Consider the following 72,089-nt stretch of genomic DNA (forward strand, 5'->3'; position numbering starts at 1 on the left):
CGTTAAGTTATAAATTGTTGACGAATAGAGAAGTAATTCTTTAGGAGATGTTAACTATATTAGTGTCTTTTTTATGGAAACAAATTAGTTAGATGCTCGACGCACAATTATATATTATTCGCTTCTAATATCTTGCGTAGTGGTGTATGCCTTTTAAAATATTGTTTTGAATTTTTAGCCACTTATTGTTTATTGTTAATAAATATAGAATTCTAATCTAGATAATAAAATTTATTAACAACAAAATCAGACAAGAATTGTTTCATTGTTGCGATCCGATTTCTGTTTAACAGTGAGCCACAGCTTCGGTTATGGGCTGATGGACGCTACTGCCATGGTTCGCTTAGCAAGAAGATGGAGGACCGTCCCGGAGCAACACAGATGCGAAGTATCAGCGCCACATACAGGCAGGTAAGTGTTCTCAAATTATGCTTTAAAGTTATACTATTAAATAAATAATACGAATTTAGAAAGTTCTTTTTTCAAGGCAAAACCTTGAATAAAAGAGAATTTATTATCAATACACGAAGAAAAAAAACAACATTATACAAAGAATCATTTAAGAAAAATGCTCGAAGGTGAGAGAAATCGGAATTTGATTTGACCATATACGTACTATAGATCGCTATCTGCCCCTTGAGGGAACGAACATGTCTCTCGCAGATTACAGATTCGTTCAAGCATGTCGACTACCATCAAGCGGACTTTACTCGTATGAAATTGCACTGGAAATCACGTGTAATACGTCATTTACATTGTCAAGGATTGTAACGAATGAGAACAAATTGCACGTTGCGTTGAATGAGCGTTTACATAACATAAAATGTAATCATTTTGAAGCTGCACTCCTCTAAAGCCATTAAACATAAAAGCCATAGTTAAAATTCTATGTATACAATAATCCTGAAAATTTCGTGCTCTTAATGAGCGAGTAATAGAGAATTATTAATGCGATTTAATATTTGTTATTTTAGAATTATATTCAATGTTTGAAAAGAAATGTACAATCGTGTTCTTTTTATAATCCTACTCTTCAGAAAAAATTGTTATATTGATATTTTATATTTTATCGTTTTATACATATACATTAAAAGAAACTATTTTTATTAAAAAATGTAGAATAAAATAACAATATCAAGTTATATCTTACTACAAAAATATCAAGTTACTATTAAAGGCGCTTTCGAGAAGTAGCATAGCTCGAGAGTTATAAAATGTAACAAATAATGCGCAATTGACCGAATTGTTCGAGTAATGATTTAAACAACAAAAGGATATATCCACTTAAAAATATCTGCGATAAAATTGTATGCGCAGGCTTGACACTTGACCTAATTTTTTCGTATACTTTCTAGGACAATACCACCAAAGAGCCAATTGGTCCTCGACTTACATGTCAAGGATTGCAGCGGCGTTAATTTCCTCGAGCACGTTCAGGTAAGTTGAGCATGTCATTCACAAGTGACATCGCTAATTAGCGGATTTCATGTCGGCTATGAGAAGCACAAACTCGGACTACATTTTGAGAACAAAATGTTTCGCCAGCTGGTGTTGAAGTGGTAGAATTTTATCTACTTTTCATTTGAATAAACTAATTTATTTGTCATCATTTTATACTGTCTATAATAAACTAAGGCAAACTGTAATTCATGCTAAATAGTTATTTAATCTTTAGGAAATTAACTTAAAGTGCATTAATGACTGCTTCTGCTGGCGAAATGTAATTATTAGATCCGGTTCAAATCTCGTGTTGAAGAAATTAAACTAACGAATTAAGTTAATTACTTTTATAAAATTATTAGTTACACAGCGCGAAATTATCTCGTAAAATCTACGTAAATTCTGACTTATTTTCTTTTTTAGGTTACTTAACTGGTAAAATTAGATACATAGTTATTAAAGAGTTTTTAATAAAATGTTGTTACAAAGTTATTACATACATAAAGTTATTAATAAAATGTTATGACACCAATTTAGAAATTTTAATTTATTTGCACAAAAGATGTGTGTAGAAAATCGTAAATATTGGCAGTGAAAAATATACGTAATTGGTGATAATGGCATAATGATACGTTTGTCGCAGGCGAAAGTATCGCTGATGGCAGCAAGACGAGGAGATCTTCAGATACAGCTCACGTCTCCTCAAGGCACGAAGAGCACTCTTCTCGCTAAAAGGCCGCACGACATCTCGAAGGCCGGTTTCAGCCAATGGCCATTCATGTCAGTGCACACGTGGGGAGAGAGGCCGCACGGGACCTGGAAATTAGAAATTCACAATGAGGGTCGATATCTCGGTAAGTGGATTACATCTTCGCGTTATCGCATAATCGATGAAGAATGTTTGATTAACAATCGTTTGATGAACGATCTAGTACGATATTAATTGGATCAATAATTGAGACTGTCTTTAATATACCATAATTTTTTATCGCTATAACTAGTTACCAATTAAATTAAATTAACTGAAATTACTTTATTAAATTATTTAATTAGATGAAACTAATCCGCTCAATTATTAAATTATTTAACTTTAAGTAATGTCTAATAAAACAAATATTAATTAAAATTAGACTCTTAACATTAGAAAAATTGCATTCATCATCTTAACATAACTTTTTTAATCTATAACAAAATCTAAAAGCCGTTTGCATTAATTAGACTTACACAATTTTCCAATGCAAAAAAATTGTGCATTTCCAGTATAAAAATGTCATATCTGAATCCTTTTAATACAGAAAGATTAATTTTATTAATTAGACTATACTTGACGAAATGACTAATCAAATTAGTCGATAAATACACATTTTAAGAACATTTTAATATACTTAATAATATTAAATTCTTATTAAGCTCTTTCTAATTTTTTTAAAATAAGATTTCTTTCAATTGTATTTGAAATATATGAAATATATTTAACTGGCATTCGTTCAAAGACCATTATGCGAAATCTTAAACTTAAACGTCAAAGACAAAGCGCTTTGTAGATTATGCCGGCATTAGCTCCTGCATTCGAAGATGCCCGGTCGATTTAAATTTCAAATAGAATTCTACCTTGTTCGCCGTAACAATAGTTTCCAAGCGCCTTAGTACCGCCTTCATAAGGTCACGGTTACCAAGTTCCCTGTCAGTTGCATCTCACAGTCGAAAATGCCAGCAAGAAGTTCGCTGATATTAACATCTGTTTTCTGACTTACACTGGAAAAAATATTGTACACAAGAAATTCAATTCAAAACGCTACAATTATCCGTGATATTCTCGCGATTTTAATTACTCCTCGAACAATTGTAAACCGTATGACAAAGGATTAACCGATTCATACGCGTGACATCCAGACGGAATGGCTCAGACATGTCTAGCATTGCATGCGCATCCTGCAATCCGATGCGGAGTTGGTGTTCAGCTCCGCGAGATCCTTCGGGATCCATCGCATTCTGTAGCCTCCTGTCTGGGACGCAACTGAGAGAGCTCTTACATAAGACCCATTCGCGTGCAATCGCCTAAGAAGCTGCATTATCCTCACAGACGGATAATTGCCAGATTCGAGCTGTGGAGTCTTCTCGCAAGCTCTCCTACTTATCCTTAACGGCAAATAACAGCGAGGTCGTGGAGCAACGAAAGCAGCCGATGCAAGCGTTAAGCCACTTCGAACTGCTTCCGTGTCGGCTCATCAAGGCCGATGGCTACGTAAACTTCCTTATGTGCTTATGCATCGTCGACCTGTATCGCTGTAGAGCAGCATCCACATTCATTATCGCGAATTGTATGCCAGAGACGCGAGGGTCGCAGGAATATTCAAGACACTGTTAAACTATGTATCCAGTGTTTATACTGTCACAAGTATTCCGTGGACGTATCTTGCAGACCCTGAATGTAAAGCTGATGTGCTATCGAAGGGACTTCCAAGAAGGATAATTCTCTGACGTTCTCGTTAACTTCCTCTTAAAGGAAGCTGCTTTAAGAGGAAGTTAGTGAGAAGACCCGTCGAGGATCACGCGTATTATAACTCCGAACTTCTGACCAATATCTTTAACCTTTCAACCCCAGTTAATTTTTGATATACTGTATTATTATGTACTGCGTCGTTCAACGCGCCAGTAAACATTATATTCCTGTCTCTCTTTAACCATGACGTCCGATTTCTTTTCGCTGCATTCACGGACGCATCACGGATCAGGACGCGCTACTCTGCACGAATGGGCGTTGATTTTCTACGGTACCGCAACGCTGCCCGATCGGACCGAATACGCTCTTTACAATCCGGCCGGTATGAGTATACCCAGACGACCGTTCGTCAAGCCACGCGAGACCATCCCGAAGAACCAGAACACCTTGGCGAAAGGCAAGCAGACGCAGCACAAATCCGACAAGTCCGGCAGTATGAGCCCGCCCTACGTGATGAACGCTCAGATTCAGTCGCAGAGGAAGGGCAAGGCCCGCGGTCAGTACAAGAATGGCAAGTCGGCTAATCGGCCGAATCCCAAGCCCACCGTTCAGACTCTTCGGGGTCTCACCGGAATCAATAGAGGGTCCATCAACGTAGCCGGTGACGTGCGTTTGATCACGTCGAGACCACGTGGGAGAAGTACACCCAGCCCTGTTACCAGCACCGTGATCCAGACCGTTGCGACAACAAAGGCGCAGACCACCGCGACAAGTAAACAGATTATTACACAGAAGATTATCGACGTGGTTACCGCCTCGCCCCTTCAGCGGGGACTGATCTTGTTGGAACCACCAGCAAAGGCGGCCACTAACAAGGTCCCGGCGGTATTTCAACAGTATCCCAAGATTCAACAGCTTTATCCAGTTTACGGTGGAGCTCGCGGTACCGGTCAGCACGCCACAAGGGCCAAAGGACTCGACCTACTGCAGGACGAGCAATTTGACCCAAGGAATCTGCAACTGGACAAGGGTACCTAACGAATGAGAAACGGCGAATGTGTCGGTTGCTTAATGGCAACGATCGGAAGTTATTATATTTGCGTGAAAGTATCATTAGATTTTTACAAAGTTGATTAATTTGAATTTTAATTGAATTAAATTAAATATTGAAATAAAATCTGCAGCAGCGAAAAGCAGAATTTGAATTTGAATTTAATTAAAATAAATTAAATGTATAATAGAAATAAAATTTAATTGTACAATAAAACACGAGCACTTTCCCGCTGTGACTATTCCACACAATTCGTTAAGAGATGTTGTTGTCATTTTAAAATAACATAAGTAAAAAGTTTTACATACTCGATAATTGAATTGAAAACAAATAAATATCAGTGTCACGTAATCAAAATATAATGATTTGCATTATTTGCTTGATTAAAATGTCTACAAAAAAAATGTAGTGTCGCCCGCATAGATAATCGCGGTGACTAATAACGTCAATCTATCTGCTCTATTGTGTTCCCAGCGACGGTATTTTAAACCGCGAGACAACAAAGAAGGTCGTTTCGCACAGCTTCCGATCGTTTCCCATTCGCTTCCACGCATCCGCTCGCGCACCCACGTGAAGTGTGGAAAGTAGAGATGCATCGTGCGCAAAGCCCCGAAGATTAAACGGATCCGCTGGAATTTGGTTTTCGTATTTTCTCTTTTGTGTTAGTTGTTTCGCTGATTGCGACCACACCGTAATCACCGTTACTTTTGTTTGTACACATGGATACATTATTCCTCTGGCTATTAATATGCAACACTGTAGACAAGCTTATTTCTTATTATTCATGTTTTTTTTTTATTTAAGTTTAGAATATTTCACGTGATTCTTATGTATCTTCTATTGTAAGTACGATAGAACTCTCTTTTGCATAATGCTCTCCTTTCTAAAATGAGAGTTTTCTGCAAACTTGATGTTTTCTGCAAAACTTTATTTTGTCTGTGACATTTTTGTCGGAATACTTTATATAAAATATTTTGTATGATATTTCGTATAAAGTGTTATCTTTAACAACTCTCGTTAGAGTTCTTGTTAGATGGATCTATAGATAATGCTGTAAGTAAAATTTTATTGAGTAAATATATATTTGCATGATTAATTTGCACGAATAAGAATATATACAAATATTTTTTTTATTTTAAACAAATTCTGCTTGTATTACTGCACTTAATAGTTTTCACGCGCTGAGAGAACTGCCAGTTTTTTGTGTAGTTACTTATAAATTATTTAAGAAAGTTGTATTTAAGAAAATTGTGTTCGATATACTATATTTTTGTATAAATTTATAAAATATCCATTCTCTTACACCGTAAGCTATTTGCCATCGCATCCACCAACGATCGCAACTTCCAGGAAGCTCTTTTGTAAGTATAAGTAGTATTTCACACAATATTTTGGATAGTTTCGTCGCTCTTTGTGTCAAGTGTCGGATTTTTCATCATGTTGACGCTTAATTTCTGCGTCGCTTTCCTTCCTGTTGTTACACTCGAAGCCTCTTGCGTGAACGGCAGACTCGATAATAGGAAAACTTATTGAGGGCGCTATGGCCTTCAGTCACAAAACTTTCAATGACTTAGTTATCGATGAGCTTCATATGCAGCATCGACCGCATCAGTATGCGTCGGTTATCTAATGTATTGCCGGCATGTATCGCCTTGTATCCTATTATTCTCATACTCCGCATGCAGACCATCTTGTCTTTTGCACGAGAAAATTGTGCATTTCACCCGCGAGAAGACTATGATATAATATGAGTTAATAATTGTTTTAGATATTCCATATTTTAGATATTCCATTAACATTTTTATATTTGCCGCTGTATTTGTCATTAAAATATAATTGAAAGAGATACGATCACACATTTAGAAAATTTATATTCTTTCATACATAAATAATACCTTATATTTTTTATTTTATTTGTTTTGTAGCATTACTTTGATATCATATATCTTAATTTAAATATATTAATAATATGAAAAATTTTTTCATATTTCAAAGTAGCAACGCAACGGCGTAAATCTCACAAATAGTGTTCATATGATTGTGCATTGCGCTTGTTATCTCCTTTTCGAATTCTCGAATTCTAGATCACCGCGTAACCGCAAATCATTCAAAATGCAGTGAAACGCGACGACGCGAACGGTACTGAAAACCGCTAATGCGTGCCGTGAAATGGAAAAGCCGACGAGAGCGAAACGAACCCCATCACGGAGACCGAGCGGCTCCTCTCGTCCATCATCGCTGCTAAATAATTTCCTCCATGATTGGAAATTTTTTCACTCGCTTACTCCGCAAAATGGTTCCCGCTCTCAAGGCATTATTATCGGAGATTTCTCTCCTCCAATAGTGCGCGCTAACGACCTATCGAGCACAATGCCCTTATATTTCCATTGTCTTACGAATAGCCTGCCACATCGTCCCAATCGACTTTTGACATTTTTTGTTTCTCTCTCATCATCCTCCCGCTTATTTTCCCCAACCCTCGGTTGCAAGTTATTTTCTCGATACTTCTCGTAAAAGCGAGGGAGCTGTCCAAGCGTCGCGACGCTTGTCACTTTACAGTTACCTAGCGCACTCGTAACAGCGAACATTTTAACGATTACTTTATTAAGCTGGCAGCCGGTAGTTTAGTTACCAGCCAAAAAAGCACACACGAGAGTAGTCCCGTCACGATAAATTGGATCCGCTTTTCCGCCGCTTTGATTTCTGGTATCCCGTCACAACTCTCTCTCTCTCTGCTTGTGAATTCAGCTTTTCCTACGGGATTGATTTCATCTGAAGTTATATGTACGTTTTAACTTTACTATGCTGTGTAAGTAAACAAGATATAAATTAATATGAATGTTTAGAAAAATTAATTCATTTCTTAAGGAATGAACGTTTCATCGTAAATGGAGCAGGAAATAATAAATATTTCGAGATCAATATTAAGATTTATATTTATTACCGATAATCAAGCATGATGTTTTACCTTAAATGAATTCTTTAAATTTATTTCTTGTTGATTAATATGCAAATCTTGTTAAATTATTGACATAGTTTAAACCAGTGGTTGAGTATCAAATAATCTTCTGAGTTCTTAATACCTGGCAGAGAACATGATATTTAAAATTAGCTTCCATTTAACTAGCTTTTTTATCTTGCCCGCAGCGCAAGGAACTTGCAGATGTATCTTACCCGAAGTAAAAACGATAATCGTCCACGAGTTTTTACTATTCTCTCGTTGCAAAGCACTTTGCATTTAATTCCGACGTACACATTGCGCTGAGTGAATGTGCACGGAGAGTCGTCGCTGATTACTCGGTTATTTTTAACTCTAATTTAATCAAGCCTCGACTCTTCCTCCCCCGCGCGCGTTTCCCTTCTATCGCGGACATTGTTCCCGCGAGCCAGTTTAGGACGAAATTTTCCCCACGGCATCCCGACGCTTTATTAATTTCCTGGACGGCGCCGACGACGTCTCCGCCACTCCTTCCGCTGTCTCGCTCGCGTCTCGTCTACCTCGCAAAACCATCCATTTTACCGCCTTCACCTCTCTGCGAAATACAATATCTTACGTTATATTTACGGGCAAGGTCGCGGAATAATTTGCGAGAAAGTGAAAAGCACGTTATTCAATAAACAGATGAAAAATTAGTAGTAGATACGTTCAATAATTATGATTTTGTTGCTGTGCAACGACTTATTAATATGAATATTTTCATAAGGTTTGTGTCTTAAAAAATATATACTTTGACATTATTATACATAAGACGTTATTAATATTTTTATATTGTCCGGAGATAATTTAAATTCCGCTTCCATCAGAACCTTGCCCATAAAAATGATGCTGCGAGGTCTGCGAGCTTACGTTTCTATTCTCAGGAATCCACGGTACGTATACCACGATATGTAAAATCTACCAGGGTTGATTGCAATCGTGTCTGCATGTGTGTACTTAATGTAAAGATGACAGTAGGCAGTAGTTATTATTGCATAATTGTCGTACAGAAGACAAGTATGTTATTCTCAGTTCATTCTTCGCTTACAGAACAAAAATAAAATTGTGGCACGCTTGGATATTTTAAATTTCACATTAGTATCGCATATATTATACGTTTGTCAAAAAATTACAATTATTTAAAGAGTATCAGAGGTAGAAGAATTTTCAAATATTTAATAGAAAGAAGAATAATACAAAGAAAGAAGAATGTCGCAGGAGAACAGTTTCGGCAATACAAATTTTGACAATTATTTCAATTTTCTTCTTTACTTTTTTTTATGTGTGCTATATCTTCGCCGTAATCTTTTTCTGCCTCCAATGCTTTCAAGATCTATGTGGATCATTCTTCGCGAAGTGTTTCGCACATTCATATGAACTAGTCATTAGCTACACGAAGAGAACGGCTTTGCTGTAGTAACTAAAAATTTAGCTAGATCTAAAAATAATTCTGTTGGAGCATTAAAATAATCATGTAGGACGCTGAAATTTTTGCTAGAATATTGAAATTTTGTGGCAACATTGCTCATCATGTTTGAAATTTCTACATAATTATTTTGATTACTCCAACATAATTATTTTCAAATTTGTTAGCTAAATTTTTAGACACTTCAACAAAATCGTTTATTATATTATTGGAATCGTGCTAACGTAGATGGGGTTATTGTTTTAGACACGCTGGAGGAATGGAAGCTTGTGTTTTTCGGCACGGATACCTCAGTGGAAGTGGACGACGAGCTAGATAAGGACAAGCCGCTGCCGCCAGTGGTCCATGAAGAAGTCAACAACGCACCTTCGGATGTCCGGCACAACACTGTGGATACCGAGGGCGATCCTTGGACAGGTAGCCGAAAGATGGATCGAGTTTCACACCCAGAGGTGCAGAGGCCAACAACGGAGAACCAGACGAGCGGTTGTGCCGCCTTCAATGCCGGAGGCAGCGGGTGCCTAGGTGGGTGCCTCATACTACTCCTTCTAGCCTACCTGACCAGCGTGCCCGGCTGGCGAGAGTTGATCATCAGCTGGCCTGCCTCAACGAACAGTTGGAGCGAATTTGGCGCGGAGGCGGATCGGCTGCTGATCGCGGCAGCGAACGTCGTCCCAACGACGACGCCGACGTCGTGGGTTAGCGACGCGACGACGCAACGCGTTCCGACGGCGATACATCGCGCGCCGGAAGCGTACAGGTGTTCATGATGACAGCGGGTTACGTTTGGTTTCGCGACGGCTCGCAGCTCGATCCTATGACTCCGGGTCACCGGGATTGTCGACGCGGGTGGTCGCGCGGATCTCGTGTGCCTGACGCAGTCTTGTGATCCGTGAAATTCTAATGTACTTGTGATGCGTAAAGAGAAGGTTTCGCGCGTAAAAATTGAAAGACGGGAAGGGAACAAAGAGGAGGATTCGTGCTTTCTCTTCCGGTGCTAATTGTCTTGAGAAGAGATCTGAAGAATTATCAATGCTGGAATATCGTCTGTCCTTCTCTTCCTGGGAAAAAAACAAATGATGTGTGTTGGATGATGAACACATTGAGTCTGAGGACTATATGGCTCCGTTAGAGCGTTCCTCGTGATCAGGGAAATGCGATTTTCTTGTTAACACGCGCCGTTAGACTTGGCCTAATTCGTTTGTATCGTGCAAGAAAGCGAGTCTCTCATAGTCGACACGAAACGTCCGGACGTCGTGACAACACTCTATTCGTAAGGAGTGTTAATGGTGGCTTCGACTGATTGAAGTTCATCGCGATGAGGATGCATGGCACGGGAAATGGGATTAAATGGCTACGAGGCAGGAAATGCACAGCTTTGTTACCGATTGCATGAACTCTTGATTTCCTGTTGAAAGCGCTTATTTCTGGAGGAATTTGACATAGTGTCCTATATTTAAACTATTAAAAAGATTTCTTCTTTTTCAATATTATTGTATTATAGACTTAGCCAATTGTAAATTAAGTAAAAAGTTAATACCAATTAAGCCGACACTGGATATTCGTGTGTAAATTTTGCCCAACTTTTTGATATTAAAAAATACATAAATTGCGTGCTACAAGAACTTTCAACAGAACTATATGTATTAGACAGTAGAAGTTTGCGGGAAGCTTCATATAATAATTTTATGATATTATTGTCGCAAATCCCAGAGGAAATTTAACATTGCAAATTTCTCGGTAGAGAACACGAGGAAACATGATTTTTTTATATGTTGCACGACCTAGTGTAGTATTCTATCTTTCTTTCTAAAATAATGCACAGTAAATTTGCATTATTTATTGCATTATTTGCTTGGTAATGGAATAAATAAGAGAAAATGTAAATGCATTATAATCCATAACTAATAAATAAAGAATAGATATAATATTCATTCTTTATTCATTAGCTGTTATTTAGGATTTAATGCAATGCGTGGAAATCGAGAGTTCACTACTTTCCGAAAATTTTCTGTCTCATAAAATTGCTACAGTTACAGCTGTAATTCTACGGACGCTTGTAAATATATGCAAAACGTATTTATTATACTTCGCGAAGTTACGTACGATCTTTGGAGTTTCAAAAGTAATGGCGCTGCGATCCCGTGGTATCCTCTTCCGCCACGTTGAACGAAGCAGAAATGGGTAAACAACCAATGTTTTGATAAATGTATTCTAGAATTCTGCTTGACTTTTACTGAAAGCAGTCTTAAGGACATCATAATGACATCATAAATCTTAAATCCACATTCGTCATTTTTAACTGACACTCTATTTAGCAAAGACGGCTAATTGAATTTACGTTTTATTTAATTAATACGAAGAATTCGTATTAATTAAATAAAAGTTTAACTTATTCATAAATTAAGTAGCATGTTAATTTATACTACTACATTCAACATTAAGGATGTACCCTCAAGAAGAATTTAGTTACATACATATCTTCTTCTACATATATACCTTCTTTTAGTTCTATGATAATTCAAGTGCAACTGTACATTACATTTGTGCACTAAACATTAAATTTTCTTCCAGAAATAGAACCAAACTTATCTCGAAGTTTTAACTGAAGATTCGAAAAAAGATCTGAGCGATCAAATGTAACGCGATCTATTCTGCTCAATTCTGCTCAACGTTTCAGTCGAAGCCCTCCATACGTGACAGCGTCCCATATTCGCATGTGTAATTTTCCACGTGAACTTTTTGTACGAGACAAAAATATAACAGGGAGCCAACTGCCATTAGCGAGATCCGACTCGCCCGGTCTCGCGCCCTGCCCCTCCTGGAAAAATTGCCTCGCGTAATTTATAATACATCTGATGGAGCTGCTTGTTGTTTACTTCAGACACTTGCCACGTCGTCGATTTTGATCGACGGATTTTGGCTTCAACGTGTTCCAGGGGAGAAGGGAGGAAACAGTTTTTCTCTCGCCTTCTATTTCTTCTTCTCCTTTTCCTCTATTTCTTTCCTTCTCTTCTCTTTCCTCTTTTTCTAGCTCATTCATTCAAATGCACGAAAACACATAATCTTTCTGTTCTTCTCTATCTCTCTTTCTCTCTTTCTGAGTCTTTTCGTCTATCGGTCTGCATCCCTTTTGTTTTTCGACATCCTTAAAATCCTCCCGTCTGCCAGCTTTCTTACATTCTGAACCTTCCTCCACGCTTCATAAGCACTCTGCGTCCTTCCAAGGAGGTAGGATATTCGGTGAGCTATCAGCACTGCCGAAACTAGAAGCTATAGGGAGGTTCTCCGGCTGCATATGTAAACAGTTGGGGATATGGTACACGAGACTGTATGTGGATTCTGGATGCATGTTGAACCTTAGGCTTTGTTAAGGTCAACGACGGTGATCATGTACTTAGAAATTTACTTTGATGAACAATTACACCGTTTCTTGTTGTTAGTATTATACTATTATGTTGTTAGTATTATATGTATTATTTCAATAACTGCAAATGTGCTTTCGTTATTCTTAATATAAATAAGGTCATTACAACATGCAAAGTTTCGCGAAAACGATAGTGATCAATAAAAAAGGATATTCTAGATTGTTATTATATTGACAAATATTATAAATATACAAATATTCATTACTTTACTTTACATTACTTTTAATAATTTAATGAAAAAAAGAATCGTGTTTGTGCCACGAGTATTATTCGTATGCCCATAATTCACATTCGGTCTCGAAAGTACAGTATATCAAATTTTCGACACGAAACTTGCTCAAAACGTTGTTAACTATGATAATTAAAAACCGCGTGATCCACAGGCGTATAAGTAATTAACGCCCTCAACGCTTAGTCGATTCGATGGCGATAAGAATGTCGCGTCGTTAAACGATTCGATATTTTCTGAACAATTTTTAGACCTCGTTTTGCTTGGAATATCGATAAAAACTGGCGGATATGTTCTATTGCTAGCTTAGAAGTGATCGCGCGTGCTTTGTAAAAATTTCGATTGCGGGGATAAGCGGTGAACTCGACGAGAAAGCCGGAGCTTCACGACGAGTTGACGGGGCGATTTTTCTTTATCGGGGAACGATCGTCAACGAGTTATCGAGTCGGAAGGAAGTTTTCACCATCGAGAATCCGCCACTGCGAAAATTCGTTTCTAGGATTTACGATTTATATCAACGCGCAGAATCCAATCATGTTCCGTCGAAAGTTGTAGGCCACAAATCAGAAGTTAACTGCGCACGACAAGCCAGGAATCGAATTACAATGGATATATTGTTATTTCTGCTTGGATTATGCATGCCGATTATAAACAAAACACGAACAGTTTTGAACGTTTGTACGAAATCGTGAGTTAAGAAACTAATATGTTGTCCATAGATTTCGTCGTACCTCGATCGAAAATCATACAAAGATACAATATTACCGTTCATTTAAATTTTAGTCAATAAATTATTATCACTTTATCAATTTTTATTTATAAGATTTTTAAGATATGATAAGTACTATGAATTTGATTAACATTTTACAAAAAAAACCCGAAAAGGTACGCGATCGACTTGTACAAAACTTTCGTGATGCATCAATACTCTAGAAACTGATGCATCACCGAAAAGCTGAACAATCATATGAAAAAAGGAATATTTAAGGGCTGCGGAAATTAAATTGACGTTACAGTCGCAATACTAAACGTCGCTTTCCAAGCAACGTCCTGCGAATGAAACGTTTGTGATTTTTCGAGATGCACTGATGCTCTAATGGATGGCCATTGAATGCAATCACGAGGAAAAAAAAATATATGCTCGAATATATCAATTCCTGGATCTGACGACTATCTCGGTCAAGAGACACAAAAATCGGTCAAGCGCATCTGCTTCAAATACACTCCACTTTAATTTACTGAATATTAGTAATATACTGAATAAAAATAAAATAGTATTTTATTATTTTACTTATACATATATAATGAAGTAATATGGTACGTTAAAATTCTGTGATTATTATAGTATGATTTGAAATATGGTAGTATAATTAGTAGCAAAAGTATTTATTATGTTCAAAGATTTAGTAGCATGTAAGTATTTTTTTAATTACATAAGCAAGAATATTACATTTTCAATCTTAAAAGAATAAATGCTATATATTCTGTAGTATCAGTGATTCAAAATTTATACGCGACTTTTCACTGCTTTCTGTATTTTTAAAATACATTACCGTGTATCTCACACATATTATTAAGATATTTGGTCTATATTTTTGTTGCTCGACCTCAATATTTCTTTTATCGAACATTGTGATTCATAGCGGAAAAGTAAAGCGAAATTTTCACATTATTAAAAGAAAAGTCCAAGTCGATTCCAAAGCTGCGGATGAGATCAGAAAGAATATCAGATTGAGTGTTTCAAACTCAAGTTACATTAGCAACTAAATTCTCGTTTCTTACAAAATGAAACAGACACTAAAGGCGAATTCTGATATTTTTCAATGTGGACGGAAAAGATAAATTAATATTTCATTTCCATCGATATTGAAAGACGCAAGTAAAATTAGTTTTTCTTTATCCTTTTTTCATAGTTATAGTATTCATTTTTTTATACGGATGAATAGGATTTTTACCGACGATCGACATAAAAAATCCAAATTTTATAGTGGTAGAATGAAATATCATGTTCACTATCGATACATTTCTAGGAGTCTCCTCTTTATATCTTATGCAATTTCTTTCAATTCCTTGCATGGTGTAAAAATTTGAAATTTTGCATAGAAAGTATCCCGAAAGTATATGTACATATTTTATTTCTCCGTATCGTTTTCAATTGTGATTTTATGTTTTTTTGTACATGAATTTCAATTTACTGAACAAAACTAAAATTTAGTTTTATATAAAGAATTTATTTTTCTACAATCACAACATTGTTATGTTCCAAAAAATATATTGACTTGTTTTTTTTTAAAGCAATCAATTTCTATAATAGACTAGATTTTTCAACGGGTCTTCGGCATTCGCGAAAATTCTCTTTAATCAAAATTCGTTTTTAGTAATATAAATCGGAAGAAAAACGCCATATCACGAAGTACACTGAAAGGAAAGGAGCAATTCTGATATCGTTTGAAGCAGCGGAAAAGGCGGATTGAAGTGGGATGGAAATTCAAAGGCGCGTTGATTTACAGGCGAAGATTCCTTAAATTTCATCTCTGATCAAAAGGTAGTTCGGTCAGCATTTTGCGAAATGCGAGGGAATAATTTTAATGACCCGGGTACGAGCAAAATCTGATAAGGGAAATACTCACAGTAATCCCTATCGTATTCGCAGATTAATTGCGAAATGTAGTCGGCTACCACCATAAGATTAGTTGGCTTTACTATTGAAAATGTGTTCGTAATCTCAAAAATTAATTTTTCTCTCGCAGCTTTGAGCGACAAGAATTCTTTTAATGTCAAATTACACCTTATATCATTAAATTTTAAATTAAATATCCATATGAGAACACGTTGAATTATATCTTTTTAAACTATATCCTTTAAAAGATATAATAGAACATATTCATGAAAAGCACGTGACTTGATTTAATTAAATACTATGTAATAGACGAAGAAGTAGAATTTTTTCCCGTTATTTATCTTAAAACACATTTATGTATCTTTTTTCTTCTAAGAATTTATTCGTATACACAATAAGAAAACTGATAATGAAGCAGATTTCTCGATCGAGGATTCTCGACTTTTATAAATTATGTACATACATATACATATGCATAATATTGTAATTCGATTTCTAAATATTCTGTAAGTCAATATACACCACCCTATATGTTCATTCGTCGCATCTCTGCATACTTTATCCTGCACTACCTTTTATTTTAAACCTCATCCTCAAAAACAGGCCTCAAATTCTACGCTATCTGCTCCTATTATTTCTTTTCTTTGTTTCCATTCCTATTTTCTATTTGTTGTAATTAATATTGTAAATATATAGATTGATATGTGATAAGTAATGAACTTCCTCTGCTTTTCCCTATTCTCTTGCATTCTATTTTTTCAATTGCTTTTATTTTTTCCCATCTGAATATCTTTGATTTCGGAAAAATATTTGATATTGAGGATTTGTAGACATACTTTCTTTTATTTTATTTATATATATGCTAATATGGAAATAAGGCAAATTTTTCTTCTAAACTTTTATTTAATTAATGAATAATAGTTACATAATTCTCTTACAAGAATTATGAGAAAGTTAATATTTTTACTTAAAAAACCAACAGATTAATATTTTTCCGTGTGATAATATATATAATATATATATATATATATCTATTGTTTTATTTTAATATTCGATGAATGGTTCCTCCACATAAGCATAAGATCGACTCGGCTCTTGATCCCTTCGTTGGCCATGATATTATATATTTTTTTAGAGAATAGGCAGTCAAAGAGCGAGTACGAATGCATATTGAATAATAAAAGAATTTTTATTACTATTATTATATCGTTCGTATCGATAACATGTATAGCAACTGTTAGTTTATTACTCATTGTGATTATATTATTACATTTCATATCAATGTAAGCGGATGGTGCGTATTAGTCGTTGGTGCCGTAATTATTATCGTCCTCAAACATGTCGCACATATCATTTCAATCAAACCATAAATGGGTGCTGTTCTCTGAAATTATTGTACGCTTATACATATATTTTGTCTCTCTTAGTTATCATATAGATATCCTGAGATTTAATTATTTATGAAACGTTATATACCAGGATGGTCTATGAGAAAATTTTTTATTTTTAAATGAAATAACGAAAATTTGGATGATCTTTGAGTAATAATTCTATTGAAATCAGTGATTACTCACATAATTAAGAAAAAAATGTTATTTCTTATAACAAATTCTTACAAAATAAAATATATAATTAAATAAATCAGAAGAAAAATAAAAATGATTATAATTTATTTAAAAAAATATTTTCTATAGACCATATCTTGTAGCTCCATAAATTATCGAAAGAAGAGGCATCGATAAGAGAAATACTACTATCATTGGGATATCTCACATTTAACAAACATTTAATTAGCAAATTTAAGTGCAAATTAGTAAATATTTATACTTATAAACGTACTTAGATGAATAATCTTCGTTTCCCGAGTGAGAGATTAAGTAAACATTTTTTCAGATTAATTAACTCTTGAGATGATGTACATATATATACACATTATATGTATATATATACACATTATAATATACATATTAATTTGTGTTCAAAGTGATTATCAAAATAATGTTATAATTAATTCTCTTTACACGGCGACACGAGATTCACACTGTCTTCATCGATATTTGTAAAGAAATTTTTCATAATCTTCAATTAAATTGTACTTATATGTCCTGATAGATCAAATGAATATGTAATTAAAAAAGAATACGCTTCCATATCTCATAAATATATTCTCTGCGCTGTGCATCTAATTGGTATCATTTATCTATTGATATTTGAACCAAAGTGAATTTGTATAATAGTTCGCTCATTTTGCACGGTTCATCCAAATTGATTATTAACTCATGATGTTATCGCTGTTTTCTTTCGTTCTTTATTTAGTTCATCAAATTCCTCAAGTATGAGGATGCTCGTATAATGTTAGCTATCGGAAAACATGAGTTTGAAGTTACAATCCTTATAAATAAAAATTTAATACGAATAAAATAATAAAAGAAAATGTGGCAATATTACGGATCGAAATTATTAATTAGACATTAAAAAATGTACAACGTAATTCTTGTTGATAGAAATAATTATTTAACAAGAAAAAAATTGTCACGAGTTGAGATGATTTAAATCTTAAATCAATCATCTGTAATCCAATTTTCGTAAGTAATTCGAAAAAAATTATAGAACATTGGTTTGAAATGAAAATAGAATATAAAAAAGAAATATGTATATATATATATTTATATCTATAATATATATATATCATTTATATCTATAATATATGCATTTTCGAATATCATATAATTTCTATGTTACAACGAACAGTCATAATTAATACTTCGAAATTAAACTTTCCAGAATTTTCTCCTTTTTATCAATCTAAAAATTTTTTTTATTGTAACCATAAATAATAAAACTTTCAAGAAAAGAAAACACTGGAAAATCTATAATTTCAACGTATTAATAATAACTGCTCATCATAACATATTAGGAATTATTCATTCTAAATTCATATCCTTATTACATGTTTGACGCTAAATTTGGATTTCATCTCGTATTAAAAAATCGGATTTAATTTTTATATTAAAAAAAAACATAATTCGCTGTCGAATTGGATTTAACTCTAAATACAGCGACAAAAAATGAGAATATAACTTCTCTTCGAGAATCTTGTCAAATCTCGCGTTTCTTCGCGAGCGAAAAGGATTATGTAACGCTGCGTAATTTTTTTTCCCGCGGGACTTACGCCATGGCTTAAGGAAAGGTGCTTTAACCGCGATTCTTCAATTAATCCCTGATTTCAGGATATGACATCCATCAGGGAGACTGGCATAATGAAGTTATCCCATTGTAGGATTGTAGAAGGCTCAAAATAGAAACGAGCGAATCGATTGAAGGGACCGGTGACTTTTCACGAGTTTTATGACGAACCTTTTTCGCCCCGCGGAATCTCCTTTCGCTGATATTCAAAGAATAGGCGAAAGTTGTACCAAGAGTGGGCGAGCTCGTTCTAGATCACGAGAGAAAAATAGAAAGAAAGAAAGAGAGAAATAATTTTATTACATACTCTAGAATGAGATCCCCTATAAGAGAGCAGAAAAGATATACAAATATCGAGAAAGTGCAAGAAGACGAATAAGAATGTGTGTTTGTGTGAGTGTATGTGTGTGTACATGCATAAAAGAGAAAGAATGAGATGCAGCAAATGAGAATGCGATAGAAAAAAATGAAGTTATAAAAAACGAAAGTACACGGACCGATTATCTATATGTATAGCGAATTTCAGTTCTAAGAATAAGAGTCAATTATATTAATCAGTGTGGAGGGGTGTTGGTCTCCGAGAAAAACAAAAAAACTGATATAAACGTGGATACTACAAGTAGTACAAGGAACTTTGGATGTATTTTGATTCGTTCAGATGTGACGTATCTTCCGAGATGTACAATACCAGCGACATCGCTTCGGGACAATCTGACTTTCGGCAACAAGAGCGGAGAATTTTTGCCGCAACAGTTTTATTTCGAAATTCATCTCGCGAATAATGACATTCATTGCACATTCATTGTAGCATTTAACAGACCGTATAAAAAATAGACGAAAAGACTGGCAGAGATAGAGACTATATATATTTATATATATATAGTATATCTTTGTCACGATAATTTCGATTTAATAAGTATCTTTATATGTACAATCAATTTTATCAAACAAGAGAGAAGTGTTATTAAGATTATTTTTACTTTTTATATCGACATTCCACGAATTTCGCATGAACGCGCTTTGTACTTGATTTATCTCGTCGAATGTGACCGAGCTGAAAATTTACATTGGGACAAATTCGATTTTTTCAAATTAAATTCGGTCATTTTATTCAGATGAGCAATTAGGGGCCAGTCGACGTTTAACATTCGATACTGTGTACTATCGATCACACGTAGTTCACTCGCGACAATAATTCACATCACAAACGACACAGAGTGCATCCCTCATAAAATCGTTATGTGAACATCGACTCGAAAATGCCTAAATCGAATTCTCACGATTGGAAAAATCTGGAGAACCCATAGCGAATCCAACGAATATTTGCAAATTTCGCTCGAGTTACATTTTACATTAAATGCCATTATGTTCACCGAATCTGCTCTCTAAAGGAATGATTACATTCTTGGTTTTTTAATAATCTCTTTCTCTTTTTTTATAGCACTTTTAATACTATTTTACAATATTTATTTCTGTTTTAAAACGGAAATATAATTTGTCTCTTACATAAATCTTACAAATATGAACATCCTCACTATATTACAGTTTTATACTTAAAAAGTTTTGTACGAAAGCATATTAATTCATAAATGAAAATGATGTATTTACAAACAAATTGCACAAATGATGAAGCAAAACGCTTTCTCCAAAAGAATTGCACCTGCAGCTTATCCAAAGTTTTATAGGATACCATTTTTTTTCAATACTCATCTAGCTTTAATATTTGTACATGAAGAATTACTGTGCAATACACAATAAAGAATGTGCATAATCATTTTGTAGATATATATCCGACAGCACTGTAATAATCATTTACATTATTATTCCGAGATCCTGTTTAATCGGATCTAAAATACATAGCCGAGCCGGATGCTGTCCCGCCGCGATTGTCTGCCATATTGTTAATGTATCTATTGTAAATGTTTGTATGTATTGTAAAATGTATCTTGCTTGGAGAGGCGACATATCTTAAGTTATAACGTTTCTGAGAAGGTGAGAAGATCGTGAGGTGCGATTCGCACAATTCGCGCCCACGTTGCACGCTCGCGCACTCGTCCCTTCCGTTCCTTTCCTCCTTTGACTTTACTCTTCTCTTTGCTACGATTCGCCGTTGAAAGATATCGTCGTAGATTCCGTCGGATCCGGTCAATTTCCGACAGCGAAATCTGCAAGGAAAGGACGCGGGAGGAGGCGCGACTCGTGCGGGGCACGAGTGTCTGCTACACACATTTATGTACACATATACATAATATATTGTATAAGCAATGGCAGAACTACTACGAGTCATTATATGCGACATTGGAATTTGTATATCATGAACGAATTAAAAGAGGAGAATCTCCTGAATAATTATTTGGACATTATTAATCCGCGGATTAATCCGGTGATTTTGTAAGGCGGTTTAGTCGGATCGAAGGGTCGATCGTATTCGTATTAGAAATTTACACTCAACAGTAAATATGAAAATTGAGTACAATAATAGAATTACAATCACGCAGGGATTAATATGCTAAACGCATGATATTTAATCATAATATTAAATTATGATATTTAATTGACAAATTAAGTGACAATTTATTTACGGTCAATGCAACTATTTAGTATGAATGTGATTCGACTCCTTTATCCGCTTATCCTTTTCTTTTTTAATATGATTCATACTCCAATCCTATATCGTTCGCCATCAGTTTACTAATCTGCAACTCGCAAGCCAATTAACGCTTTTCTAACACTGCTCGATGTTCTAATCTTGGTTATACGAGGACGTATGAAGGTACGTGTCAATTAAAATATGCTTTAATTCGTAAATAAAGCCATGTGATAAATTCGATGAATGGATTGCCATAATTTTCTCGTAATGATTTTACCATTCGATTAAATCTTTTGTGCTAATAATTCTCACAACTCCTGTAAATTTATGTAATTTTTAATAATTACAAATATCTATATGAGTTTTGAGAACATTAAGATAATACAAAATGAAACAAATTGTTTTTTTTTTAATCAACATTTTAAAATATTAATATTTTCTGTGGTTTTATATCATTTTTTTTACAATTCGTTATTATCGACTTTTTGAAATTTTAATATTGCGATTACAGAATGTAATAATGTTACTGCAAGATATTAAAAATATTATAAAAAGATTGTTTTAAATAATTACTTCGAAGTACTATATAAGCAGAATTTATAATCAAACACGATGCACTTACATTATCGATACAAGAACTTTCTGTATAGTAAATTATTAATATTTCTTTGATGAAGTTTTTTTCAAAGACATCGTGAAATTAGAATCTTAATAAGTATTTTAATTAAAGTTATTAAATGTTGTAAATTGCGTTTGTAAAAGACAAACTACGTTAAAGTTACTGGAAAACGTTGGTTATAAAGACATTTTATTTCTCATTAAGGTCAAGTAATTGAGCATTGTTTGATTACAAAATATATTCAGACGAATATTCAATTTCTCAAAGATAACAATGCATGACAAATGAATTCCTTTGAACGTACATTAACCTTAATCATATCTTTCGATGTGCATGCAATCTGTAATTGGCATGTTCTTTTATAAGAAAGAAGGTATTAAGATAACGGAAAAAACTTGAAGAAATGAGTGAATGATAGACGTCAAAACGAATAAACAAAGAAGTGAATGTCAGTATAAAATTTAACTTAATTTCTATGTATATGAAAGTGCTTCTCATGCGTTCTCATGAATAATGCAATAATTCAGTAAACAATTTAACATTATATCTATGTGATGAGATCTTTTAATTAGGTCATAAATGTTTTAATTATGTATGAAACGCACATATAGATTTAAAAAATGCTGATAATATATCATACAGCAATATTAATAATGCTACACGAAATTCTGCATAGATGCACATTGAATACTAAATACTGAACTTCTAACTTATTCTTTAGTCTCGAAACAAATGACATTTCATTCGAAACGTTACCGCTTATATAATATGCATGCATTCATGCAATGTGTTTGAAGTATATTTTATTGGCAATTTCAGTGCGTCTTCTAATTTACTCCTGTTCCAAGTTCAAATATATTTGCATGACGGAGAAATAAAATATATAGGAGCTCTCTATTCTTTCCTCTCTTTAAAATTGATAATATTAAGGTGATTCATGATCACTGAAGTTTTCTCACCATGACACTTTTTCCAATCCGTTGAACCGTATATTGTGTATTCCAATACTTTACACGTTGAAAAGATATAACAAATAAATTAAAACGATGAAACTACTCTTCTCTACATTTCAACAAAGATTTTACATTTTACTTTTTTATTACTATCATTACTTTTTTACTATTATTACTTTTTTATTCACGATTATTTAAATCATGTAATTTTTATTGGACTATTATTTTCCGAAAACGCGATTCTATCTTGCAGTTTAATTAATGATGAGCTTTTTATCCTTTCCTTATTGAACCATCTATTCATTCTATCTTGATCGAAACGGACGTGGAGAACGTTGGAAGACGACACGTTAGAGAAACGTGTGAGCTTGTGGCAGCGTGGACCTGATACAATTATCCATTATCGCGATCCTCTAGGACAGGAACGATTAATCCACCGTGCGGCAATAACTTTTAGGGATTTGATTAATCAGTGCGAACACATCCCAGCCAGTCCTGATTTCCAGTACATTAACAAGAACTTATCAGCCAATTTAATTGAGCCATTCGAATAAGTTAAATATCTACTATCTATTTCAATATTCTTACTTTTTTACTCATTATTCATAACTATATTTCAATCAATAATTCTAAAATCGTAAATATAGAAAACGTGTGGATTTGCTTTTACGAACTTCCATTTTGCCAGTGAAATAAAATTATATTTCCTTGATGTCAATTCCAATCTAATGAAAACTTAGAGAGCTATTAAATTAATTTTATTAATTTTATCTTATTAATTCGAAACAGAACATAATGAATATTATCTCTTTTTTTCCTAATTCCGTCATTTCAAATCGCAGATAAAGTTATGTGCCGATACGCGAATAAAGTGTTCCCTAAATTGTTTCCTAAAATTCCTGATTCTCGAATATGAATAGTATAATCTGAAAAGCGAGGAAGGTTTTCTCGGCGAGCGTTACATGTATAAAGATCGAACTATTTGTGAGATATGAACTGTTTCGAAGTTGTTACGCGAACGTCGCCTTTTATCCCTTTATCCTATAGCAGGTTCAGAAAACGTATTTAGGTACTTGGACTCTCCATGGGGACGAGTGCCGGACGCGGACTTTCTCAGACCAGCCACCAACTACCAATCATCACCATCACCAACCACATCCACATCTCCACAACCGCACATAAAAATAAAAAAAAAAACAGCCTTATCCCTGATCGCTTCACCAGCACGGTGAGTCTTACTTCTTTCTTCTTTCTATATAATATCCTATTTTAATCCTCTATTGCGCGATTTATTACTCTCAAAAGTACTTGGTTGCCTAAGGATCGAAATTCGTTTTCCAATTATAGTCTAATTTCATATCTTGCTTTTTATAAGGTCTTCCGAAAAAGATTTACGTGTTTCGATTTTTTCTTATGTATATAATTTCTTTTTTTAAATAAGCTTTTAATATCATGCGTCATTAATAAATTATTAATGTTAAGCTAAAGAAATTCTAGTAACTTGAATTATTAAAATTTAATAATTGATTATTAAAATTTTTAATGAGTTTTTACTTCGCAAAAAGTTCAAGAGTTAATTAGAAAGTCAGTTAATAACAAAAATGTAATTGATTCTTCTACGAGAAAGAGAAAGAGAGAGAGAGAGAGAAAAGAGAAAATTGGATTTATAATTACACTACTTTCTAGGAACATTTCGTATTTTTGTGCAGTTTTTATATTTTCATATTTTTCATATTATATTATATGAATGATTAATGATTTACAATCTTGATAAGTAATATATCATATCAAGATACTTAACATGAATTTAATTAAGAATCGTACGGTTGTTGCCATCACTTAGTTATTAAGAGAAGTGCCATATAATTCGGAATTCACTTTAAGGCTTTCGAGAAATACACGTATTCCCTTGGGTTTCACGTACTTTGACGAGAGATATCTTCTATTTTCTCATTTCTGTACCAACTGCTTTTGTCTATGCACATATTTCCTTCGCTTACGTTCTTAATGTAAAAAATTTTCATATTTATTAATTTGTTATCAAGACCAATATTATTCTACAATTATTATCGTCAGATAGTAAACAATTATATGATTAATCTATCAAAATAATGTCACATGCTATAATAAATAATATCATACGCTAAATATTAACAATAATATTAACAATGTCAGAATATCTTCGTACTTTTCATTTTTATTTTATAGATGTAAAGTATAGTAATGGAGTATGATTCAATATATCATCAATAAAAGAAATTATAAATATTTATTAAATGTTAATATATATATATGTCGCTATATTATTTTTTACATTGTATGAAATATTATGTTTCCGAACGGAAACAATACAATATATTTTTTCGTATTTTATACTATTTTATCTGCAATTTTAAAAGAGAAATTTACATAATACAAAAAAAAATTTCACGGTTCTCCTTTTTTATATTATACATTTACTTTACTTTTTATTATGCAAACTGTACAAAAAAACAGCGACATTATGTTAAAGATAAATTAAGTTAAAAATTCCTAATAAGGCTCTTCCAAGATAAACTCACTATAATTATGATGATGTGATGAGGTAATGTCAATGTGAGCCGACACTAGTTGTTCGTGTGTAATAAATTGTATATTATAATTGAATACAGACGTTTCAACCCTGTTGATGTTAAAATGTCACTGAAACGATATATTAAATTAATGTAGTCATTAAATTTCTAAAGTCGATTCCACTAAAAACTTACTTATTCGTTTAACGATGGTCTGTTACATTGCGATGTAAGTATATAGAGAAGTCATTATTGTGTGAGAGTTCAGATCATACTAATCATGACAATATGATGCCATTAGCAATAACAATATAAATATAAATTTAAATATAAATATAATAATAAGAATATATACATACATATAAACACATTTTTTGAAAATTATAAAATTAGTATTAAAAACGTGGAAGCATCAATCTTCCGTGATTAAATCGTAATATACGGGGTTTAATAAATCCGAATCATTTTGTAAATTTAACCTATCTTTTTTGTTTTTTGATAAATATTGACTCCGCAATTAATCTTTTATTGTAATTTCTTTCCTCATCCAAAATCACGACATTGCTTCAATCTAATTCATGGTCAATCCAATATGTTCTGTGATACCAGACTGCAATTTGGTATTTCTATTTATGTGGTTACGGTGTTCACTTATTCTCGTTTTTAACAATCGTTTAATATTTAACGATGATTTGAAGATTCAACGTTCACACATATTTATATTATATTCCTATCAATCACATTACACACTGAAGAGGACCCAATATCAGGGTTGAAACGTCTGTATTCAATCATAATATACAATTTATTACACACGAACAACTAGTGTCGGCTCACATTGGCATTACCTCATCACATCATCATAATTACATTATGTTAAAGATTCTATTGTAAAAAGAAACTTTAATGTAGATATAATATATTATATACATATATAATAACACAATGACACGTAATGTCAATTTGTTATCATTGTCTTTCATTTTATTTTGTAGAAATTAGTGTGTGTTATGTAAAGTAATTTCTTTCGTTATGAAGCTGTACATAATGCATGAATGAAGATTAAACTAATGTACTTTATTTTTATATAACAAATCTTGTAACTGATAAACTCCACAGACTTGTCATGTCGCTATACGAGTCATGAAGTTTAAATATAATACATATGTGAAGTATGAATGTAATACACAATGCAAGTGCAATAAAATAGCATTTATATATACATTTTATTTGTTATTATCTTTTAAGTTCTGCGTTTCGATAAATGTTATTTGTTTTTGTAAAATTTATAAATGGAATACAGCATGGCATACATATGCTTTTGCATGCTTCGCAAGATTTTTAGAGTAATATTACGGGCTTTATCATTTTGTGCATGATTTGTATATATACAGGGTGTTTCATTTTAAGTGATATGGTCGATTATCTCGCGAATCGATGATTTTATTGTAAAATTTTTCGAACGATAGTTGCATAGCTTAAAATGAAACACCCTGTATATATATATATATATATTTCGAAGATTATTTTTTGTAATTTCTCTTACAATTAATATAAATATACTAATATTATTTTTTAGTTATATACTTTTTAATATATATTTTTAAGAATTGCGGGCATACCTATAATTTTAGGCCTGGGTGAATTGATGGTCTGAATTGATTATTTCGAATATTTCGTGTTTATCAATGAACTTATCTAATATACTTAATTAATCAATTATTCAAAAAAACCTGAAGATTGTAATTGATAAATTCATATTAAATGTTAAACATGTATAATACATACATAGAAAGTATTATTCGTAAAATAATTCTATGTAAAATTTACACATAGCTATCCAATCAATTTTTATAAGACATGGTTTTCTTCAATAACATTTCATATTTAGAATTTATATTAAAATAATAGATATTGAATTTATAGTTTAATATCTATTATTTATAAGTTCAGTATTCAAAACTAGTTACAAAGATTTGCAATAAAATATAAATATTAGTTTTACAGATTTTAATGTCGAGAATTTTAATGTTCGCCAAAAAGCCTAAATTATATATTAATAAAATAATTATGACAGTTGTGTTTACTTTAACATATTTTATTACATAAACATTTATTTTTTAAATAATACATTCACGTTGAATATTACAAATACACCTAACTATATATTTTGTGATTAATTGTCCAAACGATTGAATGGCATTACAGGCAAATTTATTTAAATAATATTTACTATTTTATTATTATACCTAATTATCATTATTTCTATTAACCTATTTTTTACAAGATTCAAAGTTATCTAAATTTAATCAACTTGAATTACTTTTTTTGCAATGCCATTCGTTACATCGACATGTCAATCAGCTGTAACAATACGTCACACTGCAGTAATAGCAACAGCGACATCAACAACATATTACAAGTTCACATTACAACTTCAATTAAACGAAAATGAAGAACAAAAGTGTATCTAATTTTTCAGTGTGCAAACCGGGTTGGAATCACAACAATGGCAACTGCTTGCAACAGTGTCCACCTGGAACTTACGAAGTCCAAGGTGACGATGATTCCGGTGCTTTCTGCACTGCATGCCATTACTCGTGCCTATCTTGCAAAGGACCTAGTGACGCTGACTGCATCACCTGTCACGCGGATTCGATATTTACGCGGAACAACGGAAGGTCACTGTGCGTGCTGAGTAGCATTTCTTGGAAAATGGAGTCCACAGTATGGTTCCACAGATTAACTGTGGCATTTTTGATCAATTTATGCCTAATGATTGCTATTATTATTTACTTTGTGTTCACCTGGTACATCCGTAAACGAAAATCCGTCCATAAATACAGCAAAGTATCTTATTCTGGTAACGGTGAAATTCATGCGGATCCAGAATTGGACAACGCTTATGTCTATGAAAGCGAATGAGTCTATCAATGACGATGGAGAATATTCTTGAAAGAAAACGATGTTTTTCGGAGCATTTTGAAAATTGTATTCCACAGCTTTCAAAAATGTTAGGAGACGATACCTTATATTATATTAAAATATTGAATATAATATTTTGGAGATATTTTTGGAAATATTTTTATAAAAAATATATATTTTTATTTTGATAGAAAATATTTCTAAAATAATTTCATTGCAAAGAGAGAAAATAGTTCGAGAATATTCTAGTAATATTTTGAATAATCATATCGTGAGAATATTTTTTATTAAACGATTTTTGTTAGTTTTTTTAACTAAAAACTAAATAAATATTTAAAAGTAATTTAATAGTGAATACAAATGTATACATTTTGAGAATATTCTCTGAAAATATAGAAATGTTCAGAAAATATCCTGAGGTTGTTTAAAAAAGCATCTAGTAATTTAATAAAACGCAAGAAGTGATGTAAGAATTTCGATACATGTGCAGGTATGATAAGATTATTTTTATGAAATATTGCATGTAATATTATATGTATTATATATTATACATTATACATTATATATTAAATATTTTATACTTTATATTATATATTATAATAGAATATATTGTATAATAAATACATATATGGCAGTATATATATATATACTTATATCATATTTTATAGTATATAAATTTAGTATTGTTACATGCATAATAAATATAATTAACTTAATGCTTTACAAACGAACTAGAAATACAGGAATGATAAAAATATTTAGTGAAAATTTTCGAGAAAAAATTGTAAATACTTTTATTCCAATAAATATTCTATTTTATTTGCTGTATACAAATTCAGTACCTTCCATCAAGTTTAGAAGCGATACTGCACTTTTGCAAGTATAGGAATGTCCCTTTGTAGATGCGGTTTGCGAGATGTCTGTAAAGCGTTAACGATGCCGATAGTTTCCTTTGAGATGAAGCAATCGCTTCATTGCGACGTCAGTATTGTAGCAATAGTCCGTGACGATGGACCGTTTATCGATCGTCGGTGAATTAATGTCTTCTGATGCCAAGAAGTGATTTTATGCGATCCAATGAGTCTTATATCTGTGCGGTCATCCGGATATCTATTGTGCGATTAAGAATGAGAGTGACGAGCGTTAGTTTGTGGTCAGACTAACACAATCACGAATACCTAACTTTATAGACATTCGCAACCAATCGCGAAGATATTACCACTATCTTACCTAATAGATTTAAATTAGTTTAATATGTAACGTGTGATTTAGATTAATGTGAAAAAGACTTTGTGAGATAAATTGAAGGCATAAATATTAAAAAATAAATTAAAGAAGAACATACCATACAACATTCCTAGATATTTACAGAAAGCGATATTCCATTTGTTATTTATCGGTTTGTATGTAGTTAAATTTCTACATTAATAAGCAATGCAACATAATCGAAATTATCACGTCGTATTATGTATGTAATGTCCATATCCGTCGTACATTAATTCGAAATGGTGAGAGACCGACTAGATTTATTGCAATTAAAAACCGACAATAACATAATTTCAGTATTTAAACGAAACTAACGGTAAAACATATTTTTGTAAGAGCAGTTTACCTCAGTAATGTGATACAGTTGTTAATGTAAATTATAGATCATAAATCTCATCGCTACTGCAATTAACTGTAATTGTTACCAGTAATTACTGAATCACAATGTTCTTATTAACGTTGTAAACTGAATAAAATAACGAAAATAGTAATGAAAACATTAATATGATTTTCATTATTTATCCTTCAAATTATTAAAATCCTCGTAAAAATATATATATTTCATAACACTTCGCTTTAAAAAAAAATCGCAAAAGCTTATAAAGTAATTTTTGTTTTATTCATCTCTCCAACAATTATTAAAATCTTTGTTACAAAACATACACTTTATAACACTTTACTTTATATTGTAAAAAAATCACAAAAACTTATACTTTTTTACATTTATTTTCATTTTTATATTTAAAAAAAATGTACTTTTTTCAGTCCTGATATGTATGTGATATAACATCTCCGATTTTTATATTGATATATTTGTTTTTATTTTAATTTACAGTTTAACACTGGACTGTCATCGACCACCAACGACCAATAATCAATGCCGAAATGTAGAAATTATAGGTGATGGGATCTAATAAATGTAATCGCAGTAATAAGCACGGAGATATATGTATAAAAATAAACAATTATCAAACAGATTAAATTATTTAATTTCTTCTGGAATTTAATTATAACCATACTAAAATGCAGGATTGGATAAGTTAATGTTTTTTTTCTAAATCAAATTAAAGTTAATACTCCATAAAATTAATAAAATCGAATTAAAAGTTCGAAGGAACAAAGAATTAATTTAATAAAAGTTAAGTTGAGATTGAATTAACTTGAGTTAAAGAAAAAGTTAATTTTGAAAAAAATTATTTTGAGATTTGAATATCCTAATTTTTCTTAAAATGAAATTATTTTAAATAACAATTACAATATAGATTATTAGGTAAGTTTAATTTTTTTATTTACATATAAATTATTTATAATAAAAGTCACGCCATAAGGCGTATTTGTTATAATCCTGCGAGAGATATATATAATTTGCATTATCTATTTTTCTTCAACCTAACCTCTTCTAAAACGCTCACATTACTCACATATATTTACGACTATATCGAATAAATATTTGTTACAAAAAATATACGTAAAAATTTAGAAAATGGGATGTGAAGCACTGTTTTACAATAATTCTTCATCTAAGGATCAATTCACATTTATGTTGCTGAAATATTGTATAATATTTATAGCACCTAAAATTAGTGTGATTCAAATGTAAGCGGAAATTGACAAAACCTAATGAGCCAATCAAAACTGGCTACCGTATAGCGTGACTCTTATTATAGGATCTCTAATTACAAAATCATTGAGCTTTTTCTAAATTAATTCTCTGATGTTTAACATCTTATAGAAAAAAATATTGACATTAAAAGAGATAAAAAAATTTTAATTAAGAAATATTAATGAATTAAAGTTTAAAAGTAACTAAATTAAGTTAAAAATTAATGCATTTATAATTAACTAAAAGGTTAAGTTAAAAGTTATTAATTTTTTAACTTTCTTTTTTAACTTTTAACGTTTTAACTAGTTACTACCCAACCCTACTAAAATGATGAATTTACACTACGTGCATTGCGGAACACAAAATTATCATTGCGGGCTGTGTTGCGTAAGTAATTAATCTGCAGTGCCGTCAAAAATCGCTGCTAACGAGCGGATTCTCGTCGTAATCAATTGGTTGCTTATCTTAATCAGTGAATTCATCTGACACAATCGACAGTGGGGCTTACCACGTTACACAGACAAAACAACTTGCTAATTGTTGCCAATTAATATTCCCCAGTTTCGGCTTGTTGCTGAATTGTCAAATGGAGATTCATTTCCAAAGTAAGCATATGCATATATGTGCGTGTTTGCGGAAGAAATATTGTAATGTCGACATGGAATTAGGACCTAGACAAAGTAAAACCGTATCAGAAAGATTTATTTAATAATTTCTTATTATTTTCGCGCAGTGTTTATTTGATCACGCAAATACCATGGTGTGACGTAATCGAAATATGAAACTTTATATTATGTTTCATGAAAGTGTAGAGTCAAATATTGAATCGAGTGCATTGGTAATCGCTTCATAAAAATCAATTGAAAACACAGTGATGATGTATTTTCTGAAAAAAGAATATTTGTATTTACTGCCTGCGAAAAGCTGCCCACATCAATATTCAATAGTACAACATATCGGGTTTCGTTATTGTAGGTTTGTTATTGTAGCATGTCAAACGTACGTGGTTTTAATACGAAGTATACAAATGAATATTACGGATAAAGGATTCGCGCATCGAGCATAAATTGCACGCCGTGTCGCTTCATAATGCTACACTTAGTTAAAGGTTCAATTGCACAGGTGAAATACGATACACATGTATGTTCGAAAAAAACTTCGATTCGACATCTGTATTTTCGAAAGCAAAATTCAGTTAAGAAATGTATTTTTGACATTTCTTTCCTTTCAACGAAACTTATCATATTTATGCTATGGTCAGTCATAGAAATTTAAATCTTGCTTTTAATTAATACTATTTATTTATAGATTACCTTAAGATTATGATAAGATGGAATGGCTTAAATTATGATAAATAAAAAAACGATTCTAAATCACATAATCAATTTATTATTAAACACTAATGCGTACAGTGAGTATATTGCAAATTGTATTATTTCCATTTCTAGAAAAATTGGTAGTAAAGAAACAGCGCGTTATGCTGACTTATGCTATTTCATGTTTTAGGCAATTTCTTTCGCGTGAAAATTACCGGGAAACTCGCATAAATTGTTAATTTACCACTATGACCGATAATTAAAACTCATTGAGCACGACAGTCGTAAAAACAGTATTAATGTTTTTCTCACGATTGTGTTATCCTCCATCGACTGACTCGTACTCGCTATAATTCATGAATCATAATTTTGCGTGTACTCAAACGACCATCTACGCCAACATCGCGACCGCTACTCTCGCGAATAATAAAATTTTTCACTACGCTACCTTTCCTCCGTAAAGCAAAGTACGCAAAGAGCAAACTGCTGTTGCGTCTAGACGAGTAGTACTATCTTCACCGGTAGGAGATGAGAGTATAAAACGACCGGATTTATATGACGGCGTCAAAATCCACGTTATCGTGGAGGCGCGAATATCCACAAAAAGCATCCGCAACATCTTTTTCCAACGAACTGTTTGCGTCACGAGTTTTTAACAAAACAAAAAAAAAACACGCGGTTACAGCGAAAAAAGTCTAAAATATTCAACACTTTTTAAATTGTTTATTCTTTTTCCATTTCTTCAATAACTTTTTCTTTTTTTGTTAATGCAATAATATAAAGAAGTTTTTGTGCTACAAGTTTAATTTGTAGTAAAAAACGATTTATTATAAAGCAACGGCTTTTTATTGAAACAAATATTTTGCACGATTATTTATTTAAATAAAAATCTAATTATGACAAATACTTTGTCCCAAAAGTGTACATTAGAAAACAAAGAAAAAAGTAAAAATTGAAGCAATAGATAATAAAAATTATAAATTATTTACTCATTAATATTTACAAATAATTTAAATTATATATATATATATATATATACAATAAGAATCTTATTTTAGACCGTAACATGTGAGAGCACAATCAATACTAGAAATTAAAGTGCCAATACCGGTCGAAGCTAGATTTTTAATGCTTAAATAGTTCAATGTAAATTATACAGGATGTAACTGAAATAATGCTCACTAAAGCATTAAAGATCTAGCTTCGACCGGTATAAGCATGCGTGTTTAGATTCAAATGTATATTGTATCTCGCTTCGTGCTTTGAATTTTTCTATGAGTTAAATGTAATTTATCTATTATTTTCGGATTAAGAGCATAGCGGAATATATGAATGATCAGTATTCCATTGGAAAGCCATAATACATTTACGTCGGTTATATTAATAATTAATTTGAAATATGGTATAAAGAAACACAATGTTTGGCGTGCATTTAAGAAAATACTAGACATTTTGGGACTGTAAGTATTTTGGGATTGTAAATCATCTGTCTCAAAATGTAAAACTTTGTTTTAAAAAATATTATATCTATAGATGATGTTTTTAATATAAAATTTGTATCAAATGATTATAAATACGATTCAAAGAACCTCCTTAAATCAAGCCAATATAAATTATTAAACGTGTTTCGATAAATATAATTTTGAATGTTTATTCTGATTAATTTTTGAGAGAGAGAAAAAGCAAGAGAGAGAGAGAGAGAGAGAGAGACATAAAGTCGTCACATGTAAATGGATACGCACAGGCAGATAGAATGCTTCCGAGTAATTGCAGCCGTCACATAACGGTGTGATGTAACTCACTTTTTTTTCTTCTATTCGTGAAAAGATCCCCCGCCGATAATTCCTTTTCGTTTCTTCTCTCGCGCCTCGACGTAAAATAAGAAGAAAATAATCGTTTCTCTTTCTATAAGAATACAGAGACGTTTGGCAGAAAACCAAATCTTTTCCTTCATCTATTTTAAAGAAATATCCGCTGGCATATTATATATATATATATATATATACACGGGGTGTTTCTTAAATAGCAAACACTAATCATGTAGCCCTATTCCATATATCTCAAATATTATATCTCAAATAATACGTTTCCTAAAAATATTTTTTATAATTACATTGAGCAAAATATACATGTAAGAACATAAAATTAAAAAAATATTTGTCGATTTAAATTGATCTAAAAATGAAGAGCTATTTCAACAGCAATAAGAAATAATCAGCTCTAATAATAGTTCTGCAACAATTTAACTTATTTAGTGGTTTCTGTTCAACTTTGTGGATCATAACTTATGGTAAAAAGAAACTTCTTTCTACACAAATATTTTTACTTGACGCATTAAATACATACACATTATTCGTTATAACATCCATCCAGAAAGGAACAACTACAACCGTCGATTGAACATTAATCATTGATAAGATTTCTTAAATGTCGCTGCCGGTAATAAATGCCGTTTGGTATATCTACTTTCCTTCCTTTCATACAGTCTGGTCCATAAAACTTGTCGGTTATGGTTAACAGCATCGTATTTCACTCTTGATACATGCAAACACAGACAGTTTTGTGCAAAGGACCACGCGATAAATTGCAGAATTATTTATAGCATGAAAACGGAAATTTGAACGCGAACGAATCTCCATTAAACCAACCTGGATTAAGATATTGTCAAGAATATTCATTATAATATAAAAAAAAAACATGGATATCAAGTGTGCAGTAAATATTCAAATCGATGAATATACGGATATTATTATGAACGCTATTTAATATAAATCAGTTTACTAGTTTACTTCAAGTTATGACAAGACTGATTAGTTTGTAATATCAGAGATGATATTAAAGTTTGCGGCTTGATACGATGAAGTTATTGTAAACGCTTAAAATATTCATTGGTGGATCTAGAAATTTGTCAAGGAGGGACGGTTGGCAAACAAAATTTTTTTAAGGCAAAATATGAAAAAAACAGAATATTAAATTATTATTTAAATTATTAAACGAAAAGTATTATTTAAATTTAAATCTATAACTTATAAAACGTTTTATTTAAAATTATATCAACGCTCGCTAGATTTTTTATTTTACTTTCTTTCGGTGTGTATTTTCAATATATCTATAATTTCGTATTGACATAGACATGTAACGAAGAAAGAACTCAATTTTTATTTGTATACTATACATTACTGCGTAATTTATAATTTATATTTATACACTGATGATGGCCCAATAGAAGGCCGAAACGTCTATTTTATTTATTAATTTAATGTAATTTTATGTATTGATTTTGAAAGAAGTTTCGCTGTTACAACATCAAACGCTCGTGGTATATGCCTTTATTTCTCTTGTTTTTAAATTTTGACCACGTATTGACATTTAATGGTTATAAATATAAATATATAATATATAATATAAATTTAATGTATAATATAATATTTAATATATAATATGAAATATATAATATAAATTCCTTTATTTATGAATACATATACAGTACTATTTATACACAATATTATGAATATAATTAATCAATTAAATTATGAGATCGTATCTGTTATAAAATCTATTTTATAACAAACTATTACCGGCAAATTAATAATTATATTAATGAAAATTGATAATGTAATAGTTTATGTAATAGATTTACACAAAAAACACACATCATACACATACAGTATTTCACTATTTTATTTACAAAGTAGGTAATCTATATTAATAAATCTTAATTAACATCTTAATCAAGTTTTGATTAAATATTGTGACAATGCTAAAACCATTCCGTTACATTATCTTTTTCTTTAAAAAAATGAATTTTCATTTTTATCATTGAAAGTAGATTTAATTTGCTTGTGGAAAAAAGTTTTTTTAAATGAAAATGGCTATCAAACTAAACCACACTTTACATCTCTTCAAAAATTGTCTACGTGCTTTCAATTCATATATTCGTGATATATGATGAGATTAAAATAAAAACTATAAAATAAAACTGTAGTATAAAAAATTGTTTAAAAGCACATTTTTTTGCAGAAATAAAATAATCTCTCTTATTAATTGCTTCTTTAAAAAAAATTTTATGACAAATAATAGAGAATGCTAAATTTTATACTTATATATATTTATGATTTAAGCATTATATATATAACAAGATTTTAATATATTATAATAATTTAAAAATATATACCTAAAAAAACAATGACTGATTGCCAATAACATAAAATTTCAAAATTTCAATTGTTTCAAGTAATTAATAAATAAGAGGGACGATTGTAGTCACTTGCAGATGAATATTGTGAAGAAGAAATTATTGAAACAATTGTGACACAATATCGTTTCATAACATTATTCGTATTGTGATAAGACAATTTTAATTAACGAATAATAATGGTCCGTGTCCAATGAAAAGTAGATTGAAGATTAGCGGAAATGCTTGCGTACAACAAGCAAGGCGAACTTGTAAGACATTAGCGCTCGACGAAAGTAGAAATAAAGATCCCATTCGTTTCTCCCCGGCGTACGCCGACAAGAGGACAAATGTCCTCGCCAAATATATACACTCGCCGATCGATATTTTCGCGTACAATCTGCTGTCCGCTGGGAAATGTTAGAGAATTCGCCTACAATTTTCAGAGATACTGTTGAAAGAAAAAAATATTAACTTCTGCCATTTACTTTAAAAGATAGATAGATTTTATATATTCACTTATATAATATTTTATGTATCACAATACAAAATTTCAAATTAACTTAATTCTAGTAGCTAAATTTTTAACATTTATTTTAAATTTTTTATAAAAGTACGTATTAAAGGACATTTAAAAAATATTTACTTACTTAGTCGAGGAAAATACAATTTATAGGATCAATTATAATAATATTAAAAGCGCGAAACGAATTTTTTATTTCGAACGTTTGTAATATTGACCACAAATAAAATTATTTAAAACTACTTATTCACATGTTGAAAGTGAATTCTGTGATCCAGTCAGTCACCAATGGACGTTTTAAATTTAATAACAACAGGTCAGAATGAATTACATCAGGAATTGTTTTTTATAATGAAAACTCAACGCGTGAAAGTGAGCGTAAACGAATTTCGAGCATTATTATATAATATAATACAATTATTTCGATTTTACTTTGTGCACTTTTAACGTCACTACTCGTCCCGATTTATAGAAGTTGTCGATTGATAATAATAGTCCAATACATATAAAAGAAAATAAAAAATATTCTAATGCGGTATTGCACTTGATAAATCGAGTAATAATTACATTAATGTAATTTGTTGGTATTTGATTGACACTTTGTTCTGTTACCATTAGTTAATACGTATCTATATATATATAGTTATACGTGTGTGTGTGTGTGTGTGTCGTTACTGAAATACTTTACAATCTCGCTTAATTAATTTACTTAAAATAACACGTCACTCTGCACATATTATTCTATATCAAAATTAATTATTGTGATTATAATCCATTCTGATATTTGATATTCCAGCTACATATATTTATATAATAAATGTAAAATATTGTGTGTTCAAAATATTTTCATCACGTCAAGTTTGGACTTTAATATTTTGATATCTAATATTGGTTAGTTGATTATACTTGTCAACTCGAAATAAATAATAAATTAATATCAATTAAATAGTGCCAAGTAAAATAATATTAATGTTCGTTGATTTAAATATTTATTTTATACGTGACATTTATGTTTTGGAGAAAATTTTCCTGTTACGTTTTATATTACATAGCGTACAGCATACATCACGATCTTCCCTTCTCGATATCATTGATTATTCCGTGTTGCAAGTATCTCACGTGAAACAACTTGGCACAAGCGCAACTCGCAACAGTTATTTATTTATAATGCCAAACGACGGTATCAGTCCAAGCTGTTCAAGCAACGCGCATCATAAATTTTTCTATCAGTATCACAGAAACATTCAGGAGCGCAAAAAATTCGATCGTTGATAAAATTTTTATAAGAGTGTAACACTTGTTTAATAAAAAAAACTTTCAATATAAAATTTGAAATTAGAATCTATCATCCGCATCATTACCTCGTATAAAAAGATTATATCGTGTAAGTAGATCTTCTTGCGCTCTATTGATTCACGGTTATAAACTTGTGAATGACGCAGACAAAAATAATGAATTTGTGTCCATCGCCAAGGTAATCATAAAAGATAGAACGCTTTTGTGATATTTACTCAGCGATCTCGTAAGCGGCGAGCAAACTGCGCTCGTTCAACATTCTGTTGCACGAAAGAGCAATTTGATATCAGCATGAGATCAAAGAACACGGATCGTCCATAACGCGGCATTAAACGCGAAGTTTATCAAACCCAAAGTTTTATAGATATTTTAAATTTAGATATAAATCCTCAATTATATTCGGAAAAATGAGGGGGCAATGCAAAAGCGTGACACAAACTGCGTGACTAATATAAAGTTTCTTAGATAAATCGCGATTTCTTTATCTTAAACATTATTGGAGCTAAAACTATGTCCGAGAAAATTTAATAACAAAAAAGCTATTTCCTCTTTTTTTTAAATTTATTTTACATGCCTTTATAGTTTTTATTCAAAAATTCCCATTTGTTCGAACATATTTCTTGATTACTTGCGTCATACAAACTGATGTTAAATAATAACTGCTTTTGCAATAGCTAAAAGAGTTCTCATCAACGAATTAATCTTCGAACGTAGTTGATTTTGATATGATGTATCCAATAGGTAAATATACGACGCGCGTATCTCTTTGAGTTAGTTCTCCGCGGATATGTTATATATCATAAAGCCAAGTCGCTAGTTCTACAGAAGTTAGTCGGGAGGAATTCAGATATCACCAGTGACCAGTAGAAGTCGAGTTTCGAGGACGGGACAAATACTAATAGAACAATAGATTTCTCGTGAATGTAGAATGAATTATTCGAGCATTTGCATTTGAGATATTCGTTGCACATCGAATAAGATCGAATAATCGTGCATTTCTAGACGTGAAGAAACACTTAATAGTTACTTCTTCTACACTGTCTCCTCTTCCTTGACATACCGGACGTTTCAGTATTATATTCACTGTCATTGATATTATTGCATAATAAAAATTTTTATGTCGTTGTGGTAACAACATAATTCTGGTAACAACAGCTTAACAAAACCACATCAGAAAACTAGGCACTCTCTAAATTTTTTAGAGTGAAATCTCACTCCAAAAGACTGAAAATTAAGCCTGTTTTGAAAAAAGAGTGAAAATATTTTCACTCTTTAATAAGAATGACAGATTTTCACTCTTCATAGGAGTGAAATTTCATTTTTTGGAATAAGATCTTACTCTTTTGGAGTGAGTCACTCCAACGAATAAAGTTTTACTCCAAAAAAGGTGTGAGATTTCGTTTTCTTGGAGCGAATTTCATTCCAAAAGAATGAAAATTTGTCACTATTTTTCAAGAGTGAAAACTTTTCACTCTAAGAGATTTAAAGAGTACACAGAGACATTGATAAGCGAAGATAAAAAACTGATAAAGAAAAAAAAACAAGCAATATTAATATCTAAATCCATAAAATAATGAGATTTCATTTATGATAGTTAATCAATTACGTAGGTATATAAAATCATTTATCGACGTTGTTTTGTAAAGTATTTATATTTTGTAATGCAGCTTTTTTAAAGGGATTTAACAAATATTATATCACGTATATACTGCACGTATATACAATACTGCACGTACCATACATAACATGTAGAAACAGAATTTCAGCAAAATGAGTGGGGAGCTAATACTACTTCATCCTTGTCGTCGGTGTACCATGGCTATGGTGGAAGTTTTCCATCGATCTGGCACGTTTTCCGCGATATTCTCGAAACAGGAGGGTGAGAACCATGGGGGGATGTCGGAGCGGACGAGGATCGACGAATGGTAACGCTGAGTTATTCAATAGGACCTAGTCCATTTCGGGACAGTTCCCGCGGGACTCGTATCGTTTCATCTCGATCCCGTGGGTACGTCCGCTATATGCCATTGTGACCCTGGAATATAGTTTGCGAGTTTCATGCGTACATACATATGTACTTGACGAAAGTCCGAGTGATCCCCGTCATTACATTGCCAAGGGAAAAATGAAGCTCATATTTCTCGTCTGTACGAAAATCCTCCCTCGTACCGAAAAAAACTTGAAAAAAATATCCAGGCGCATCTGAATTACAAAACTCTTGAATGTTACGTTTTATTGGATTTGCATGATTTATTCCATTACGGAAAATTCTATGATATAAATTTTTCAATACAATAATTGAAAATTGTTAAAAACGCTCAGAAATAAAAACAGTTCATCTTAAAAACCAAAATATAAAATATATTTTGGAAGACAAAAACATTATATAATATATACTTAATATATTTGTATAAATATATATATATATTCATACATCAATTTTAAAAGATTTTTTTATAAAATTCAATGATATGATAGTTGTTTATACTTGAGAAATGCAAAATAAGAATCAATATTGCAAAATTGATAACATAGGAATGCTCTAAATTTTAATAAAATTAATATAATTGTATACCTAATATTGTTTATTCATGTGTCGCTTAAAAAAGACATTCTTCCACTATATACATATACTGAATATTGCCGCAAATGTCACCACCGCCGCCTCTGTAGTTGAATTGATAAAACACGGAATGAGAAAAATTCGAATACCAAATTGAGGTGATATTTTTCGTAATAAATGCTTCACCGTGTTTTAAAGATCATTAACATTAATAATATTAAGTTGCTTGTTAATTTAATTTGTAATATTATGCAACTCCAATTCAGTCTAGAATTGTGTTTCAATCCAGACAAATAATCGGCGCAGTTTGCTTGGAAATTGTACCTGGAAATTGTAAATTGTAACAATTTACACAAAAATATTAAACAACAAGACCTACTTTGACTGAATAAGGCATTTATTTGTATTAAACATTTATTAGACGATTTTACCGATTTTCTAATTCAATATGATTGTTTTAAAATAATTCAGTGATATACGCTTTATCTACAATATTTTAGATATACACATAATATATACGAACGATGAATATATTTTATTATAGCTGGTTAATTCATTACAGCAATCTTGACGAAAGATGAAGGCTATCAGTGTCAATATGAACTATCGATTAACACAAATAGATTTGAAAACATCAATCAATCATTCGTGTTCTCTCGTTATACAAGAGCGAAATTCTCTTCCTCCTTCGCTAATTACTTAACTCTCGGCTGCAACCCTAGTGAGGAATGAGAAAATTTGTGCCACCATAGCAATCATTCCGTGTACAAGAACAACAGTCCAACATTCCGTGTTTCGTGGCAAAGGCTTTCTCCACAGATATTACGTATATTCAAATCGTACATTTCTCTTGAAATTCTTAAAAACTCGTAAGTAACGTTGCAAAGCTCAGGTACCGAGCATTTAATGTTAGTGACACAGCATCGCGGTTCAAGAATAGAAATCGCTTGCTTATTTATGCGAAGTTGGTTAGCTCGGAAGGACTCTTTTGACTACATCTCGCTCCGCTTCTGGTCCTCGATTCAACTTTTGCGAAGGCGAACAAGCGAATTCCACGCGAATACCGACGTTGTATTTTCGCTGGCGGCGGAATCTCTTCCTCACTCAATGATCGTTTCTTTTAGAAGCTCGAAGATAGCGACTTTGTAGAGGGAATAACGGAAAAACGGTGGCCAATGCGGAAATCCACCGTCTTCTTAAGCCAAAATCTCGATCGCGCACAATGGTGAGTAAGATTATAGGTATAAGAGATCGCCCCACAAAATTCGCTCGTTATCCATCGATTATTACCAAAGATAACCGTTTACGTTAGATAATTTCTTTTTCTTTGTACGGAAAATGCGAAAGCGCCTAATAGAAAAAATTTCAGGTCGACTTTGCCTTTATCCTTACTCATTCTCATTTTCATTTTTCATTTTACTGTACGACACTTTCAAGATTACAAGATGCAATTTCTTTTACATTAATAGCACAGTTTCCGCAAATTGCTTTAATTTCTTTTGTCTTTGATGTTAAATCTTCAAAAAGAGAAGAAAAAAGAAAGAAAGAGAGAGAAAGAGAAAGATAGAGAAAGGAAAGAGACTTTTATTTGTTAAAATAAAAATTTCAAAAGCTAATCATAATTCATACTGCTATAATATATAAAAATAAATTTAATATGAGAGAGAGATTAGAAGATATTCTTTTAGTCGAAATTACGAAATTAGTAGTGCGGTGATGAGTCTAAAAATTGATGTTACGAAAAGAAAATAATTCGCTTTTAATCGGATAATCTGTTTGAAAATGTTTTCCATGGTTGGTAGCGATTAATGGTGATTAAACTTATCTAGCCGTCCCCATGGAACTGACTGTGGCAAATTCGATCTGAACTATATCCCGTGGTAACTTTTGCAACTTTTGATAACGCGTAAACGACAGACGACGGGAACGTACCAGAGTTGTCTGTAATTGCACCGATATTTCTCGAGTCGACGGCTTTGAAGATCGCAGGTGGAAGGTAAACGTCGGTACTTCTCTTCGCCGTTCTTTTCCTCGGCTTTTCTCATTGCGGACGCGATTAAATGCTTCCCTCATAGTCGAGTCGCCGACCGTGCAGTATTGTGCAAGACACTTTCGTTAGAGAAAAATACTTCTTCACGCTGTCGTACCATTTATCGACTTATCTGCTTTTGTCGCGATTTCTTATATGGTCAGAGAAAATTAAAACAACATCATTGTCGGAGTCATTATGTGATAAATATTATGTACTGCGATTTTCCGTTGCGATCGGTATTAACGAGTGAATAACATCATACGTTTCACGTCAACCTGATTTATACGATTTCATAATGGATTCTCGGAGAATAATGGTGAGTGCTATATACAAACAGCGCGAACAGTTTCAGTTAAACAAAAGTTTAAGCATTATGTATGTACGACTTGATCGCGTTCGCGATATTTCGAGCGAGTGTATAACAAAGATAAAGAACGTCCGTCAGCTCATATATTCGCGAGAACACCGTTCGTGAGTTCTCTGGCAATTCGCACAGACTCGGCTGTCGTCATACGAACCATTTGATAATTTCCCGCCTCGTTAGTTAACGTAACGGGTTAGTTACCGTTCTGTACTTGCTCGGACGTGAAATATGTTTCGCGCGCATGGCAGTAGCCGCCGTCGACGGACGTATACGCATTAATGAATTTAGGCTGTCGACGGACTGCATCACGAACGTTTTAATAATTCCGAAGCTTTTTTAAAGTGATCCTTGAGCGCGGAGAGCGAGTTCGCCAACCAGCAATTTCAGTAATAGCAACGCAGTCTGTAAACTTCGCACAAAAAATCGAAGTCACCAGTCGGCCTGATATATCTGATGACTTTATTTATGGTGCAGATTTTCCGAGGCACACAGTGATTTTTTTCTGCAATTCGAGAAATATCTGTACATCGAAATAGATAATTGCATAAATAAAATTGTATAAAATAAGACATTGAAATGTTTAATTCATAGTTTTCTGATTGTGAGAAAAAGTACAAAATGCTTTGAAAATAGATTGATCTTTCAAATTAATTAATGATTACTAAATAAAAAGATATCTTGCAATGTTTAATTCAGTCTTCTGAGAAAAAGTACAGAATGTCTTGAATAGATATTTTTCGAATTAATTAATACTTACTAAATAAAGAATATAGTAATAAATTATTGAACTAAATAAATTTTCAATGAATATATAACAAAAATTTATATAACAGTATAAGAAATATTAAGTTTATAATTTATAAATTAATAATTAATTATACTAATTTTATTTCTTAATCTACGCCACAAAAAATATGATAAACACTTAATGTTTGAAAGAAAGATGTTCTCACTTACTCGAAAGAATTCATATGTCTACAAAGAGTTTCGACGTATGTACATCGCGTGCTTCGACTTGTCTACTGTCTCTCACGTTTGCGTTTTGAATCCTGATAAAATCAAATTGTTCCTTCCACTAACCGCGCCGCTCCGAATAAATGTTATCTGCAGCTATAAAATTTAGTTGAATGGAATATAAAGCATAAAACGAAGTCGCGATAAGCCAATATCTCTCCTCACGGCTCGTTACGTTTACGAGTGTTTTACGAAGTTATCCGGCATTTCTTCCGCAAGAATTCCTAAACAAAATCCGCAAGAGACGTGTGACTGGAATTGTTCGTGATAATCTGATAATATTCGAGAATGGGGATGTGCGGTTACATGTGCATTGATGTATATGTGGCTGCATTATTTCCGGACGTCTATTCGTACATTGAGTCTATTCGTAGATAAAATTATTTTCAATCGGAATTTTGCGGAATTCAAAGACATTTTTTCAAACGTGGATTGTTCTTGTAGATATAATCGCATGTGAACACCTATTATTTAATATTCAAATTTCTTAACGAGATAATTTTGGTCTTTGTATTTAAATTGTATTTAATCGCTCTTCGAATAGGTATCCTCCTTAAATCATTACTTTTTTTATCAGAGGAATTATCAAAATTTTCTTAATATATTCCGTCTTATCAAGAGCAGATCCAGACGTTTGTCAAGGAGGAAATCACTGTCGAATTTATATATTTTTAGGTTGATTTTTGGATTACCAGGTTTCTGAAACATTATCCGCCAATTGCAACGAACAAGTAATAAAGAAAAAGATAAAATTTAATTATTTTATATCATTTTTGTATCTTTCCCTCCTTATTACTTATTATTAAATTAGCGCTGCAAGTGAAATTTTTTTAAGGTCAAATACGAAAAGATAGACTGAATTATCATTAACATTACATTGAAAAAGTACTATGTAAATATTTAATTCATAAAACATTTTATTTAAAATTATATCAGTAAAAAATAATATATAGACATGACATTTTACAATAAAATACCTAATTTACACTTTCTATTTCTGATAAACCTATTCAACACTATTCCTTCAACAATTTCTATGTCTTTATGTTTATAACAATGCAAGCCCCAAAAGTTTCTTTTCACTCATACGATCTATTAACCAAACTTTCAAATGCCAAAAGGCTGGAAAACTTCATTCAGCAGAAGCGACACTTATCGGCAGACACACAGTAATATTTTATGTAGTTTTGTAATTAGTGACTTTTGTATAACGCTGCATAAAGCGGCGTCTACAATGAGATTTTTATACATAAAACTTAAGTTTTAAGCACTAATCCGTAAGAAATTGACTAATCACGGTATTCTCCTCACATTCGATTGTAATTGGTTAATTTCTTAGTTCGCAAACACAATAGAGTAGTAAGCCTTAACCCTTAAGAAATTAATCAATCACAGTCGAATGTGAGAAGAATAATTGACCATGATTGATCAATTCCTTAAAGCTTAAGATTTACTACTCTATTGTGTTTGCGAGCTATGGCTTAGAGTTTAAAGCTTAAATTTTACGCCTTAAAATTTCATTGTAGACGCCGCTTAACGCGGTATTAACAATAGAGCAGTAAGCCCTAAACAGAAAGAATCTATAGAAATTTCTTAAATTAACAAATATTTTTGGAATATCAAAATTGTAATGAAGCATTTTTAGAAATATTAAAAATATATGTAACATTTCATTACAAAATATTTTTAAAAAGGGGGCCCCGTATGCCTCTCCTCCGTTGGTCCGCCAGTGTGTCTTATTTGCGTATATCAATTATCTCAGTAATAATTTATATAGACATTGGATAATTATTAAGTTTCGCCAAAGTCAGCGCTTTTAGTGTCTATTTGTAACCTCGAAAGTACTGATTATTACGGTCCACTTGATATAATATGAAGTTAATTATGGATGCAAAATTAAGTTCGTTACACATATATTTCCTCTATAGAGAGAAGGATATATAATATGAAACTGTAAATATATAAATTTATTAAAGGCTGTGTGACAGAATTATACAATTAAATGGAAAATATCAACATGCTATCTATTTAAAATTTAAAAAATTTTGAATACAGCAAATTTAGATACACAGAATATATGTTTTTATAATTAATTTCAAATAATTTAGTTTTTTAAATATTTTTTTTATTGAATATACTGAATTTTTATATTAGAGACATTTCAAGAAACATAATCGAAAATATTTTTATTTAGTTTGACATATGAAACGTCATGAAAATATCCATCAGATCGATAAGATATCAATATCTGCGTACATCTCTTTGTGAAATACATCGGCAATATTATATGGTATCGCGAAACGGCCGTTGAAAGTAGTAGCGTTCGAACAGCTGCGTGCAGTAAAAACGAAGAAATACAGTTTGGATTTAAACGATTACTTGAGAAATGAAGTCGGAAAATCTTTAACAGCACATGCTTTTGTTTGTGTGTTCACTGTGCCTTAGAAGTTCTTATTCATATGTAGCTGATCTTGATGTCTGTTACTTTATTACTTTTATTCGCATACAGTGGCCCCGCTTTCAAACTCCATTAAATTCCACCATTCCGAAAATATCGTTCCGTTCAGAGAAAAATATTTTCGCTCAATAACTAGATATGCCGATACTTCACCGAATCAGTACGAAACACGGGAGTTTGTCCGTAAACCGATACTTCGATACTTGCATTTATCGTGAAGATAACGAAGCGGCGCGTTACGAACCATTTAATCTTTCATCGCCGCGAAGGCGCGCTCGGCCTTTTTATTACATTTTCTTGCAAATACATTTCCTATGCATATATCTGTGAGAGATTTATCTAATCTTTCATAGAGATATAAGTATATCCGCAAACTTTCGCATGTGCATTCATTCGGAAGCGATCCGCCCTTTTACAATCACGTCATGATTTATTGCCGCTTACATTCAAGTCGGGATTGCGAACTCCACCAATTCTTTCCTGCAGCATTTTATCAATAACGCATTGATAAGAAATAGGAAGCAAGTGATAATTCAAATGTATAAATCAAACTAAAATCCGTATCCGTTTCTATATACATATGTTATGAAGCAAATTCAAAAACTATAGCGCTGAAGTTATATCTTTCTTTCTCAATATGTATGGATGTAAAAATTTTATTTTCGCATTCATAGAATTCGTTTTTAGCTGATTTCGTATAGAAACAAGCCACAAATATACGAATTATGCGTTTACACCGAAGGAGTAACCACTCAAAAAATAGGTGTACCTGGACTTCGGACTTCAAAACATCGGACTTCACCGGACTTTACCGGACTTCACCGGACTTCATCGAACTTCTGACAGATTGTACACCAGAATTCAAGAGTGGTTATCTCTGTCTCTCTCTCCCCTCGGTTTACACTTTTTTAATTAATTAAATAGATCATGTTTTTATTAGTATTAATAAAGTGCAATAATTTATTTCTGAAAAATAAGAAGATGTCGCTTTAGAAGACCTGTGAAAGTATCGGTGACTTTCCTCTAATATTTTCTTTAATAGTACTAAGTAAACGTTTTTATATTGTGAATAAATATTTATTCAAAAGAAGAAGGTATTACTTACATCAAACAATATATGTTTACGTTTATTAAATATTTATTTATAATAAGAAATGTTCTTAGTACTATTTAAGAAAAGAATATTACTTAAATTTAGGAAATCTTTTTCAATGTGCCAAAATATATGTCTTATAAGAAAATGTGCACGAGAATAATTAATGTATTCTTTCGCATGTTCTATATTTTAACAGGAATTTAGACCTATTTTTTGTTATAGCGAGGTAAAGTTTGAAAAGCTCTGGCGATTTATTCGAAGCTCGCCGGAGATTGGCCGATTGATTTCCGGCGAGCGATTTACATCCGAGAGGAACTTAGGTCAGCCGCGAGTGAAAAAGTCCGCACAAACCTTTCAATTCGCTGGGTCGAGAAATCCTTCGAAAGGCAATCAGCGCCGCACAAACATTATCGCTCAAAGCGGTGGCGTAAGAGGAGATATTTCAGATGAGTAAGACGGTTGGCCGAGTCTCGAGGAAATTACTTTACCGTCTACGAAAAAAAAGGAGAAAAAGTGAAAATTGCAGCGAAGAGAGAGAGACTTTATGATGCCGAGAGGATGTTATAATGAAATATTCGAAAATGTATTAAGATGAATGAATATGTCTGACGTTATTGGGGAAGCACGAATGTATCGTTGTTATAAATATGCCATATGCAACATTCATAATTTGTCATGTATACATAAAATTAAATTTATTATCACTAAATCAATTCAACGAAAATATCATGGCATATTACATCGCGGAAAAATATTAGAGTGTCGTATATTATCATGCAATACTTCATGCAGTGCCACTTTTAAAGCAGTAATTAACATTGAAATTTTTATATAAAAACGGGATCGCAGTAATTTACGAGAAGCAATAAAAAACATTGCATAAATAAAGTAAATCTATCATGGATTTTCACACAGGGTTGTACTGCATATTTCAGTATTACTTTTGCATGCAATTTTTACGTATTGTTTACGTTAAATTTACATGAATCTTTTTCATGTAAACAAAATAAGCAATGTAAATTATTATAAATTGGATAATACAATACAGAAAGCAGTAAAGTGTTTTGTGATTGTTAATAATGATTATAATATATCTAATTATAATGATAAATAAAAATATATAAGCGAGATAGAAGTATTAGTATAGTTTAGCAACGAAAAAAAACATAAATGATTTATAAACACGTAAAATGTAGTTTACATAGCTTACACTTTATACATGTAGAGATGTAGATTATTATATTTAATGCATCTGTTTTCACAGCTTAGATAATATTGATTTTTCCGTATAACTGATTCTATAGATAAATATTTTAACTCACGATAAATCTTATCCAATCTGCAATGTAATTTCAACACGCCAAATTGATATCAAACGGATCCTTACAGCAGATATGTCGCTGCGTATCCGCGTGGTTAACCTGCTTGATACAACCGCGTGTATCCATCTACCGGCATAAATCAGAGTAGCTACAGTCGCTACAGAGCTAACACGTCTGGTAGTAACTAGATGTACATGTTAGGTAACAGACACCTACATAGTAGTATAACCCACCTTTGAAGTAAGTTAGGTAGACTGTTAGAACATCGATTCACGCGATGCGAAAACAGCGAGTTAATATAATATCCGGAAATCGAGAGATGTTCGTTCGTGAAAATACCAAAAGAAAAGAATCCGATAACTTTCATTTCGTTACAGTGATTTAAAGCTCGCGAGTAGAAACATTACTTTTTGTAATTAATCCTTGAAATTGCACGTTTCTCCACTTCTTGATGAAGAAAATACATTTTCTGATTTAAATTGAATATAGGCAATGGGATTTAGTATCTGTTTCTTATTACAGGATACAAGTACAATCGCTCTGACTCACGTTCGCAGGTAACGTTTCTTAAATTCGGGGAATACTCGTGAATATTCTCAGAGTTTCAGGTTTCTAGATGTCTCCAATAATGCTCTCGGGCTCTCGTCACTTTCTTTGTACAATCGAGAGAACACTTCTCGCTCTGTCGTGCAATGCGAAACATCGCCCAATAGTTACTTAAATAATTTATTAAAGTTAAGTCACGTTCAACCTTATGTAAGATCTTTTACATCACCTACGCTCCTACACATCCGTGACTTATTAAAATAAAAGAAAGAGACCACATTGCCTCGATTGCGTCGATCGTGGAAATCCCGACATTTACACGCAATTACCCAACAGTATCTATATTTAAAGAAACAAAGGAAAATAAAAGCAGATTATTAAATATTTATATTCTTATATCAGAAAACATACAAGCTCACTATATCGTAGAGTACAAAGGTTCAGCGAGATAAAAATTTAATCTCGTATAGTACAATAAAAATTTTACATTAAAGTATGCATATATGCGGTAGCTTCAAAACATCTTGCACAAATGCAAAATTTGTTAATAGGGTAATTTAAGTGACTTTATCAATCATTCATGCGATATTACATTATATCGATGAAACAACTATCTCAACAGCAAACGCGAAATCGCAATGGGTTGTCAATAGCAAAGTACAACGCGTCGATGCGTTAATGAAGTTGTTACTTCTGCTTGGTATAACAGTTTGCCGCACGTTGTGATTCTGGCATAGCCAACTATCGGACATCGCAATTATAGCGAATCAATAATTTCAACCTGAGCGGCGATTCGAGAGCTACGTGTAACTTTCGCGTTCGACCGTAAACAGTACGGCAAATCTGTAACGTTGAACGGTCCACACGACGAATCTTTTATTGTAACTGAATTGAGGAAAATTTCGACAACTATAACATAATTCATTAATACATGATCTCAATAATTTATGTCATAATCAGTGATATCTTCAAAAACATTTCCGGCGCAGTTTTTAAAAATGACGATATCATTCTAAAACTAAATATTTATATTAATTCTTTAAATCTAATTGTAAATCGTCTCGGTATGCACAACATATCTTTGCAATTAATATATTCTGATAAGAATTTTTTTTGTAAAAAGAAGAAGGAACCAAAATTTGATATTAATTTTGAATTCTCTAATTACTAATAAAAGTGACAATGAGTTTTCCCTCAATTCAAATTTTAATTGCGAGATAAGTTTTGTAATTATTGCCACATATGCAGTATCGCATACGCTTTGAAATATCTGTTTTCACTATTGTATGCTAGTATTGCAGAATTTTGCAGAATAACGGTAGGCGTAAGTAATACAATATCACTGTGGCAACACCACACGTTTGGTTTGATTATGCATAACACATATTAAATAAAAATTCTATAAAATTTCATGAAAATTCTAACCATAGAGTCGAATATCATGCAGTGTATTCAGTAGTAATGCATACTTGAAATAGTAGAATGCAAAAGAGAGTATCTACAAAAAGCTACAGCTAACAAACCTCAACATCCGTATCAATAATCATTTACGCAAATTATTATTATCAAAAATTAATTCAGCTTTAATATTTTATATCATAAGAGTAATTTTTTATTTGTAAATTTTTGCAAATGAATCAACATCAATTAAACACATTGTAAATACACATTTCTTGTTATTTATTGCGTCTACTTTATAATATAGAAATATTCATTAGTAGATATAGAAATATGTATATAAACGAATAAATTGTAGTTTTTTTAATACAAATGATTAAGCACAAAATTAAAGGAAACAATAAACATTTAAATTTTTAAGTTTAATGGTTAATATAATTTAAATGTTATTTTATATCCTTTTTAAATATATATTTTTATTCCTCTCTCTCTTTTATAAATTTTATAAATTGCATAAATAGTAAGTAGGTAATATTCGAAATTTGTAAAATTTTACTATAATTGTTACTTTCATTATATTTGCTTTATATTTTTTGCTTATATATTTTGACAATTTTAAATTACAAATAAACGTTCCAAAAACACAGTTCAGTGATTTTGAAATAAATAAATAACGTGTGAAATTTATAACTGCCATCAACAGCTTTATGTATTATCACGAAATTCTGCGAGCAAATGATTCGCTTGAAATTTTCACAAACGAGAGCGCAAAAAGTATTACCACAAAGTGCCACGGAATAGCATATGACCGACAAAATTGCTTTAATCTCGTCTTTTCCTCCCTATTTCTATGAATGATACTGACTTTTAGCTTCGCATAAGCTAAGCTCCCTGTTTCACTTGAATAAAGGAATTTTTAAAAAGCACGAAGAGATAAATCCCAAAGCCTTCAAATAAAACTCGATACAAATTTCGAAAACAAATTCCAACTTAATAAAAATAAATAAGTCACTGAAAATAATACGTAAAAGAATATATAATTGCATTAAGTTAGATAATGTTAAATCTATAAGAAACTCAAATTTCTATAATTTTTTAGTTTCTAGTTAATTGTTTCTTATTAAAAAAAGGTTAGTAAATTGAAACATTCATTCACATATTTATTCACTTATATTTACGAATATTTCTATATTATTGAGTATTAAGGTGTGAGTCTAACGAGAAGAATTAAAATGTCATTATTAAAACGATAGGAAATGGAGAGCAATGCTAATGTCATATGAATGAACATTCTATAACTTCATTGAGTTCTAAGGATGTTGCTGAAATCCAACGCTGGATTCCAGAGAAGTTTGTAATTGTAGGTTTCTGAATTTCAGAATTGGTGCTAGCGTTCCAATTCGCCTAACGCCTGCTTGAAACTTCAGCTTGGAGTCATAAACTTTGAGTCTATTATTGAACCAAGTCATTAGTTGCTCAATACCAACACGTACTTATATTTCTACATTCAATATTTTATTGGCACTGTGTTGTGTATTTAATTATTAGTCCTTTAATATAAAAAATTTCGGTTTCTTTATTTTTGTGTTTGTAAAAAGAAAGGAACAATTATAAAGAGGTTATCAATAATCGACAAGGAATTTCAGAGCAAATATGCAATTAACATTTGAAATTTCTACATTTCATCATATAAAAATATAGTCTTCAATAAATAATAATCCACATAGAAAAATAATAGAGTTGAAAATACAAAAATCCATACAAACAATCTAGAATCTCTTTTGAATTGCGAATTAAATGAAAAATTGTTGTTCGTTAGTAAATGACGTTACTCCAAGAATCAGTGAATTATTTAAGATATAACGATGTTCTATAATGAACTATATGCAATTTTCATAACTTTATTGATAATATAAATAACTTATATTTTACAAATTACACATATAAATTCATCCCGCATGAAAATTTACATAATTTCATAATAATGTGTTTTTTATACGTGTTTTAAGTTATACGTTATTTCCAGTTTATGCTGTGGCGTCGTCGAACGCTTACAAGCTTTTTATCTTTTACTTTGTTTTCCTTCCAACAGATTGCAATATAGGGTACCTGCAGTTAAGAATTTCATTGAATCGTGAGACCCTTGTTAGTCGGTTGCACGAAGTGTAAGATCGAAAAGAAACGTACAAGAGTGGTCCGGAATTTAATTTGTACAAAGCATTCTGTGAAAACCCGTTTCAGATTCCACATTATTATACTTTCTTAAAACTTCCACTCATTCGACACAGTATAGAAACGCGCTAAAGAAACATCATGGATATGTATTACTAATACTTACTTTTTCGTTAATATTCTAAATTCTAATTCATAAATTTCCTTGTTACCTGTTTGGCTCTTTTTGTAAATTTGAATGCTATTCTAAATAAAAAAAAAGTTCACGCCCCACACATTTAATGTAAAGTTAATTCGTAGATTGTAACACGTTGCTTTATTTAAGTTTACAGAGTGATGCATATTTAAACTCACCCTTAAGATTACGCATAAAATTTTTCAATTTAATATCTTCATTTTTTAAATTCATAGTTCTTTCCTTTAACTTCCTACCGAGGTGAGAGATTTTTTTTACTATCTCTCCTTTAAATATGTATCTCCTGTATCTCCTTTTAATAAGGCATGTATGAGATAAGGACCGAAATCCACGTATAGAAGCGATACCTTACATTTTATCGGTGTGAACTTAACACTATGCAGTATCTATATAATTTTTTATTAATATTAATACCAACACAATGAGAATTATATAGACACCGTATGAAGTTAAATTTACATTAATATTATATACAATTAGATTATATATAGAAGTTTGTAAAAATAGTGTAAAATTCAATAATAATCCATTTGTTGGAATTAATGTCCCTAATAAGAATTGTTATATAATTCCTATAATGTCCCTATAATTTGTTTGTATATACTTCATTTTATAGCGCAGTAAATTTTGTAACAATAATTTGGCCGGTATACAGTGTTAGTTGATTGTTTTTGATAAACACAGCGTCGCATACACACACATCGCTTTGTTGTCATTCGCGCGAGACGAAACTCGGGCAGACAGCCAACGGCACAAAACGCTCTGTATTACTTCAATATATTACTCTTCGGAGCATGGCAAGTGATAGGCAACGCTAAATGCGATTATTGCTTGCGAGCAAGTAGTAATTGTAAATCTGTGCACGATTAGAGAGCTCCCATGATTGACGACTTGTAAGCGTCTCGAAGTGGCTTCGTCAAAAGGAGTATTTCGCGTGATTTTCTTGTATTCGTAATACAGATTGAAGAGATAGAAAACAAGTATAATGAATAATTGTTTCAGTATGATACATTTAACAATTTTTGTAACTCTTGAATTTGTATATATCATGCATACTTTGAACTTATTCCGTCCAAATTCGATATTATACAATTTATTCCGCGAATATACATCTTTCCTTGATTTCATATCGCATATTTATTAACTTATAATGTATATTTAAATAGTGATTACGTTGAAACTCAAGATAATATAATTTATTATTCAAAGTATGGAAAGTACGCCAAAGTGCAGGTGTAGAAGCAACAGGTACAGTGCCGTGGTGGATGCAGCGGATGGTCATACAATTTTCGAATTCCTTGAAATTGATGAAAATTGCGATTAACTCAATTAACAAGACATCGTGCATATATTGAGCGGTTTGCCATTTCAATTTTACCTAATTGTACTTCTTTTCGAATTATTCTTCTATCGTAAAGTAGGAAAATGCAAATTTCGGCAACACCGTACAATAATACGTCGCGATCTTTAATCTTCACATTCTATGTAATAATCAGCATACATTATAAGTATGATTATAATTAATCATATTTTCGCGAGTGAGTGAATGCAGAAAGAAACAATTATTGGTATCTGAGAGGAGGAGGAGGTCAGGGAGATATCAGATAACGGCGGAGCAATTAACAACTTGATTAATTCATTATTATTTAGTATTATAGAATCAATTGCATGTTTATTTCTTCAGTACTATTTTACATCATTATACAATATAATGCGTATAAAATATTTCAGTTTATTTTGAGATAGTTAAGCTACATACATATAATAAAGTTTAATGAAATTTAGTAAAACATTCAGTAAAGCGTTATATAACGATTTAATATGGTGTAGTATCGAAAGAATATATACTATTTTAATATATATTTAAGATTTATTAAGTATTGATAATATTTATACAGATTACGTTTTTATACTCATTTAAGTCATACAAAAATTTTTATATTGAAAGATCTTTCTTTTTTTTCTCTGGAATTATGTGATTAGTTTCGCAAAAATTTAAAGAAGAAATTATAAAGAATATATAAAAAATTTAATATATGTAACAATTATTTTTATTAGTACTAATTTGAGCATTGATTTAAAATTTAGATATATTTATATGTTACATAGTTACGTCACATACTCCACTGTTTCGCATCGTATTAGTTAGTGCTAAATTGTTTTATCTTAATTTTGGAATAATTACAGTAGTGTTTCGGAGCTAAGATAAGCACAGCGATATAAAAATTACATTATTTATATTAGAATTAATTAATGTATACTATATATGTATATCGTATATCGTATGTATAAAACATCAAAAAGTAATGAAAAAATTAACAGAATATTTCATACGTCCATTGTTTTGAGATGTGAATAGGCTAGAATAGATTAATATGTTGTTTAATTCGGCATCATGTATAATCACGTGTCAGTTTATGTATGCATACAAGAATCACAAAGCTAATTAAATATAACTCATTGTTATCGATGCATTATTAACCGATAATGATTTACTGGTACATATTTTGATATTATATTATATGTCAGAATATTAATTACAAGATTCGTAAATCGCATGAAATTCGTAGAAAATTTAAACTTACAGCCAAAAAAAGGAAAAAATATTTTCTCTTAAGTAACTTCAGTAAAAGTAATAAAATATGTAAAATGAATAATACTAGAATAATTTGTACTAGAGAAAAATTATGTTTAAATTTTGTAAAAATATTATTAACATTTTACATTTTTTGTTAAGCATACAAATTATGAAGCACACAGAGTTAGAAAACCATTTCAAACGTTATAAAGAAATATATAAATAATTTTATCTAACATCATTTTACTTTCAAATTTTATTTATTATACTTTATCACACATTAAATTATTATTGAAATCCTCGAATATTTTTAACATACAATTTACAGTTGTATTTTTTTAAATTAAATTACACAAACTGGTGTAAAAAAGCAATAGTAACAGATTTTAGCTAAATTTTTAAATTAAAAACGTAGTAATGATTATTAATTAAATTTATAAGTCATAACGCGATGACTTTTCTCTAATTTTTCCTATCTATTCATACTTTATAACTCGGCTTTACATATCATTAAAATCATTAAAATCGATTAAAAATCAATATCGCAAATATCATATAAAACTAGATAGCAAATAGCGTTTGAAATGAGGAATGTATGTGCGCATAGTTGTGGAAGAATTGAGCATGTGAATTCTATGCCATACCATCGACTGACTTTGATCACTTATAAATCGGTAATTATTATCTCATTTTGTCAGAATGTTTCATAATCTTCAGAATACACTGTTATAAAATATTATAAAATTACAGGACGTTCTACACATTCGATCATTTCGATGGAATACTTTTGCTAATGATATAAAAATGTCGGAAATTAAGATATACGAGTATGTGATATTCGATAAGACAATCATTTCAGGATAAGTCTGACGATATTCACAGATAGTTAGCCTCTTATATTATATGAAAGGGGATTACGTCTCAATAGCCTAACGACAGAATCGACACGGAGCTTGTCTCTCTCTGGTAATTAAAGCTGTGATGTAGGTCAGAGAGTCTAATTACACTAGCTGCATTTGCATATATATATATATAATATATAATATATATGTGTATATATATATATGTATATGTATATATATAAAAGCGCATACACAATTCTCACGCGGCATTTATGCAACATGGATATAAAACGAGACAACACAGTATTTCTATGCGCACATGAATCTACATACGCGCACTCTTTTGCGCGTATGTGGTAAGGGACACGCGTGCAAAAGTATGGCCTTGAGATTTTATCTCAAGTGTACTGGGGTAATCAACTCTTTCGCACCCTTAGCGACTCACATCCTCATCGCCTTTCATACATTGTTAAATAAAAAAAATTATGCAATTTTTTTAACGTTGTCCTTTTTTCTTTTTTTTAGATTATTAAACGAAGAGAAAAGTTATACAGTTCTCAAGTAAATAAAATGGGTTATTTATTCAGCATTTCATTCACACTGCATGTCGTAGCAACATGGCTGCAAAATTAAAATTTTGTTAAAATAAAACTTAACTAATTCAAAATTAATTGAAAAACAGATGTGCTATTTAATGATTTAATTTCAATTTTTAAAGCTTAATTTGTTGAAACGTCCCGTATTCGCGATACAGAATATTATTTTATTATTAATTGCTAAATATACAGCATATTTAATATTGATATTTTTTAAATTAAAGTATTTTAATGTGATGTTATTCTTAAAATAATTAAAGTAACTCCGTTGATGAATTCCTGTTGATAAATGTAAATGCTCTTCCGCAAAAATTGACATTTATTATTTATAATTTATTTTTATTTGAGTTACATCGCAAATAATTAAATAACGTGTGAACAATTTGCTAACGAAAACAGCAACGGAAAATACATTATTAAAGTCGAGATTATTAATTGATGTACAGACCAGCGAGGATGAAGGCGTTCTATTAATTGGAGGAATACGGCGAGGCAATGAATCGAGACTCTATCGAGCCTAACCTGATGAAACCAGGATAATTATCTGGCCCGATAATGGTAGACAGAGTATACGCCCGGCATTCACTGTAACAGTGTCGCGTCAAAAGGCTTTGTAATTCGACTTGAATAATGACGCTGCATGCCATTCTACATCGCTTTGTGATGTGTAATTGCAACCGCTAATATCGATGATTATAACATCGCACTCTACAAATTCCTGTATAGGTATGTAAAGCACAATAGCGAAAGGAACGCAAATTCTATAACTATGATAATCATACGTAAAATCAGTGTTTGCCCGAGAAACTAAACAGTATGTTTAGTATTGTGGGGAAAGAAAATAGAAGAGCGAAGTGTATCTAAAAAATTGAACAATTTTTCTTCCTTTTCCATCAATTAGTTTATCTTTAATAAATATTATATAAAATATTAACAACAATATATATAGAACAAGGCTAATGAGAGTGGAGCGCAATAATCAAAGTGCAATTAATTTTTACAAAGTAAAACAAATACTTTTAAAAATAATGTTCGAACGTTTCAACTCATTTCGATTTGGAGCCTTCATCAACGATGAATAATCAAATCATTCACACATCCTTCATTCTGCAAACAATCAGTTACTCCTGATCCAACATTACAAGATCCAAAGTGAAATTTTCAAACATTATTCGATTAGACATTCAGGAAGTGTGTCTAAAACGGATGTGTAAACTACAAATATCGAATATTGCAAATGTGAAATTTGCTGAGAGTGGCTCATCACAGAGAATAAATATACATGCCGATAATAATACAAGAATATGTGGTTTCACAAAACAAATGAAACTCCACCATACAATTTGTTATAAAATAAAACATATTATGTGATAACATGAGATGTATTAATATCGTTCAAACTCTGACGAAGTTCACATTAGAACTACCAAAGCAAATAACCGGTTGGTAATTTTTTTCAAATTTATAACAGTATATCTTCTAAAATTTCAGTGACACTTTTGTTGAAATATGTAAAAAATTAAATTGACTAATTTATTTCTCACGTCATTCTTTTTTTCAAAGATATATTTATAAACAATAGAAATTAATCGCTTTTTAATGTTAAATTTAATATGAAATCAAATACCTTTAATATACATAAAATATTATATTTTTAATAACATTCGAAGATTTGTTCGAAAAATATAATTATGAATCACTTTGTAAATAAAGATATCAAATGAGATACTCTTTTTCTTTCGATTTCAAATAGTTCTCATATCACTAATGCGATGTGCTGTTTATGACAAAATATCGCATTATCGAACAGTGATAGGCTCGAAAATTACGAGAATGTGCAATTGCATTGATACATTATCACCTTGATTTAGAGGAAGCAGTCTATTTCGCAGTTCATTGTAATGTCGCGTACCTCTCTCGCAGGAGGGATGCGACCCTCTGCGGAATACTGCGAATTACAATCTCAGTAACAAATGGCGCTATAGATCCAAAGACCGTGTGCTAGTTATTACAATTATTACTCCATACGATCAACATCTCCCGATTTGCAACACGCAGTATCGAATCCATTATGAGTATCGCGAATGTAAAACGGTCAATCATATTTCGTTTTCGCACACTGCTGAAAACTTCCTCCATTAGTGTCCGATGTGTCCGTTCCCCATATTGTGCCATGCGCCAATAAACCGACCCTCGCGTTTAAATTTAGGGGTTTGTCCCGGTAATAAATAAGGGCTGCTGCAGCATGACTAGAACCGATCTTCGTCGATGAATGATCGCGTTGCGGGGAGAATATCCCATTATGAGAATCACAATAAGCGTGGTAAATTGAGGACGTTAATTCTTTTGACAGATCGACGAGAATAAGAACATATTCGACAAATAACGGAAAAAGTACTGTCAATGCAATAAATATGCATAGTCGTTGTAAAAATTATTATAAGAATATGTAGGTAAAATCATTCGTATAATGTACTTTGATTTATGAACTTAACTTACAGCATCTCGATGAAGTTACGGCTGACAGGATATCCGGTAGTAGCAGAACCCGTTATATCCCGTATACATAGTTTCGGTCGCAAATAACTTCACAACAACGTTTACGGACTAACTCCAAAGCTCACCGGCTACAATTTCCAGCAAATGTTCGGCAACCAATCACGCTTTATATTACTCTCGGTCTACCTACGTAACGTTAGTACTTACTTCTCGTTTACAAGCCTTGAAATTTCCTCCGTAGTAGCTTCCGCGTCCTCCAGAGACTACCGCGATGCAACGGAGTTGAATTAATACCACTTACATACGCGTCGTTAATGAAAATTAAACACGTCTGTGATATGTGGTTAACCATTACGGAGCATTATAACTGACCGTGATTGCATCTTCTGAAAGTTACATGGTATATCGGCAAATATAATAATCTCTCAGAGGAGTGAAAATATGTAAAAATTTGTACCTAACTAATATGCATATCATTCAAATGTGTTTTGTTTGCTATTAAACAACTTTGATTTAATTCGCAATGTAAACTTTAAACAAAAATTATATATTGTAGAAAAAAACTTGATCATAATATGGTTATCGTGATTATTCACATGTGCGAGTCCGCGAATTGAGGTTAATGAAATGCATCCATATTATTATATATTATGTCGTATCGTTTCGATTTCTCATTATTTTCCAATAGAATAATTCCATTTGGTACTTACTTTGTGCATTTTATAAATTATTTGTGTTGTTAAATATTGATAATTTTAGATTTGAAAAATATTTACTATAATATTTATTAACCGCTACAGCTTACTTAAAATGATTAAATTTTTAGTCTAAATTATATTTAGAAATATAAAGAAAATCTATATGTAAAATTGTAGGACAGGGTGACTGAAAGTCTTGAAATTAAATTCGACCGAAAATAAAGTTTATATCATGTTAGTAGCACGTACTATATAAATTCACGGTCCTGGTCATTACATCCTCGACAGGATTGAATTATCGTCCAGTTGAAATCAAAACGTAGGAACGGGGAAATAGTGAAGAGAGTTCGTAGCGATAATTAATTCCACGTCGTTGACATATGGCATTTACGAAGACGCTATTTCGAATTACCGTGCTATGCGAGCACCTATATCGTTCGGAATGGCATATAGCTGCGACTTGTCGCTACCAGACAAGGCATTTAATTAACTGAGCTAATCTGGACTAAACAGTAATTAAAACTGCAGGCCTCATTTTTCGCTGTCCTCGTTATTACGCGATTAATAAATCGCTTCCTTGTTTTCATAATAGTTATTAAAATATTTCTCTACTTTTAATCATAATTAACAGGCTGTAGTGAATATTAGGACATGGGTTAAAATTTCTTTATTACAAATTATATTTTCTTGAAATATTTTCCAAAAAGAGAATCCTCGTCCGCGCGCGGCAGAGAAAGATTTTTCTTGATATTTCACTCAAATATAACGCAACTGTTGGAACTGACATTCCAACAACGCTTTTGCTCAATTATAAATTGTCATACGTTGCAACTGTCTTTGTAACAAAAAAAGAATTGTCGAAATCTGACATTTCGATGCGGGTGTAGAAACGCATTTGACAATAGACAAAAATTATTTTATTCACTCGCAAGAGATTCCGAAGTTTCATTGTATACTTAATCCTAAACTATACTTTTATTTATGTCTAATAATAACTTTGTAACTTGTTTGCAATGTTAAATATATAATTGTATATTATTATTTCATGTATAATATTTAACAATTATACAATTGAATATATTTACATATTACATAAGTATGCAATATTTAATACCAATACATATATTTAAAAATAGATCAATAGAGAGAGAATGAATATTTAGCAACATTTAATAATAATATAACTATTCCCATGTAATTTATAAATTAAAGCGCTATCCAAATCTATTTGCATTATATGTATAATATATTATGCTATACCATTTCGAGTATTTCTCATTATTTTCTAATAGGAAGTCAAATAGTTTTGTAAATTACGTAAATTACTAAACTCATAATTTTCTACAAATAATACATAAATAGGTCTAAAAAAATGTTGAAATATTATTTAAAAAATAGATCAATAAAAGAGTATATTTAATAATATAAAAATTAATTTTTTTATTTAGTTTTCTGTTGGAAAATGACGAGAAATAAACATAAACTATTAAACGCGTAATATAATATAATACGGATAAATTTCAGAAGTCTCAATTTGTGAACTCACGTGTAAACAGTTACATTACAATCATATGTTCAGAAAAGAATACCTTTAATTCAAAATTCCTATTATATAACCGAACAGAAATACATCAATTCACGTGATTCAGAATATAAAGTTTTCGCACGCATCCATATGCAAAATAATACATTTCCGTAATACGAATTTCTAATCAAATTGACAATTGATAAGAGATATCATAATCGCATTTTCCACTTCGTTATGTTGCATGATAATATTTTTGCAGATTTGTTGTTTCTATTTCTACCATTGCACGCACGCGTGTTTCACGTACTGCAACATGCACGTTGCACAACGTTACTGCAGCTGCAAGAGTAATCATTGCATAACGGACCTCCCCTATACATCATCGCGAGAAGAATTGTCAGTTTTTCGAAATCGCGCTCGCGCTCCATCATAAATGTCCGCGCCAATAAATCTAGGCGACCGAAACAACTCGGCACATAGATTTATCTACGTAATCTCGCTTTCAACGACCTCGGGCGAAATTCGTGAAGACGATCTACTACGATTTTTCCATTATAATTGATACAATTGACTCCTTATGCGACAATTCTAAAAAATCTTTTTAGAACCACGACATTTACGTCAACATTTTATGCATTCGTGCTTTTCATAGCGAAAAAAATACATAAAATGTTTTTTATCGTATTCACATTGTTTAAATTTAACATACAGTAGAAAACTGTATAAACCGCGCGCGCGCTAGAACTGGATTTTACTTATCATTTATTACTATTTCGCTAAAAATTTCACTATGTGCATATTTGATTGTTAAATGATTTAATTTATAAATTACTTTCAAATTTATTTATATATGTACATGAAGCAAGTTTTTTAATAAATATTTTGCCACCTCGCTGAAAAACGTTATATCGAGATGTTTTTTCGGAAAAAATACTATTTATCAATAAATAATAGTTTACAAAATAATATTTAAATCATCTTTACCATGCTTACAGCTTCAAAATACTATTCTCGTAACACGATTTATTTCCGAATGCAAATTAAATCAAAGTATGTTAAATCGAGATATTTCTTTAGCGGATTAGTTAGACAACCGTGGCCGCCCTCAAACTCGTGAAAAAAAACGATTGTGCTCTCGTGCTTAAAGGAATGCAATTTCACCATCACGTTCACCCACGATTGTTTCGCGAAAGAAACTTCGTGCTCGAAAGAGCGGATAATTGGCCTGAACTATCGCCGGGGCAGACTGCGCGCGGTAGGAATTTCTTAGGAAATCCATTTCCAAAGTCGAACAGATGCTCATTAGTTATATAGATGCAATGGGTCTGTCTCCGTAGAGAGAATTTTAATCAAGTAGGGACCGTGTGCATTAAATGTTTCACTTATTTATGCAAATATTTATGCAAACATCAGTAATTAGAAGTTAAATCAGCTATTATTATGAGAACTATCGGCCATGATTTATTAAAATGCTTTCCAAAATTATGCATTATAAAATAAATCATACTATATCTTTCGGAATGATTAAAAATTGAAAAAAAGTATCTATTTCACGCTACTTTTAACCTAAGTGCGAGATTAAAATATTTTTATTGTGCTAAGTGCAAAACATATTGTCAAATAATTAACGATTAATTAATTATTGTTTAAATTATTTATTTTTGAAGGCGCGTTGGTTTTAGCGAAATAAAATAAAAATCTGTACAGAAAACCTTCTTTCGCATTTATATTTCTGTCACATATCACGCGATATTCAATTCCAAAATCGGAAATGGATTCTTAATATTTTACGACTGAATATTTCTGTAATATGTTTGAAGAGAGAAGTAACAGGATTTATATTTTAACTATTCCAATGTTTTGTAAGAACACAATTAAATTCAATTTTTAAGCGCAACATGTATTTTATATTTTTACGAAATTTCATTTAGACCGTTATTATTTATTTTATCAACATTGAAATCTAGTTATTGGATCGAAATGTTTATTAATCATATCATAAGTATCATATCATAAGTATTATTAAATATTAGCATTTTACATCCAGCTTTTGCTTTTAGCTCTTTTTATCTATTCATATTAAATTATATTCCCCTAATATTTTATATGATATAAAAAACCAAAAATTTTTGATACAATGAATTTTGTGGCAAATACACTTACTAACAGTATCGTTATTATATACGTGTATTACGAAGATGAAATATCGATTTTGTTTCATGCTGGGAATCTCTTCGATATTGTATATTAAAATAACTCATTGGATATATTGATGAGAAATACTCTCGACACTAATTCTTCTATCTATATTCAAATAAATGATAGAATTCCATGCAGGCATTTCAACCAAAAAGCGGATCGCGCGTTTGTACAAGCAGCGTAATCATCGTGCTAACGATGTAAAAGCGAAATATCGTGAAAAGAAGCGTATTCGGTGAAACGGGCTTCCAAGCCTCGATTAACGCTTGTGCCGTGCTCGTAAGTAACATACGTTGATTACGCTCTCTGTACGCTAATTACGTTGACGCATTTACGATCACGCGTGTCCGCCGACTGCTAAAACTGCGTGTTCGCTTGCATACAATGTGTACTTATTATTCGCGATTGCCAATTTTGCATGTTCAAAACAAATTGGCCTCGATGAGCAGGCTTGTGCTATTTGACAAATAAGAAATATCTCGATTATTACAAAACGTTTAAGTTACGTTAGTATAGAGAAATTACGTTAAGTAACTTAAAAATTGTCTTCCATAATTCCTTAGTTGTGTAGGTATTCTTTTTACAAATTTCCGAATTTTGATATGGCCAATATAATAGGTGAAATTAAAGTTGGACATTTAAAAAGATAAATAAAGTATCTACGCCTATGCAACACATTCTAGCAATATTACAGCAACATTACAGCGTTCTAGAAATATTGCAGTAATACATTGCAAACGTTACAACAATATGTTGCAAGCTTCTAAGTTCTATAGGTGGTAACAGTAATAATTATATTAAATACAATATACTAATATAATAAAAATTTTTGTTAATATGAGATCATAATTGACTTATTTAATGTATCGAAAAATAAGTATAAAATTAATATTAAATAATTTTTAATATAGAATATACATAATAATTTTTCAGCTTTAATTGTCAATCTTACTAGATATGTAGGTATGTAGTTTCTACTTTTTTATGATTTCTGTGCGAGATAACCGGATCCTATGTACACAATAAGAATTATCTTTTACGTAAAAGGAAGTCTCGCGCATGCTGCTTTTAACATCGCTTTTGATTTCTCGTGAATTGCGCGTTGAAAAATCCAACTGAGGTTATATCCAGAAAAGCTTCTGGTATCGGTGCATGACAGGGATTGTCGAAAGAAACATCACCGTTTAAAAACAGAGTGCGATGTGCGGAAGAATGACGGTGGAAAGGAGAAGCCAAGGGGATGAATCCAGAGATAAAAGAGAACGGGATGCTGAAAACCGAGTCGGTGAGATTGGATGCAGCTGCATATTAACCTCCCGGTGGGAAAATCGTGATGAAGTCAGATTGCCCCTCCCCGAGTTATTCATTTGTCTTCGCGATGCCGAGGGTTGCTTGAGATATCCATTAGATAGTCCTGAAATTCAATTTGCGGACGGTGAGCGTGTGCCGGATTTCGCGTGAATTAAACCAAGAGTATTATTACGCTTTGCAAAATTATACACTAAATACACTCATTCACTTGACCAGCAAGAAGGCACTAAAGGGAATATTAACAAAAGAATTTTTATATGTGTACTTAAAATTATCTGTAATTTAAATCTAGAATATATATATAAATTCTAGATTAATTTATAAATAATTTTAATATTAATATATAATATTAATATATAATATATAATATTAACCGATAAAAATAAGAACCCTATACGGTCGAAGCTAGATCTTAAAATGCTTTAAATAAATCAATCTTGAATCACTAAATATGATATATATCATTGCATATGTACTTGACATATTTACCACAATTGTAGTCTAACGAACTGTGCACCGAAATATTTCCGGACTAAATACAATTAAACCACTGTAGTAATTTCGCGAATTAAATTAAATTTTAATAATTTCGATGCTCAATCAGGCATCATATTATATTTCAAAGATGTTAATAAATTAATATATATTTACCCATATATATATGTATAAAAATTTGATACATTATAATACTTTAATTCGTCATTAAGCACGATAGAAATAAAAGAAAACGATGTTCAATAAATAGTGTTGACTGTGAGAGCAGCAACAAAAATCATATTTGATAATTAGAAATAAAAGAAGATTGATATCAAGAAAAGTTGTGATAGGATTTGCATTTGCTTTGTGTAACGTATTATAATTAGAAACTTCCGGACGGTCTTTGTGCGAGCTTTTCGTATCCCGAGGGCTAAAAGGAAAGTACACCTCCGGAGAACACATGAGTAACGATATAGAGTTATACACCTCACGCGATGCCAGGGGTTATACTTGGCGCGAAATTTCACGGGAAATCCGTGCAGCGCATTAAAGGCGGAAACGCGCAGTTTAAACCGTAGCGCCGCTACACAGTGCAGGGCGTAAAAGCGTGCAGTATTGCATTTGGGATTGTCTTCGGCTGACCGAGTACGCTTCTTCGTGGTCCAATGGCACCGATTCAGTTATCCGTATAATGGATAACGGTAAACGCATCAGCTTGTTTTTCTACAAAATCCTCATTACAATTTAACATCGTCTCCGTACATCGTTGCTAAAGAAACAACCATTTATGGCTTCGCAGTGATGGATTAATGCATAGGCAAACAAGGCATTTGTCTAGGGCGGTAAATTTGAGGGGGCGGCAAATTTTTCAAGACAGAAAATTTTCACACAGTTGAGATAAATATTTAATTTGTTAATCTAACCTTTTTACACAAATTACACCGAGCATATTTTAACCAGAAACGATATCGGCGAGCCAGTGACGGATTGAGCATTTTGCCGCTCCTAAGCACCAACATCTTGCCGCCCCCATATGGTTTTATTAATTTATAAATTTGATAAAAGAGAAAATGGGTAAAAAATGATTTATATCCTTGCATTAGCTGCTATGAAAAACATTCAATAATCTTTAATAAGTAATATAAATATAATATATTTTAAATATACAGTTAAAAATATATTATATTTATATTACTTATTAAAGATTATTGAATGTTTTTACATAGCAGCTAATATACAATCAAGTGAGTCAATATGATAATTTTAATACCAGAATTTTCTATAAGAGAGAAAATATATCCGCAAAAAAGTCAAAAAGATACCCATTTTTTCGAATTTCTTTGTGAAAACTATTATTAATTCAAACGGGGATCACTAATATTTCACATGTATATTAAATATAGTTTTTAATAAAAAGTATTAACAAATAGTACCGATATAATTGTTGACAACCACAGCAACAGCGGCTTACATTGTAGTTTCCTTACAGTTTATCTGAAAAAAAAAATTGAAGAAATTTTTGAAACATTAATCTAGTCTTTTCTTAGGGAATGTTTTAGAGCTTTGGTTTTTCTCTTTACAATAAAAAAAACTTTTTCAACAAAAAATTGCGCTTCTTAGATTCAAAAGTCCGCCATATTATCAAAATTGAGAATATCCAAAATCGGCTATGACAAAAAAATTAGACTTATTAATATATTTCAAGCATTTATTGAATGTTTTTGTTTCAGTAAACTGTAAGAAGCAATGATTATCATAAACTATCATAATTAATTGGCGCCAATAATTGCCAAAAATATTATTTATAACATTTTTAATTAAAAATTTTATATAATACTTACTAATATACATATAAAATTTGATCAAAACTTTGTATGAGTAAAGTTTTCGCAAAAAAATTCGTAAAAATAGGCATCTTTCTAACTCTTTTGTGTGTGTATGTGTGTGTGTGGATGTATGTTCTTCCTTAAAAGAAAGTCCATTAGAACTTCTAAGAGAAACGTATTAAAAAAGTGCATTAAAACAAACTTACTAAAAGAAACGTATTAAGAGTCATCAAACGTCTTATCTCATGCCTTATTTCGTATCATTTTTTTATTCACTGTTCTCTTATAATCAATTTCTCAACATCTGTACATGTCATTTCTTCGCTTGAATCGGATGCTGTTCAAGAGGACGTTCCAGTGTGCCACGCTCACGAAATCCCCGTGCGGATATCGTTGCGACGCAGCTTTCCGCGGTGCGAGTCCGCGGATTTGCGGATCGTGACAAATCCGATATTTTCTCCGGGTCGACTCCACGCCCGTATATCATTCACCGCAAGTAAAAATCCCTGAGCTTTATAGAATAACGTTTCTCGCGCGGCGTACAGTAGTCGCGATGTGAATTTATGTTGCGATAAATAAGCTCACGCGCAAGAGTCTCTGCGATAAAGTCTTTTTCTCGTACGACACTGTAATCGCGTGTGCAATGCGCGCTGTATGTTCTTATCGTTGTACTGTAAACTGCGGGAGAGACCGTTGGTCGATGAATCGTGAAAGATGTTCCCCGAGACAACTGTAAATGCGCGTAATATACGTTATATACCTGTTATGTATTCGTTTATAAATTTAATGTTAATTTCAACGAGATACAACCAAACGACTATTACGCATAAACTCGATTTTATCAAGCTTTGCCTAAGTCGGTTTGTAAACTAAATTAGGTACAATTTAATTTTTGAGCAAGTGGGATACTCAGAACACTCAGAAACAAATTTTATCTTTACAGTTATATCTTTTTAATAGAACGTATAGAGTTAAATTTACATTATTTATATTCTTATAGAAGAATATCAAAATATTGAACTTTAAAATTTTTTTACACTTTTAATTTTTCTTTTCTAAAACAAGATTTTTAAGATAACTATGCGAGCAGTACTGTGACCATCTTCTTAGGTTTAAATACTGCGAATTGCAAAATACTGATTGTGAGATGCTTACCAGTGAAATATTTTGAATGTTTTCTAACTCTGAGAGATAAAAAATAGTGATACTTTTACTGAAGTTGGTCCTTGGAACATCGACTACGTAAAAAAAAGAAATCCTTGTACTGACCGTAATCTGCACAAGTGCCGTGCTTCTACTACCGCGGCTCACGCGTCTGTGTACTTGAGAACTAATTTGAACACTAACTCTTGAGGACTAATTTGTATACTAACCCCTAATTTTACTTGAGGGCTAATTAGAACACTAACCTATACAGCACAGACCTCCAAAGGATATCTTATAGCCTTTTTTCACTGGCAGAACTGGTGCGCATTCAATGCACGTTAAAGCTGTTGTACATTAATCTAATCTGAATGTAAAAGTGAAATATCTCAATTAACAAAATATTCAACGTATATTTTATTAAATACCACAATAAAATGTATTGAGGATTTCGCGGTTTAATTCGTTTCTATATTTTTATTAAACGTACATCTTTACGTCGAATTGTGTACAACGGCTTTAAAGTGATTGAGATAAATATTTAATTTGTTAATCTAACCTTTTTACACAAATTACACCGAGCATATTTTAACCAGAAACGATATCGGCGAGCCAGTGACGGATTGAGCATTTTGCCGCTCCTAAGCACCAACATCTTGCCGCCCCCATATGGTTTTATTAATTTATAAATTTGATAAAAGAGAAAATGGGTAAAAAATGATTTATATCCTTGCATTAGCTGCTATGAAAAACATTCAATAATCTTTAATAAGTAATATAAATATAATATATTTTAAATATACAGTTAAAAATATATTATATTTATATTACTTATTAAAGATTATTGAATGTTTTTACATAGCAGCTAATATACAATCAAGTGAGTCAATATGATAATTTTAATACCAGAATTTTCTATAAGAGAGAAAATATATCCGCAAAAAAGTCAAAAAGATACCCATTTTTTCGAATTTCTTTGTGAAAACTATTATTAATTCAAACGGGGATCACTAATATTTCACATGTATATTAAATATAATTTTTAATAAAAAGTATTAACAAATAGTACCGATATAATTGTTGACAACCACAGCAACAGCGGCTTACATTGTAGTTTCCTTACAGTTTATCTGAAAAAAAAAATTGAAGAAATTTTTGAAACATTAATCTAGTCTTTTCTTAGGGAATGTTTTAGAGCTTTGGTTTTTCTCTTTACAATAAAAAAAACTTTTTCAACAAAAAATTGCGCTTCTTAGATTCAAAAGTCCGCCATATTATCAAAATTGAGAATATCCAAAATCGGCTATGACAAAAAAATTAGACTTATTAATATATTTCAAGCATTTATTGAATGTTTTTGTTTCAGTAAACTGTAAGAAGCAATGATTATCATAAACTATCATAATTACTTGGCGCCAATAATTGCCAAAAATATTATTTATAACATTTTTAATTAAAAATTTTATATAATACTTACTAATATACATATAAAATTTGATCAAAACTTTGTATGAGTAAAGTTTTCGCAAAAAAATTCGTAAAAATAGGCATCTTTCTAACTCTTTTGTGTGTGTATGTGTGTGTGTGGATGTATGTTCTTCCTTAAAAGAAAGTCCATTAGAACTTCTAAGAGAAACGTATTAAAAAAGTGCATTAAAACAAACTTACTAAAAGAAACGTATTAAGAGTCATCAAACGTCTTATCTCATGCCTTATTTCGTATCATTTTTTTATTCACTGTTCTCTTATAATCAATTTCTCAACATCTGTACATGTCATTTCTTCGCTTGAATCGGATGCTGTTCAAGAGGACGTTCCAGTGTGCCACGCTCACGAAATCCCCGTGCGGATATCGTTGCGACGCAGCTTTCCGCGGTGCGAGTCCGCGGATTTGCGGATCGTGACAAATCCGATATTTTCTCCGGGTCGACTCCACGCCCGTATATCATTCACCGCAAGTAAAAATCCCTGAGCTTTATAGAATAACGTTTCTCGCGCGGCGTACAGTAGTCGCGATGTGAATTTATGTTGCGATAAATAAGCTCACGCGCAAGAGTCTCTGCGATAAAGTCTTTTTCTCGTACGACACTGTAATCGCGTGTGCAATGCGCGCTGTATGTTCTTATCGTTGTACTGTAAACTGCGGGAGAGACCGTTGGTCGATGAATCGTGAAAGATGTTCCCCGAGACAACTGTAAATGCGCGTAATATACGTTATATACCTGTTATGTATTCGTTTATAAATTTAATGTTAATTTCAACGAGATACAACCAAACGACTATTACGCATAAACTCGATTTTATCAAGCTTTGCCTAAGTCGGTTTGTAAACTAAATTAGGTACAATTTAATTTTTGAGCAAGTGGGATACTCAGAACACTCAGAAACAAATTTTATCTTTACAGTTATATCTTTTTAATAGAACGTATAGAGTTAAATTTACATTATTTATATTCTTATAGAAGAATATCAAAATATTGAACTTTAAAATTTTTTTACACTTTTAATTTTTCTTTTCTAAAACAAGATTTTTAAGATAACTATGCGAGCAGTACTGTGACCATCTTCTTAGGTTTAAATACTGCGAATTGCAAAATACTGATTGTGAGATGCT

General features: G+C 31.6%; 1 protein-coding gene and 1 long non-coding RNA gene across 2 annotated transcripts; one reads left to right on the plus strand and one right to left on the minus strand.

Annotated features, from left to right (window-relative positions):
- Positions 1–282: 282 nt before the first annotated feature.
- On the plus strand, positions 283–30,646 carry LOC108727467 (furin-like protease 1, isoforms 1/1-X/2). Its single transcript, XM_018455611.1, has 7 exons — positions 283–411; positions 1,356–1,437; positions 2,084–2,294; positions 4,176–4,913; positions 9,584–9,862; positions 27,997–28,241; positions 30,541–30,646. Exons 1-7 carry the CDS (start codon positions 320–322, stop codon positions 30,577–30,579), a joined length of 1,686 nt encoding a protein of 561 aa, XP_018311113.1. The 5' UTR covers positions 283–319; the 3' UTR covers positions 30,580–30,646.
- A 12,653-nt stretch (positions 30,647–43,299) lies between these two features.
- On the minus strand, positions 43,300–47,897 carry LOC108727468 (uncharacterized). The gene is made up of 3 exons (XR_001936848.1): positions 47,786–47,897; positions 44,948–44,954; positions 43,300–43,311 (listed from the first exon to the last, which is right to left on the minus strand). It is a non-coding gene; the product is annotated as an uncharacterized lncRNA (long non-coding RNA).
- Between the last annotated feature and the right edge of the window lie 24,192 nt (positions 47,898–72,089).

Source organism: Mycetomoellerius zeteki, unplaced genomic scaffold (genome assembly GCF_001594055.1).
Source record: "Mycetomoellerius zeteki isolate Tzet28-1 unplaced genomic scaffold, Tzet1.0 scaffold496, whole genome shotgun sequence".
NCBI lineage: Eukaryota > Metazoa > Arthropoda > Insecta > Hymenoptera > Formicidae > Mycetomoellerius > Mycetomoellerius zeteki.

Excerpts from the sequence above, each read along its gene's own strand:
- LOC108727467 (XM_018455611.1), top strand. The coding sequence starts at position 320 with ATGGACGCTACTGCCATGGTTCGCTTAGCAAGAAGATGGAGGACCGTC. Across the intron at positions 412-1,355 it reads TCAGCGCCACATACAGGCAG|GACAATACCACCAAAGAGCC; the intron begins GTAAGTGTTCTC and ends TATACTTTCTAG. Across the intron at positions 4,914-9,583 it reads GAATCTGCAACTGGACAAGG|ACACGCTGGAGGAATGGAAG; the intron begins GTACCTAACGAA and ends TTATTGTTTTAG.